Consider the following 72089-nt stretch of genomic DNA (forward strand, 5'->3'; position numbering starts at 1 on the left):
ACATTTCCCGTCTTTACCAGGATAACATGGTTCTGTATTTTGGTTATCACTGAAGATTTCTTATGTCCCCAACTCCTCCTTAGAAGTTTGTCGGCTGGGGTTTTGACCGAGACTGGATTCAGAGAAGGGAGTCAGAAGCTTGTGCAGTTTCTTGCAACTGAATTGATGTATCTACTAAGATCTCTTCAGGAAATGAATTGCCTTTCATGAAATAATTGTCTTTATGAAATGAAATGTCTTTCCTCTCTCCAAAACATTTTGTTCCCATGAGTTAAAGTGAAGATGACATCATGGATAAACAGATTTAGGTTAATTTCTTGCATTATTGTAGACTGTAAAAGTGTGAGTGGAATTAATTTATTCCAAGGGGAACACAGTTTCTTTTGTTTTGATAAAAAGGATAGCAATGAATTCTCAAAGGAGCTATTAATTTCTATAGGAAAGAAATCTCTGGGGCCATGTCGTTTTGGCATCTGCCTTGGAGAATCTTGTGACATGTAATAGATCACTTGATCTCTAGAGGGAAAAACAATTGCTTGATATTTTTCACTGTTCAAGGTTTATTTGGTGTTTTCCTATGACATTTGGATAGTTTTTGCACTGTTCATATGTAGCTTTTTACATAACATGCAATGCACACTATTGATATATAATACATAAAATATCCTTTAAATCAGTGATGCATGTGACATGCAAAAATGGATTTATACAACCCATCCCAGGAAGTGTGATTGGGAAAAGAAGTTGGAACTAGGTGTTTTGGTGATTTACAAAGCACACAGTAACATATCTGGTTCGAAGGGTAATTAGGGACTATGCACCATGCATTGGCAGTGGTGTCTCAGAGAGGGTGAAATTGTTTACAGTTTCCAGTTTTTACAGTTACACAGGACCCATCCACCGTCAGAATACAGCTGCATGTTTTCCTGAACCAGTCCTAGTCCTAATTTCAGGAAATGGATACTTTTCCCAGGTCTTTTTATAATGCTACTGCTTTAGTCACAGATAAGTATGGGACAACATGCATAATCCCTGACTAAAATTCTCTTATAGCATCGACAGTGAAGTGGTACATAGAAGACTTCAAAACTGTAGCTCCTTTTGGATTCCCCAAAGCGTATCTCCACTTTTCCTCAAGTGAGCCTATTCCTCGGGAGTCAGAGTGACCTTCACCACATCTGAAATTCCATTCTGTCCCAGAATGCAAAGAACACTAAGGAAGACATCTTCCTTTATTCCATAGAGACCCTTAATCATGGTGGAAATTGGATGAACTCTTCGAAGAGTCTTCATAATACTTTCTGCTAAATCTGCCACAGACAGTCCAATGGCCCAGGATGTATAGCCTTTCAGTTTGATCACCTCATAGGCACTGTCAACAACTTGTTTATGAACCTCTTTCCACTGTTCCTTGTCTGCATCAGTGCCTAAATCAGGATTCAGATTCTTGAAGGAGACACCAGCAACATTCACTCCACTCCACACTTGCACACTAGAGTCTCCATGAGAACCCATCCATGACAGCTTAAGGGGTGAATTCCCAGCCTCTCTCCCATCAGGTAATGGAACCGAGCTGAATCCAGATTGCAGCCACTTCCAATGACACAGTTTTGGGGGAAGCCACTTATCTTCCAAGCCACCTAGGTCAGAATATCCACTGGATTGGAAACAGTAAGCAACTTGCAGTTTGGGCTGTCCGTCACTACATTAGGAATGATGAACTTAAAGATGTTTACATTGCGCTGGACCAAATTAAGACGGCTTTCACCCTCTTGCTGACGGGCCCCAGCTGTGACAATAACCAGGTTGGAATTTGCAGTCACAGAGTAGTCTTTGCCAGAGACAATTTTTGGTGTTTTCTAGAAAAGGCTGCTGAGCTGGAGGTCCATCATTTCTCCCTTCAGTTTGTCTTCCATGACATCAACACGAGCAAGCTCGTCTGCCAAGTCCTGATGGGACAGGCCATGCCAACAGCACCAACTGCAACAACTGTAATCTTGTTCTGGGGCACATGATCCTCTTTAAGACGATTCACAATCAGCTGATCCTTGAGACCTTCCATTCTGGACTTGGAAGGACTGGAACTCTAGGGTGCATGATGGGCGGGAATCGGAGATGCACGGCGGGCAGATCTGGACTCAGCAAGAGCCGCTCCATCCTATTTCTTGATTTTCATTCATTATTTAATAGTGTCTTATACTTGGAAGTTATAGATAAAAATCCCATGTTTCGTTTGGTCAGCAGCACACTGAGACACCCAGGACCCTATAAAATTATATTTGGTACCTCATATATGTTACTCTTAGTATCCATTCAGAATATCACACGAATAGCTCAGTGCCCTGTTCAGTGGATTTAATCAATGTATGAACATTTAATTATTTTTTAATGAATGTATCCTCCCTGGTTAACTGGACATTTGTATTTTCTGATCTTCATTTCTCTCATATCAGCCCCTAATTCCTTAACTTCTGTTACTGCTCCCCTTGGCCCAATTGCTGGATTTCTATGAAGTCAGCTTAGAAAACACCGGACAGGCATGGTGGCTCACTCTTGTCATCCTAGCTACTCAGAAGGCTGAGATCAGAGGATCTTGGTTCAAAACCAGCCCAGGCATTAAAATCCATGAGACTCTTATCTCCAGTTAACCACCAGAAAAGCAGAAGTGTGGCGGTGGCTCAAGGAGTATGGTGGTAGTGTTGAGCTGAAGAGCTCAGGGACAGCATCCAGGCTCAGAGTTCAAGTCCAAGAACGGAAAAAAAACTAAAGAAAGAGAAAAAGAAAAAAGAAAACAATCTCAGCTAGGTGCTGCTGGCTCAGGCCTGTAATTCGAAATACTTAGGAGGCTGAGATGTGAGGATTTAGAGTTAGAAGCCAGTGGGGCAGAAAAGTCTGTAGAGTCTTCTCATCAATGAACCACTAAAAAGGCAGAATGGAGCTGTGACTCAAGCAGAAGAGCAGAATCCTTGAGCAAAAAGAGTCATGGACAATGCCCAGGCTCTGATTTCAAGCTCCAAGAGCAACACACATACACACATGCACACACACACACAGACAGACACACAGGAAAAGAAATGACACCCCCTAAATAAAACTGGAAACATATCATTTTCTCCTGATCCTATTGAAAGATGGATAGTGTGTGTGTGTGTGTGTGTGTGTGTGTGTGTGTGTGTGTGTGTGTGTTGTGTTGGTTCTCGGCCTGGTGTTCTGCATTGGAGAATTCTCCCTAACCTTTTGTGCTGAACGTTGGTGCTCTATCACTTCTGCCACAACTCCATTTCTGTCTTGTTCCTACTGAACTGGAAAAAAGGTCCTGGAGGACTTCAGGCCTATTATGACTGTGAGTTTCCATCCTCAGATCTCAGCCTGTGCAGTACCTGGGGGTTTGGGCTTGAGCCACCGGCACCAGAACTGATTTTTGGAGTCACTCCTGGAGGACTTCAGGCCTATTATGACTGTGAGTTTCCATCCTCAGATCTCAGCCTGTGCAGTACCTGGGGGTTTGGGCTTGAGCCACCGGCACCAGAACTGATTTTTGGAGTTACTTTAGTGGAGGTCATATCTTGTACACACAACAACACTCTGGGATGTATTATTTTTTCAAATTTGAGTGCATGTTTTTCTTTCTCTTGATGGATTGCTCTGGCTGGGACACAGTGCTGAGTGACAGGGGTGAATGCAAGCTCCTGTGTAACCTAGATCTTTGAGAGAACCTTCCAGGTTTCTCCATTCAGTACATTGTGTGTTGTTTCCTTACCAGAGAGAGAGAGAGCTCACCCCTCTCTCTCCTCCACCCCCCGCCTCTCTCTCTCTCTCTCTTCTTCTCTCTCTCTCTTTCTTGTGGGGCTTGAACTGTAGGCCTGGGCGCTATCTCTGAGCTCTCAAGGCTAACAATCTCCTTGTTTGAGCCACAGCAACACTTTCAGTTTTCTGGTGGTTAATTGGAGGTAAGAGTCTGATGGACTTTCATGTCCAGGCTGGGTATGATCTGTGATCTTCAGATCTCAGGCTCCCGAGTAGCTAGGATTCAGGGGTGAGCACAGGTTGCCCCGTTTACTTCCAGCAGTTTTATGGGTAGAGATAAGAGTGTCACAGACTTTCCTGCCCAACCTGGCTTGGAGGCGCCATCCTCACATCTCAGCCTGTAAGACCCGAAGCTGAAATTACAACAGGAAACCATAGAGAACATAACTGGAGATAGAGCCAAGACTAGTACTTTCTGGAAAGTTCTGTAGTATTTCATTAAATAGGAGGAAAAATTGACAAAAGGGATTGCAGCAAATCAAATCTTTATTCAGAATATGGGAAAGGCTGATAAGAATGAAAGATGTGTGTGGGGCATTCAGTTATAAAGAGCCCCAGTCCCAGGAGTTAGAAGGAAAGCCTCTCAAATTCTCAACACCAAATATTAAGGGTTTACAATTAAGTTGACTTCCCAATGAGGAAAAACATGGATAAGATAATGTTTATTTATTTATTTATTCATGTATTTTTTTGTTTGGTCATGGGGCTTGATCTCAGGGCTTGATTGCTGTTCTTGAGCTCTTCAGCTCAAGGCTACTGCCCTACCCCTTGAGCCACAGCACCACTTTTGGTATTCTAATGGTTAATTGACGATAAGAGTCTCACAGACTTTAGTGCCTAAGCTGACTTTGAACTGTGATCCTCAAATCTCATCGTCCTGAGTAGCTAGGTTTACAGGTGTGGGCCAATGCTCACAACCAAGACAATCATTAAAAGAGGTAAAAATGGCCATGAAGAAATCCACAAAGAAATATTCAGCCTCTTAACTACATAGGATATGCAAATCAAGAAAACAGTGTGATTCTGTATTATGTCAATGCTGAAGGAAATCTACAACACCAATTCTGGTGAAGTTGAGAAGAAACAGGCATGCTCAGACACTGTTGTCTGAGAATGTCACTTAGTATAGCTATCATGGAAACAACTTCATACGTGAGTGGAAAAAGAAATTAGTAAAAAAATATTCCCTCAAACTTAAACAAAATCTCACATGTAAGGCCATAACTGCTGTTCTGAAAGTGTTGAGATTTTATTTGGATTCTTGTATGTGTTTATTCTGTTTCTGCTAAGTAAAAAATTAAGTTATTTTGTCTTGCCAAATGGCGGAGACGGACATCTGTTATCCCAGCTACACAGGAGACTGGGATCTGAGGCCTGGTGTTTAAAGCCAGCACAGGCAAAAGTCTATGAGGGTCTTATCTTTGAATAGCTCCCTGATATGGGGATTGTGTAGATGTGTCTCAAATAGCAGAGGAATAACCCTGATCAAAAATGCTCACAAACAGCACCAGACACTGAATTCAGTCCCAGGGCTGTTGGAGAAGAGGAAGAGGAAGAGGAAAAAGCAGCAGCAGAAGTAGCAGCAGAAGAAGAAGTACAAGAGGAGCAGGAGGAGGAGGAGGAAAAAGGAGGAGGAGGGGGAAGAAGAAGTTGTTTTTTGTTTTAGGAGGAAGATTTAATATACAAGGGGATAACTTAAGGGGATACTGTGTAACCTCGGACTGTGATAAGTGGTTTCTATGCTCAATTTGAAATGACCAGAAGAATTTGTATAACACCATGCCAAATGGGAATATTAAGGAAAATTCACACTGACAAGAAAGATGTTTTTCTGAAGTATATTAAGTAAATTTCTTTCAAAGACAGATGTCCACATATAGGCAGACAAAGCCATAGGGGCTTTGCAGGGTATACTTGAATTCATATATATTTTCTAGATGGATATATATCTAGAGAGAGACTCAGTATATAAATATAATGAGTTCTATAATGAAGGAAAAGAATCAATGATGCTGATATTCAGCCAATTAGTCTTCCCTCTTGCAGTGGATTACTTTGTTCTGTGCTTCACAATCCACCAAGACAGGAGACCACTCTGCCTGGCAGTCTCCCCAGAGCCCCCATCACGTCCTGGTTCCTCAGGCTGTAGATGAAGGGGTTCAGCATGGGAGTGACCACTGTGTACATCACCGAGGCCACCTTGCTTCTGTGGGCAGAAGAGGACACTGCAGAGCTGAGGTACACCCCAAGTCCTGTCCCGTAGAACAAGGAGACCACGCAGAGGTGAGAGCCACAGGTGGAGAAGGCTTTGTGCTTGCTAGCTGTGTTGGGCAGCTTCATTAAAGAAGATAGGATCTGAGAGTAAGAGAAGAAGATTCCTAAGGCAGCAAACAAACCAAACAACACAAAAGCCAGGTACACACAGATGTCATTGATGAGGGTGTCAGAGATGGCCACTTTGAGAATTTGAGCTAGTTCACAGAAGAAATGGGGGATGGTGGTTCCTGGGGAGAAGGTTAATTTCCTCATCAGTAGAACATGGAGTAGTGAGATGCAGAAAATGAGAAGCCAAGACATGAGGACCAGGAGGCTACAGAAGTGAGGGTTCATGATAACTGGGTACTTTAGTGGGTGACAGATTGCGACAAAACGGTCATAAGCCATCACAGTCAATAGGAAATTATCCATTCCACCAAAAATCATGAAGAAATACACCTGAGTGAGGCACTCTGGGTAGGAGATGTCTTTCCTCTGGGTCTGGATGTTCACCAGCATCTTGGGGATGGTAGTAGTAGTAAAACAGATGTCCACAAAGGACAGGTTGGAGAGGAAGAAGTACATGGGCGTGTGGAGGTGGGGGTCAGAGATGACGGCCAGGATGATGAGAAGATTTCCGAGCACGGTGATGAGGTACATGGACAGGAAGAGCCAAAAGAGGATGGGCTGGAGTTGAGGGTCATCTGAGAGGCCCAGCAGGAGGAATGGTGATTTCCCTGTGAAGTTTTGTTCTGTCATAGCCCTGGATGTTTTCCTTGGGGCAAGTAAGGAAAAGTTCAATCAATGCCCACTGCCAGCTCAGGTGGTCATGCCCTGCCCCTGCCAGATGCCTTTTTTGTTTCCTAGTTTGACCTGCACAGCCAAGACTGGCTCTACTCACTTTCATATTGTAATATGTGGGTAAATATCTCTGTCTTGTATTCACTGACTGTGAAATTTTGTGTTTTGCTAGTCCTGAGGCTTGAACTCAAGGCCTGGGCACTGTCCTTGGCTTTGTCTAAGTTAGAGTACTATTAAGTGAGCCACATAAGCACTTCCAGTTTTTTCTATGTTTGTGGTACTGAGGATTCAACCTCGGGTGTTCGTGCATGCTAGGCAAGTACTCTATCAGTAGGCTGTGCTGCAGTCCCTATGAAATGTATTTTTCTAAACCTTATTCTTACCTACTTGTACAATGGGGCTGCAATTCAATGATCAGTGTTTGAGTAAAAGACCATTTCATCCATGTCACCACAACTCTCCCCACTCCAACCCCTCCCTCAGTTCACTCAGTTCCAGCTTCACATTTGTACACTGAATATTAGGAATGATTTTGCCCACCTTTCTTCTCTCCATTTCTCTGTCCACCTTTTCCACTGCCTTCACCTTTCAGGAAGCGCTTTCAACTCTCAGGTACAATTAACTCTTTTACCTATTTTCCTGGTGGAGGGAATGTTCACCATGTAATAGGATCAAGTTGTCTTCCCGTTCTGTGCAGGCCATGGAGCGAGCATCTATCACAGGAATGGGAGCATTTGTGGGGAAGATCTCAGTACATGGAGTTCCCGGATGTCATTCAGCCTCATTGCCTGGAGTCCAGGCCGTGTTCATGGGCTGAGCTGTTCTCAACACAACATATCTGTTACCTGTGTGGATGGAATATACCATGGCTGGTCAGCATGTCTGTGGAAACCTCCCGACAGAGAATTCCTTCTAGGTGATTTCTTCCAAAATATGAGAGGGTAAAAAAGAGACTACCAGCTGCACAGAAATGAGGACCAAGGAACACAACATCATTAAAATAACCTACGCTATGCTTAGCACATTTAATTCATGCCTGTAATCCTAGCTACTCAGGAAGTGGTGAGCTAAGGTTTGTGGTTGTCAGTCAGTCTGCGTAAGAAAAGTCTGTCAGAGTCTTATCTCCTTTTTGTAGCACTAAAAGGATGACAGTGGATCTCGTAGTAGCCTTGAGTAAGTAGTCTCACACACACACCATCCATCACTTGCATGGGATTTCATGCTCTGGAGCAGGAACATATTGTGTGGAAATCAGCAGAGTTAATGCATCATGCAATAGTAAACTGGATGAAGATGATTCATATGCTGAAGGCTCTGAAAGAGCAGTTTGTCTGGAACATTTACAAAGAAATCTTAAAGTTTGAATACTAGTGTTTGTCTTCTCCAGAACAATTACAAGTGTCAACATCTTTTATGCTCATGCAATGGAAGCTGTGTAAATCAGAATGACAGCATTCGGGAGGAAAATCTTCTTGGAAATGGAAATCATTTGTGCTGGGGGGAGGAAAGATGGAGTAGGAAAGGAAGGCACAGGCCTTTTAGGCTGAGACAACGAATGAAATCAGCCCTGCTGTCCTGTGGATGAAAGGAGAACAGAAACAGACATATAATGGAATAGTATTCAACCGTTAAGAACACTGGATTCCATCCTGTGGAGGAAAATGACTGGAAGCAAAATAATCCAGGTTCAGAAAGACAAATGGTACATGTGTTTTCTTCTTCACAGTTTTGTGTCTTTGTATCTATTTGTCTGCCGACTCAGCTAGCTACCTTCTTACCCAGCTTCCAACCCACTGTATGTCTATTATTTATGTATGTATGTGTCTGTCTATCATGTACGTACCAGGCTACTGTGATATCTCAGTTTCTGTGTATGTGTGTACTGTGTATGTATGCCTGTGTATATCTATCTGTAATATCTATCTACCTTTCTACTTACCTACCTTTCTCTTGGTTAGTTATATATCTATCCATGTGTTTTTGTATTATCTTCTGATATATCTATGTAATTGCCCATCTATTATCTGTGTATCTATCTGTCTGTCTGTTGGTCCATTACCTACTGAACTGTGTCTTTGTTAGTTTTTATCTTTGTTTTTTTCTTTTTCATTTATCTTTAATGCTATCTTCTCTTACAAAGTTTTACGAATTACAATGAAATCTTAAATTTTATGTCTAACTCAATGGGCATACTGACAGTTAACTGTGAAATATGTGTAGTTTTCAGTTGTCGTTTCCTACCTAGACACTTGATATTTATACAGTGAGATGTAAAAATAAATAGGGAAGGGGGGATAACAAGATGAGGGGCAGGGGTGAGGCAAAGGTAATTGGAACCAAAACATGAGAAAGGGCATCATTGTGTGTGAAGTAATGCACCTTCTATCTGGTGAATATAATGTAACCCTTCTATTAATTAGAATGAAATATCAAAAAAGATAATAAATAGTAGGCTTATCTCAATCTTGTTTACCCATTAAAGAAATCTAATCTTTTCAGGATTCTATACAGGGAGACAATTGCTACTCTATTGGAATCATTAAAGGTAAGGAAAATGTCACTCTTAGAATTATAATTTTTCTTAGCATCTAATTTCTATTATCTATGATCTATCTACATATAGATATATCAGGAATGTAGTTGTTTGTGGGGACAAGCCAGAGAGAGAGGGAAGTAATGGTGGGATTAATACAGAATATGTGTGAAGATGAAGATAAAATCCACTAAACCCTGTTGAAATCAGAAGAAGGGACTATGGGCCAAAGAAAGAGCTACATCGGGGTTTACTGTGATCAAAACACAATATATGCCTTTGTGGAAATACCACAGCAAAACCCCCTTTTCCAGTTGGAATACATAGAAAACCATTCTGTGCACACTGAAGCCAGTGTGCATATGCAAACCTAAGTGAAGGAAGTTGGGTGCCAGTGGCTCAAGCTGGCATTCTAGCTACTATGAGGCTGCAATTGAAGGATCAGGGTGTGAAGGCAGCTCAGACAGGGAAATCATGAGATTATCATTCCTGATTAATTACCAAAAAGCCACAAGTGAGCTGTAGTTCACTTGGTATGGCTCTGGAAAGTGCAAAGACCCACAGTTCAAGCCCCATGGCTGGCAATGCACATGCAAGCACACATACACACACACAACACACACACATACAACACACACACAGACACACATGAAGGGGAATTCTTCTTTATCAATAATTCCATTGTTGGCTAGATTTTGTTATGGACACTAATGGGAAAGGAAAGTCCATGAGGCCCTTATTTCCAAATAATGACAGAAAAAGCTGGAAGTGGAGCTGTAGCTCAAGTAGTAGAGTGCTAGCCTTGAGTAAAAGGAGATTAGGACAGTGCCAAGTTCAAGGCTGAGGCCTAGAGAACAAAGAAGTCCAGTGGCATGAACCCAACAGACAATACCTGGTGCACATGGATCTTTCAGCAGGTGATTAATAAATACATAATTGGATAAAGCAAAGCTGACAGATAACGCTGATTCTTGCAGAAAAGCAAGAGACTTTCCAGAAATGAATTCATGAGAAAGGTGCTGTAGGCTGGAGAAAGAAGGGAAATCAGAGTTTCCAAAGCATGAGCTCCATGAGGATGATAAGTTACCTGGAGATCTGGGACCTCACCTGCAGACGTGAGCCCACTTCTGGTCCTTTTTCTCTTGTTTCTCCTCACTGGACATAATTTACATTTTGCCTGTCTTTATCAGGTTACCGTGGCTCTGTCTTCTTTTTTTTTTACCACTAAAGATTTCTTATCCCCCAACTCCTTCTTCGAACTTTGTCAGCTAGGGTTTTCACGGAGACTGGATTCAGAGAAGGGCATCAGAAGCTTGTGCAGTTTCTTGCAAGTCAATCGATGAATCTACTAAGACCTCATCAAATGAATTGTATTTCATGAAATAATTGTCTTCATGGAATAAAATATCTTTCTAGTCTCCAAACCATTTTGTTCCCATGAGTTAAAGTGAAGATGACATCATGGATAAACAGGTTAATTTCTTGCAATATTGTAGCTGTTACAGGGAGAGAGGAATTAATTTATTCCAAGGGGAACTTAGTTCTTTTTGTTTTTTCACTTTTGTTTTGATTAAAGAAAATAAGAAGGAATCCTTAAAGGAACTGTTAATTTCAATAGGGACTAAATCTCTGGAGACAGGTCTCTTCCCTGTCTTGAAGAATATTTGGACATGTAATAGATAACTTGATCTCTACAGGGAAAAACAATTTCCTGGTTTTTATTTATTATTTTAAAAGTATCTCATGTTTTAAAGTTATAGAAATCACATGTTTAATATGGACACTGCGAAACTGAGCATACTACCAAATGTTTCCATCTATAAAATTATATTTGTTACCTCATATATGTTACCCTTAGTATCCATTCAGAATATCACAAGAATAGCTCAGTGCCCCGTTCAGTGGATTTAATAAATGTATGATAATTTAATGATTATTTTTTAATGAATGTATCCTCCCTGGCTAACTGGACATTTGTATTTTCTGATCTTCATTTCTCCCATATCAGGCCCAAGTTCCTTACCTTCTGTTATAATCCCTCTCAGCCCAATTGATGGATTTCTTTTTCTTTATATTTTTTATTGTAATTAATAAAAGGGTTACATGATATTTGCCAGATAGTAGGTGCATTAATTCACATGCATTGATACCATTTCACATGTCTTGGTACCCATTACCCTCCCCCACACTGCCCCGTCTTGGTTTTTCCCCCTTCCCTATCAAATTTCAAATAAACAAATACAAATAAATTCAATATATCAGATAACAAAGTGAGATATTGTAACAATATGAGATACCGAAGGAACAGCAAAGGAGATGAAAGATAACATAGTACATTAAGGACAACAATCATTCGTTATATGGCTTTTGTTTCAATATCCTGGAGGTCCTTTCAATTAGCTTCATACTATATGGCCTTATGCATCAAGGTTTTGCTCTATGGCAGATCTCTGCTAGGAGAACCCAAGGTTTCTACTGATTATGACAAATGAGGGAAACCATTGAGCCTAATTCCTTTGAGTCTGTGTTACTGCACTTTATATGATTTTTTCTAAGACTTTCCATTTTCTAACAAATGGGGCGATATAGTTTTTTCTGACAGCAGCATAGAATTCCATTTTGTACAAATACCACTCATCAACTGAGGGACATATACGTTGGTTCCATATCTTTGCTGTGGTGAATAATGCTGCAATGAACATTGTTGTGCTAGTGGAATTAGTATGCCCTAGATTCTGGATGGTTGGGTAAATGCCAAGTAGTGGAATTGCTGGGTCATAGGGGAGTTCTATGTTTAGCCTTTTGAGGCATAGGCATACTGCTTTCCATAGTGGCTGAACGAGTTTGCACTCCCAACAACAGTGTAGTAGTGATCCCTCCTGGCCACATTCCCTCCAGCCTCTGTTATTATTTCTTTTCCTGATCCTGGCCATTCTAACTGGAGTGAGGTGGAATCTTAGAGTTGTTTTTTTTAACACTTGAAAATTATTTGTTTATTGGTTCAACAGTAGGCAAATGAGTATTACATATAAATCAGAAGATGTTTAATTTTGCAAATCTTTTTTTTCTTACTGGTTAGTTTTTTATTGCAATTAGTAAAAGGGTTACATGATATTTGCCAGATAGAAGGTGTATTAATTCACATACATTGACACCCTTTCACATGTCTTGGTACCCATTTCCCTCCCCCCCACACCCTCCACCCGTCTTGGTTTTCCCCCCTGTAATTTTGCAAATCTTAAATTATATCTAAATTGTATTATATTGCACTTGCTTCATTCCTTTTTAAATATTATATATGTACACACATATATGTCATACATATGCAATTTCTACATATCGTAGATGTTGCTCCTATTCATTTTTTTTCTTTTTTCTTTTTTAATGTAATTAGTAAAAGGGTTACATGATATTTGCCAGATAGAAGGTGCATTAATTCACATACATTGATACCCTTTCACATGTCTTGGTACCCATTTCCCTCCCCCCCCATATCCCACACACGTCTTGTTTTTCCCCCCTTCCCTATCAAATTTCAAATATCCAAATACAAATAAATTCAATATATCAGATAACAAAGTGAGATACAATACCAATATGAGATAACCAAGGGATAGCAAACAAGATGAGAGACAACATAGTACATTAAGGACAACAATCGTTCATTATATGGCTTTTGTTTCACTATCCTGGAGGTCCTTTTAATTAGCTTCACATTATATGGCCTTATGTATCAAGATTTTGCTCTATTGCAGATCTCTGCTAGTAGAGCCCAAGGTTTCTACTGATTATGACGAATGAGGGAAACCATTGAGCCTAAGTTCCTTTGAGTCTGGCTTACTTCACTTAATATGACTTTTTCTAAGTCTTTCCATTTCCTAACAAATGGGGTGATGTCATTCTTTCTGACAGCAGCATAGACTTCCATTGTGTACAAATACCACAACTTGTTGATCCACTCATCAACTGAGGGACATCTAGGTTGGTTCCATATCTTTGCTATGGTGAATAGTGCTGCAATGAACATTGTTGTGCTAGTGGATTTAGTATGTCCCTGTTTCTGGATGGTTGGGTAAATGTCCAGTAGTGGAATTGCTGGGTCAAAGGGAAGTTCTATGTTTAGCCTTCTGAGGCACTGCCACACTGCTTTCCATAGTGGTTGAATGAGTTTGCACTCCCATCAACAGTGTAGTAGTGATCCCTCCTGGCCACATCCCCTCCAGCATCTGTTGTTATTCATTTTCCTGATCCTGGCCATTCTAACTGCAGTGAGGTGGAATCTTAGAGTTGTTTTGATTTGCATTTCTTTTATGACCAGAGATGTTGAGCATTTCTTCATGTGTCTATAGGCCATTTTTTTCTTCTTCAGAGAAGAGTCTCTTTATGTCTTTGGCCCATTTTTAATGGGATGGTTGTTACTGTGGAAATTGGTTTTGGAGTGATTCAATTTTTTGAGTTGTTGATATATTTTAGATATGAGGCCTTTGTCCGTTGTTTGGTTGGTGAAGATCTTCTCCCACTTTGTAGGCTTCCTAATTAATTTACTAGCTATGTCCTTTGCCATACAAAAGCTCCGTAGTTTAATGCAGTCTCAATTATCTAGCCTTTCTCTGATTTGTTGTGATTCTTGGTCCTTATTAAGAAAGTTTGGACCTGTGTCAAGGAGGCCTAGTGTATCTCCTATGCCTTCCTGTGAAGTTTTCAGTGTGTCAGCTTTTACCTCCAGGTCTTTGATCCATTTGGAGTTAATTCTAGCGCAGGGTGACAAAGAAGGATCCAACTTTAGTTTTCTGCAGGTGTTTATCCAGTTCTGCCAGCACTACTTGTTGAAGAGGCTGTCATTCTTCCATTCTATTTTTTTGGCTCCCTTGTCAAAGGTTAGGTGGCCATAGGTCTGTGGTTTAATGTCTGGGTCATCAGTTCTATTCCATTGGTCTTCAGGCCTGTTCTTGTGCCAACTAAGCTGTTTTGAGAATTATAGCTCTGTAATAGAGTCTAAAGTTTGGAATTGAAATTCCTCCAGCGCTGTTCTTTCTACTAAGAAGTGTTTTGGTATACGGGGGTCTTTTATTATTCCATATGAAATTTTGAATTGCCTTTTCTATTTCTTTAAAGAATGCTATTGGGATATTGATGGGTATTGCGTTGAATTTGTAGATAGCCCTTGACAAGACTGTCATTTTCACAATGTTGTTTCTTCCAATCCTGGAGCATGGGAGGTTTTTCCATTTCCTTAGTTCTGCTTTATTTTTCTTTTTTTGGGTTTTAAACTTTTCATAAAAAACAGACCAGAAGATCAGTGGAACAGAATGGAAGACCCAGAAATAGAACCATATACCTATAAGCAACTTGTATTTGACAAAGGAGCCAAAGATGTACAATGGAACAAACACAGTCTATTGAATTATTGGTGCTGGCAAAACTGGGCAGCCACATGCAGAAAACTAAAAATTAACCCTAGCCTTTCGCCATGCACAAGCATTAACTCAAAGTGGATCAAAGACCTCAACGTCAGACCAGAAACCGTGAAATTGCTACACGATAATGTAGGAGAGACACTGGAACAGGCACAGGCAACAGATTCCTGAACAGAATCCCAGGGTCACAACCGATTGGAGAGAGACTTGATAAATGGGACTACCTAAAAGTAAAAAGTTTCTGTACAGATAAAAACATAGTTGCAAAAGTAGAGAGACAGCCAACCAACTGGGAAAAGATATTCACCAACAATACATCTGACAAATGCTTAATATCCAGTATCTACAGGGAACTCAAGAAACTAATCCCCTGAAACCCAATAAACCATTTACTAAATGGGCGAGGGAACTAAAGAGAGGCCTATCAGAAGAAGAGATTAAAATGGCAGAAAAACATATGAGAAAATGTTCATCATCTATGATCATAAAGGAAATGCAAATAAAAACAACCCTGATACCACCTTACCCCAACAAGAATGGTCAAGATTTCGAACTCAGACAATGACAGTTGCTGGCTGTGTTGTGGAGAAAAAGGAACCCTACTGCGCTGCTGGTGGGATTGTAAACTAGTTCAGCCACTCTGCAAAGCAGTGTGGAGGTTTCTTAAAGAACTGAAAATAGACCTTCCCTATGATCCCGCCATACCACTTCCGGGCATCTATTTTGAACATCATGACTCAGGATATTATAAAGACACCTGCTTAGCTATGTTCATCTCTGCACTATTCACAATAGCCAGGCGATGGAAACAACCCAGATGCCCTACTGCAGATGAATGGATACAGAAAATGTGCTATATATACGCAATGGAATTCTACATAGCCAACAGACAAGATAAAATAATGGCATTCGCAGGGAAGTGGATGAATCTAGAGCGAATCATGCTGAGTGAGACAAGTCAAGACCTAAGGAACAAAAGGTGCATGGTATCCTTAATATGCAGTTATTAAATCCAAAGTGTACAACAGAGAGGACTCAATACCTGCATACCCAAAGCAATGGACATGATAATGGAAATACAAACATGACTATATACACAAAAAACCTATGACTCTATAATCATAATGTTTTATTTCATGAAGTGATATGTTTCTATGACATACAAACCGTTAGCCTAATTTGGATTAAGTTCTAAATACTAAGTGCCAGAGAATGTAATTAGAGATTTCCTCCTTGAACATTGTTTGTTAATATTGTCATTTAAAATATGATGTAAACATAAGCCATATAATTAATGATTGTTGTTCTTAAGGTACTATGTTATCTCTCATCACTTCTACTGTCCCTTGGTTATATCATATTGTTACACTATCTCACTTTGTTATCTGATATATTGGATATATTTGTATTTGGTTATTTGAAATTGGATAGGGAACGGGGGAAAACAGGATGAGGGGTGGGGTAAGGGGGAAGGGAAATGGGACAATGACGTGTGAAAGGGTTTCAATGTGTGGGAATTAAGGCACCATTTATCTGCAAATATCATGTAACCCTTCTATTAATTACAATAAAAATATATTTTAAAAAAAGGTCCTTTACATTCTTAGTTAAGCTAATTCCTAGGTACTTTATTTTCTTTGAGGCTATTGTGATACGAGTTGCTTTCCTGATTATTGCCTCGTTCCTCTCACAGTTGGCGTAAAGGAAGGCAGTTGATTTTTGAGGGTTAATTTTAGAGCCTGCTACCCTTCCAAAGTTTTGAATCAGCTCAAGGAGCTTGGGAGTAGAGTCTATAGGATTCTTTAAATACAGAATCATGTAATCTGCAAAGAGGGATTGTTTTACTTCCTCTTTCCCTACTTGGATCCCCTTTATGCTTGCTTCTTGCCTTATTGCACTGGCTAGGAATTCTACTACTATGTTAAAGAGGAGTGGAGAGAGTTGGAATCCTTGTCTTGCTCCTGATTTGAGAGGGAATGGCTCACTTTCAAAAGATGATTATTTTTTTGGGTAAGATGTGTCTCTTGAAGATAGCAGATCGATGGCTCTTGCTTTTTGATCCAACTAGATAGTCTATGCCATTTAAATGGAGAGTTAAATCCATTGATATTGAGAGTTAGACTTGCGAGATATTCATTAGTTCCTACCATTTTTAAAAGCTTTTATTAGGCCCTGTGTCTTGACAGTTCTTGTGGTCCTTAGATGGTATGGTGTTTAGGTGCCATTTCTTTTCCTAGATTGCATTTATTTTGGTTTTCTTTCTTTTTTTGTATTGGTTTTATTGTAATAAGTAAAAGGGTTACATGATATTTGCCAGATAGAAGGTGCATTAATTCACATACATTGATACCCTTTCACATGTCTTGTTACCCATTTCTCTCCCTCCCCCACCCCCCACCCGTGTTGGTTTTCCCCCCTTCCCTATCAAATTTCAAATATCCAAATACAAATAAATTCAATATATCAGATAACAAGGTGAGATACTATACCAATATGAGATGAGAGCAAAGGAGATGAGAGACAACATAGTACATTAAGGACAACAATCATTCATTATATGGCTTTTGTTTCACTATCCTGGATGTCCTTTCAATTAGCTTCACATTATATGTCCTTATGTATCAAGATTTTGCTCTATTGCAAATCTCTGCTAGTAGAGCCCAAGGTTTCTCCTGATTATGACGAATGAGGGAAACCACTGAGCCTAAGTTCCTTTGAGTCTGGCTTACTTCACTTAATATGATCTTTTCTAAGTCTTTCCATTTCCTAACAAATGGGGTGATGTCATTCTTTCTGACAGCAGCATAGAACTCCATTGTGTACAAATACCACAACTTGTTGATCCACTCATCAACTGAGGGACATCTAGGTTGGTTCCATATCTTTGTTATGGTGAATAGTGCTGCAATGAACATTGTTGTGCTAGTGGGTTTAGTATGTCCTTGTTTCTGGGTGGTTGGGTAAATGCCAAGTAGTGGAATTGCTGGGTCATAGGGGAGTTCTATGTTTAGCCTTTTGAGGCACTGCCACACTGCTTTCCATAGTGGTTGAACGAGTTTGCACTCCCACCAACAGTGTAGTAGTGATCCCTCCTGGCCACATCCCCTCCAGCATCTGTTGTCATTCGTTTTCCTGATCCTGGCCATTCTAGCTGGAGTGAGGTGGAATCTTAGAGTTGTTTTGATTTGCATTTTTTTAAGACCAGAGATGTTGAGCAATTCTTCATGTGTCTATAGGCCATTTTTGTTTCTTCTTCAGAGAAGACTCTCTTTAAGTCTTTGGCCCATTTTTTAATGGGATGGTTGTTACTGTGGAGATTAGTTTTGGAGTGATTCAATTTTATGAGTTGTTGAAATATTTTAGATATGAGGCCTTTGTCCGTTGTTTGGTTGGTGAAGATCTTCTCCCACTCTGTAGGTTTCCTGATTAGTTTACTAGCTATGTACTTTGCCATACAAAAGCTCTGCAGTTTAATGCAGTCCCACTTATCCAGCCTTTCTCTGATTTGTTGTGATTCTTGGTCCTTATTAAGAAAGTTTCGACCTGTGCCAAGGAGGCCTAGTGTATCTCCTATTCTTTCCTGTAGAGTTTTCAGTGTGTCAGCTTTTACCTCCAGGTCTTTGATCCATTTGGAGTTACTTCTAGTGCAAGGTGACAAAGAAGGATCCAGCTTTAGTTTTCTGCAGGTGCTTAACCAGTTCTGCCAGCACAACTTGTTGAAGAGGCTGTCTTTCTTCCATTCTATTTTTTGGCTCCCTTGTCAAAGATTAGGTGGCCATAGGTCTGTGGTTTAATATCTGGGTCCTCAGGTCTATTCCATTGGTCTTCAGGCCTGTTCCTGTGCCAGTACCAAGCTGTTTTGAGAATTATAGCTCTGTAATAGAGTCTAAAGTTTGGAATTGAAATTCCTCCAGCGCTGTTCTTTCTGCTAAGAATTGTTTTTGCTATACGGGGTCTTTTATTATTCCATATGAAATTTTGAATTGCCTCTTCTATTTCTTTAAAGAATGACAGTGGGATGTTGACGGGTATTGCATTGAATTTTTAGATAGCTCTTGGCAAGATTGTCATTTTCACAATGTTGATTCTTCCAATCCAGGAGCATGGGAGGTTTTTCCATTTCCTTAGTTCTGCTTTAATTTCCTTTTTTAGAGTTTTAAAGTTTTCATCAAAAAGGTCCTTTACATTCTTAGTTAAGCTAATTCCTAGGTACTTCATTTTCTTTGAGGCTATTGTGAAAGGAGTTTCATTCCTGATTATTGCCTCGTTCCTCTCACTGTTGGCATAAAGGCAGGCAGTTGATTTTTGAGGGTTGATTTTATAGCCTGCTACTCTTCCAAAGCTTTGAATCAGCTCAAGGAGCTTGGGAGTAGAGTCTATAGGATTCTTTAAATACAGAATCATGTCATCTGCAAAGAGGGATAGTTTTATTTCCTCTTTCCCTACTTGGATCCCCTTTATGCTTGCTTCTTGCCTTATTGCACTGGCTAGGAATTCTAGTACTATGTTAAAGAGTAGTGGAGAGAGTGGGCATCCTTGTCTCATTCCTGATTTTAGAGGGAATGGCTTTAGATTTTCACCATTAAGTGTGATACTAGCACTAGGTTTCTCATACACAGCCTTTATTACATGGAGGAATGTTCCATGGATTTCTAGTTTCTCAAGAGCTGTTAACATAAAGGGGTGTTGGATCTTGTCAAATGCCTTTTCCGCGTCTATTGAGACAATCATGTGATTTTTGTCCTTGCTCCTGTTGATGTGTTGAATTATATTAATTGATTTGCGTATGTTGAACCAGTTTTGCCTCCCTGTGATGAATCCAGTTTGATCATAGTGTATAATTTTTTTGATGAGTTGTTGTAGACGGTTGGCCAGTATTTTGTTGAGAAGTTTTGCATCGATGTTCATCAAAGATATAGGTCTATATTTCTCTTTCTTTGATGAATCTCTGTCTGGTTTGGGGATGAGGGTTATACTGGCTTCATAGAATGAGTTTGGCAAGGAACCTTCATTTTCAATTTCGTTGAAGAGCTTGAGGAGTATTGGTGTGAGCTCTGCTTTGAAGACCTTATAGAATTCAGCTGTGAATCCAGTTGGCCCTGGCCTTTTCTTAGGTGGAAGTTCTCCAATTGCCATTTCTACTTCAGAGCTTGAAATAGTCCTGTTGAGTTGGCTTAGTTCTTCTTGGTTCAGTGTGGGTATGTTAATATTGGCTAGGAATTCATCCATTTCATCTAGATTCTCAAATTTGTTGGCATAAAGGTTTGAGAAGTATTGCCTCATGATATTCTGGATCTTGGTAATTTCTGTCATGATATTACCATTTTCATCTGCGATTTTGTTTATTTCAATATGCTCTCTGAAGAAATCCATGAAGAAATATTGAACCTCTTTAGCTACACACGGTGTGCAAATCTTAAAACACTGTGATTTTGTATTATGTCAAGCATGAAGGAAATCTTCAACTAGTTCTGGTGAGGCTGAGAAGAAACAGGCATCCTCAGACACTGTTGGTGTGGATGTCACCTATACAGTTACCATGGAAACAAGTTCATACCTGAGTGAGAAAGAGAAATTAGTAAAAAACAAAAAAAGATAAAACCCTTGACTTAAAATCTCATATGTATGGCCATAATTGCTGTTCAGAAAGTGTAGGAATTCTACTTGGATTCTTGTATGTGTTATTCCGGTTCTGTGAAGTCAAAAATAAAATTCTTCTCGCCAGGTGGCAGAGACTGATATCTGTAATCCCAGCTGTGAGGGTGTGAGGCTGAGATCTGAGGATAGTGGTTTAAAGGCAGCACAGACAAAAGTCTATGAGAGTTCCATCTCTGAATAGCTTCCCCAAAAGGGGATTGTGTAGATGTGTCTCAAATGGTAGAGGGACACCCTGACCAAAAATGCTGATGGAGAGCACCCAGGGGCTGAATTCAAGTTCCAGGGCTATCACAGAAGAAGGAGTATGAGAACGAAGAGGAGAAGGAGAAGGAGAAGGATAAAGAGGAGGAGGAGGAGGAGGATAAGAAGTTGTTCAGAATGTTGAGAGGAAGAATTGACATTGAAGAGGATAACTTAGGGGGATACTGTGTAAGCTTGGATTGTGATAAGTGCTTTCTATGTTCAATTTAGAAATGCCTTAATATGCCTGAATGGGTATATTAAGGACAATTCACATTGAAAAGACAAAGAGATTTTAAAAAGATAGCATGTAGAATTCTTTGTAAGACATGGCCACACATTGACAAACAAAGCCATAGGGCTTTGCAGAGTAGACATGATCTAATATCTCTTTTGTAGACGGAAAATATATACTGAGTCCTAAAATGTAGGAAAAATTTTGACCATGCTGAAATTCAGCCGATTTGTCTTCTCTCTTCCAATGGACTACTTTGTTATGTGGTTCACAATCCATCAAGACAGGAGACTACTCTGCCTGGCAGTCTCCCCAGAGCCCCCATCACGTCCTGGTTCCTCAGGCTGTAGATGAAGGGGTTTAGCATGGGAGTGACCACTGTGTACATCACCGAGGCCATCTTGCTTCTGTGGGCAGAGGAGGACACCGCAGAGCTGAGGTACACCCCAAGTCCTGTCCCGTAGAACAAGGAGACCACGCAGAGGTGAGAGCCACAGGTGGAGAAGGCTTTGTGCTTGCTAGCCGCGTTGGATATCTTCATTAAAGAGGAGAATATCTGACGGTAAGAGAAGAAGATTCCTAAGGCAGGAAACACACAGAACAGCACAGTAGCCACATACATAGAAATGTTATTGATGAGGGTGTCAGAGCTGGCCACCTGGAGAACCTGAGCTAGTTCACAGTAGAAATGGGGGATGGTGGTTCCTGGGGAGAAGGTTAATTTCCTCATCAGTACAACATGGATTAGTGAGATGCAGAAAATGAGAAGCCAAGACACGAGGACCAGGAGGCCACAGAAGTGAGGGTTCATGATAAGTGGGTAGTTCAGTGGGTGACAGATGGCCAGAAAGCGATCATAAGCCATCACGGTCAATAGGAAATTATCCATTCCAGCAAAATCCAGAAAGAAATACACCTGAGTGAGGCACTCTGGGTAGGAGATGTCTTTCCTCTGGGTCTGGATGTTTACCAGCATCTTGGGGATGGTAGTATTAGTAAAACAGACATTCACAAAAGACAGGTTGGAGAGGAAGAATTACATGGGTGTGTGGAGGTGGGGGTCAGAGGTGACTGCCAGGATGATGAGCAGATTTCCGAGCATGGTGATCAGGTACATGGACAGGAAGATCCCAAAGAGCATGGGCTGGAGTTGAGGGTCGTCTGAGAGGCCCAAGAGGAGGAATGGTGATTCCCCTGTGTGGTTTTGTGCGGTCATAGCCCTGGCTGTTCTCCTTGGGGCAAGAAAGCAAAAGTTCAATCAATACCCACTGCTAGCTCAGGTGCTCATGCCCACCCAGGGATGCCTTTTTCTTTCCCTGATTGCTTTGCACGGGAGTGCTGTGCATAGCCAATCACTTTAATATTAAAGTATTTGGGTAAATATCCTTTGTTTTATATTCCCTGAGTTTTTGATGTCTTTATTTTCTGGTGGTATTCCTGAGCTTTTAACTCAGGGCCTGGCTGCTGCCCGTAAGTTTTTTTTTTTGCTTAAGGCATTTTGCTAATTCAGATCCACTTCCAGCTCCTTGGTGGCTCATGGAAGATAAGAGTCTCACATACTTCTCTTGACTGTTGTGGCTTTGAACCATGGTTTTCAGTTTTCAGTCTCTTGAGTAGCTTGGATGACATGTGTATCACCAGTGCTTTTCTTTGATTTCCCTTTTGAAATTTAAAGAGATTGATTTTGTTACAACCTTGTAGAATATTGGAAAGTGATTTCATGTGCCCCTTTTGATAACCTCCATAGTTTTTAATCCTATCAACTGTGTAATAGTGATGTATTATTTATTTACAATGGCAACAATCTTTATTTTCTGATATGTCACTTGTCATGGAAGTATTTTTTTATATAAATACAGTTCTTGTAGAAGCCACTTTTAGATTTCAAATCATCCCTATCTATCTGTCTATTTGTTTGCCTATATAGCTATCTCCTAAGTGACATAAAGGACATTGATTTATTCGGCTGTATTAATTAGTAGCCCTCAGAAAGCTATTCTTTTAATATTAAATATATTTTTAACTTATCCTTAAGTAGTTGTACCAAGGGGTTTCAATTCACCCTATCAGTTTGTGAGCACAATGCCTGTTCATCAAAGTCACTCCTTCCTTGCTCTCCCCATCTCTCCCAGCTCTCCCCATCCCAAAGTTTATCTGGTTCTAGCTTCCTACTTGTTCATTGAACATTAGTAGTGTTTTCCCCACCCTTCCTCCCTCCGATACATCCTCCCTCCCCTTCCCCAGGACCTCATCTCTTAGAAAGTTCTTTCAACAATTATTTTACCACTTGTGTATGTGGCATGAATATTCACAACCTAATAGGCCTGAATAGGGAAATACAATGGTGTCCTCATGGAACAGTCCTGTGGGGTTTATAGAACATGGAGGAAGCGTCTGTCTCCCAAATCTGAAGATTTGCTGGGAACATCCTAACAAGTGGGGGTCCTAGCTGTCATCAGCCATATCGTCTTAAACCCAGGCAGTGTTGATGGACAGAACAGTTTTCACGACACAACATGGTAAGTCTGTTACCTGTGTGGCTCGAATGCAATATGTAGTCTGGCTGGCTGTGGATGGCTCCTCCCAGACAATGCTTTCCAGGTGACCTCTTTCAAGATGAAGGAGTGAGAAAAAAAAGCATATGAGCAACATAGAAAAGAAGAGAAAGCAGTATTATGCCAATAAAACAACCCACAATGAGCTTAGTGCCTGTGGTCTGTATGCCTAGCTACTCAGGAGGCTGAGAGCTGAGGTTTGAAGTTCCAAAACGTCCTGGACTAGAAAAGTCTGTGTGATTCTTATCTCCAGTTTGAAGCACCACCCTAAAACAGACTGAAGTGGAGGAGCTGTGGCCTTAGTGTTAGGGCTGTAGCCTTGAGTAACAAAGCTCCGAGACAGTATCCAGGCCCTGAGCTCAAGCTTCAGGACTGGTGCATATGAGCATTCGTGAACATGTACACACACACACACACACACACACACACACACACACACACACACTACAATGTGCACGTGAGGTTTCAGAGTACAATAAAAGCTGTTGAAGTACCAAAGCAAAACCCCTTTGTACAATCCACACATATGGATTAAAAACATTCTTTTTTTCCTTATTCACACTAGTTTATTGGTATTAGTACAATTAACTTACAACATATGTTATAATGGCAATTTAAAACCCAATTAGAAGAATATGCACATAGCTTATGACATAAACAATAGTGTACATTTACATTCTGATAAGTGGTAATTGCTAGTGGTCTCAGAAGCATAAAGTACTGGTAGATTGCTATTCTAGAAATTACCTATTAATATCTGTGGATTCAAAAACCTTCTATGCACAGAGAAGAGAATGTGCATGTGCTCTGTATTCAGTGGGCTGGTAGAGGAGGGGAATTGAGAAGTTGCTGTGATGATCAGAGAATGAGGGTGAAGAAGGCCCATTGTAAAGATTTCTTTTTCCATATCCTTAATGTTTCCTTCACATGGGCAAATTCTGTCCATTTGTGGGTTGTGGGGGATTTCTTGTGTCACTATTTATCCTTGTGTGGATATCACTTGGGTCCTGTGACAATCTAAGTGTAGAAGAAATGAAAATGTCAGCTATGTAATAAGAAGTTAAGATCATGGTAGGCCTGGTGACAGAACCCTATCATCCTAGATACTCAAAAGTTAGAGGATAGTCGCTCAAAGTTAGCCTAGAAGCATAAGACTCTACCTGGAAAAAGAAGAAGGTGGAGGGGCCTTGGCTTAGTTTGTAGACCCCTTTTTCTATCAAGTGTAAGACATTGATATGAGCCTGAGTGCCACCTTTTCTAGGATAACTCAGACCAGCTTGTCAACCATATAACAATCCTAACATATAGATCTAGACAAAACCAAATAGAAACAAACAAGACATTCAAAACTGTTGAAGAACAATAAGAGAGTGTGTTGGCAACAACTTCAGGAATGGAAGCCCACGGAACATAAGGATGTTGGTTAACACCAAAATTCACTGCAAAAATAAGTCACTGAAGTTGGGTGTCAGCGGCTCACATCTGCCATCTTAGTTACCCAGGAGGCTGAGATCTGAGAATCACGGTCAAAGCCAGCCCCAGCTGGAGTCTGTGAGACTCATTCATAATTAAGTACCTAAAAGCTGGAAATACAGCTGAGGTTCCAGAGATAGAATACTAGAGCACAAAAGTTCAGGAACAGGGCACAGCCACTGAGTTCAAGGCCCTTCACACACACACTCACACACACACACACTCATACACACACACACTTAGAATTCCTCTAAGTACTAGCCTTATGAATAATGGGCTAGGCATTTGGCCTAGTGGTAGAGTCCTTGTCTAGCATGTACGAAGATCTGGGTTGATTCCTCTGTACCACATGCATAGAAAAGCCACAATTGGGGCTGTGGCTCATGTGGTAGAGCACTAGTGTTGAGGAAAATGCCCACAGATAGTGCTCAGGTCCTGACTTCCAGCCCCAGGACTGGCAAAGAAAGAAGAACGAAAGAAAGAAAGAAAAAGAAAGAAAGAAAAAACGAAAGAAAGAAAGAACGAAAGAAAGAAAGAAAAACCATTGGGGGTAGATTTTCTTATGGACACAAAGTGGAAACAAACAATACATCTTTTTTTGCCCCTCCCCCCAGCCCCGCCCGGTGAAACAATATATATATGCCAGCAAAGTATTTAGTGAACATACCTGAAAAATAAAGTCTAATCAATACCTGGTGTCCAATATATCTTTTGTGGGTGGTTAATGGTTGCATCATTGGACACAGAGAAGCTGACCCACAGGCTGATTCTTGGGAAAGAGTGGGGGAAAGCTAGAGACATTCCAGAAACAAACTTTATGGGGAAAGATTTTCTGGGCTCTAGAAAATGAGAGAAAGAAAGGAAATCAGAGCTTGGCAAAGCATAAGCTTAGTAAGGATGAGAAGTTCCTTGAAGTCCTGGGACCTCACTGGCAGATGTGGGCATCTGCCCTTCCCAATCTCATTATTCCAAGGGTTTGCCTGGTACTTACTCAGTTTTCTTGTTACCTCACCCTTGTCATGAATTTATATTCCATCTTTCTTTACCAGGACACCCCCGTTCTGTCTTTTGGTTATCACCAAAGCTTTCCCTTGTCCCCAATTTCTCCTCAGAAGATCGGCTACAGTTTTCATGAAGACTGGAATCAGAGAAGGGAGTCAGAAATGCATGTAAAGTTTCTTGCATCTCCATAGGTGAATTATAATCAGATCTCTCCATTAACTAAACTGTCCTGTTGTCTTTCTGGTAGTCTCCAAACGGTTTTCTTCCCATGAGGTAACATGTAGATTACAGAATGGAAAAGGAATGGTAGGCCCAAATACCACAGAGGCCTTCTCCTGTGAAATAAGAAATTCTCTCCTCCCCACCCCTATGCCCCCACCCTGATTCCGGTTGTCTTACAAGGACAGCCAATCACAGCACAAAAACAGAGACTCCAGTAAGCGATTTTATATCTGATATTGGGAGAAACAACATGCCCCCCATCCGTGAAAAAAAGTTGGAGAACCTATATTTTTTGTTCTTCTTAGTTCATTTTTCTTTTTGCTATTCTGCTTACTCTTAGATATATAGTCTAAAGTGAGCCCTAGGCCATTTTTAGTTGTGTGCATACTTAATTCTGGTTATATATATATATAAATATATATATATTTACCAGTTCTGGGCCTTGAACTCAGGGCCTGAGCACTTTCCTTGGGCTTTCTCAAGGACAGAGCTCCACCACTTGAGTCACAGTACCACTTCCAGCTTTTTTCTATGTATGTGGTACTGAGGAATCTAACCTGGGTTTTAGTGCATGCTAGGCAAGCACTCCACCACTAGGCCAAACTCCTGGCCTCTGGTTATATTTTTTATTGCTCAATTTTCTATTATTATTATTATTATTATTATTATTATTATTATTATTACTATTCCTGGGGGATGAACTCAGGGCCTGAGTGCTGTCCTTGGGCTTTCTCAAGGCTAGAGCTCTACCACTTGAATCACAGCCCCACTTCCAGCTTTTACTATGTATGTGATATTTAGGAATTGAACCTGGGTCTTTGTGCCTGCTAGGCCAACACTCCACCACTAGGCCAAACTCCCGGCACTTATTATTATTTTTTATTGTTGGGGTAATATATAGTGGTGTTACAGTTACATTTGCCAGATAGTAGGTGCATTACTTCTCACACAGTGATATCCCTTCTCATGTTTTTGTCCCCATTTTCCTCCCCCACCCCCATCGAATCACTTATTTCCCCCTTCCCTTTCCTATTTCAAATAAACTAATAAACTTATATACAATATCTCAGGTAACAAAGTCAGATACAATAATAATATGACATTAACCAAAGGGCAACGAAAGAGAAGAGAATAACAGTACATTAAGAACAACAATCACATAAGATAAAGCTCTTGTTTCCATATCCTAGAGTTCCTTTCATTTAGCCTCATCCTATATGACATTATGTACCTAGGTTTTGAGCTTTTCTAATTCTCTGCTAGGAGAGTCCTAGATGTGTGTTGATTATTACAAGTGAGGGAAACCATTGAGCCTATGTTCCTTTGGGTCTAGCTTACTTCACTTAAAATGATTTTTTCCAAGTCTTTCCATTTTCTTTTGAACGGGGATATGTCATTCTTTCTGATGGCAGCATAGAATTCCATTGTGTAGAAGTACCACATCTTCTTCATCATCTACTGAGAGACATCTGGTTGGTTCCATGTCTTTGCTATGGTAAATAGTGCTGCTAAAAAGTGGCTTTAATATGTCCTTGTTTCTGGATGAGTGGGTAAATTCCAAGGAGTGGAATTGCTAGGTCACATGGGAGCTCTATGTTTAGTCTTTTAAGGAACCACCGTATTGCTTTCCACAGTGGTTGAATGAGCTTACACTCCCACCAGAGGTGTAGTTATTGCTCAATTTTCTATCTACTTTTCTTTATTTTCTTCTGTTTTGTTACATATTTCTTTTATGGCTAGAGATGTTGAGCATTTTTTCATGTGTCCATTGGCCATTCTTTTTTCCTCTTAGAGCAGTCTCTTTTTTAGTCATAGGCTACCTTTTAATGGAATGGTTGTTTCTTTGAGAACTTGTCTTTGAGATATTTAAGTTTTTGAACCATAGGTATATTTTAGCTATGAGCTATATCTGTTGTATGGCTAAGTGAAGATCTTCTCTTGCTCTGTGGGTTTTAACTTGCTAGCTATGCCTCTGCCATATGGAAGCACTGAAGTTTAATGAAATCTCATTTGTCCAAACTTCCTTTAATTTGTTGTATTTCTGGACCTTTATTAAGCAAGTTTTGATCTGAGCCAAGGATCCCTAGTTTATCTCCTATTCCTTCCTGTAGAGTTTTCAGAGTGTTTGCTTTTACCTCGAGGTCTTTGATCCATGTGGAATTTATTCTGCTGTAGGGTCAATATAAGGATCCAATTTTAGTTTTCTACAGATGCTTTAAGCAATTGTGTCAGCACCATTTGTTGAGGAGGCTTTCTTCCATCCTATTTCTCTTTTTTTTGGTCTTCTTATTGAAGATTCGGTGACCATAGTTCTGTGGGTTGATTTCTGGGTCTTCAGTTCTAGACCATTGGTCTTCAGGCTTGTTCTTGTGCCAGTACCAAGCTGTTTTTCGTTTTTGTCCATGGGGCTTGAACTCAGGGCCTGGGGGCTGTCCCTGAGCTCTTCAGATCAAGGATAGCACTCTACCTCTTGAGTCTCAGCACCACTTCCGGTTTTCTGGTGCTTCATTGGAGATAAGAGTCTCATGGACTTATGACTTCCTTGCCCAGGCTGGCTTTGAATTGCAATCCTCAGATCTCAGCCTTCTGAGTAGCTAGATTAGAGCCATGAGCCTCCAGTGACCAGCTCCAAGCTGTTATTTTATTGCTATAGCTCTGTAATAGACTCTGAAGCGTGGTATTGATATTCCTCCAGCGCTGTTCTTTCTGCTAAGGATTGCTTTTGCTATTTGGGGTCTTTTATTATTCCATATGAATTTTTGGATTGCTTATTCTATGTCACTAAAGAATGACATTGGGATATTGATGGGCATTGCATTGAATTTGTAGATAGCCCTTGGCAGGATTGCTATTTTCACTATTTTAGTTCTTCCAATCCAGGAGCATTGGGGGGTTTTCCACTTCCTTAATTCACCTTTAATTTTCTTTTTCAGGTTTTTAAAATTTTCATCTTAGAGGTCCTTTACTTCTTTGGCTAAGTTAATTCTTATTTTTTTTGAGGCTATTGCAAAAGGAGTTGCTTTCCTGATTTCTTCCTTGCTCTTCTCATTGTTGGTATACAGGAAAATCATTGAATTTTTTTTGCCAGTTCTGGGGTATGAACTCAGGGCTTGAGCACTGTCCTTGGGCTTTCCTCAAAGCAAGCACTCTACCACTTGAGCCACAGCACCACTTCTGCCTTTTTCTATGTTTGTGGTTTCCAGGAACTGACCCTGGGTCTTTGTGCAAGCACTCTATCACTAGGCCAGACTCCTGGACCAGCCACTGTCATTTTGAGGGTTAATTTTATACTCTGCTGCTTTACGAAAGTTTTGAATCAGCTCAAGTAACTTGGGAATGGAGTCCATAGGGTTCTTTAAGTACAGAATCATGTCAACTGCAAAGAAGTAAAGTTTCACTTCCTCTTTCCCTATTTGAGTCCTCTTTATGTTTGCTTCTTGCCTTATTGCTCTGGCTAGAAATCATAATTACAATATTGAAGAGGAATGACACATTTCACTAACACATTTTTATATAAAATTTGCATTTGACAGAAGTCACTGGTGAGAGTTAAATAATACATAATTTAACAATATGATTAAGTTACATTCTGTTTTTAGTAATTGCCTATCTTCACATTTGATAGATGCAGGTTTCAGCTTAACACCTCCCTGTAGATGTACATTGCATGTTAAGACAAGTCAGATCTCCCGTCACTCTCCCTTTCCTCTTACTCCTTCTCCAATCAGACACATGAAGAAGCACACTTCATTTTTTTCACATATGGACCTTCAGTATTATGCCTATATTCTCTCATAGCTCTCTCTTCCCATTCATTTCAGCCTCTTCTACCAGCCTCCCATTGAAGACTCTCGTTTTCTAGGTATTTCTTTGGTTAAAATTTCTGGGAGCTGTTCTAAGGCCTTACAATACCCCACTGCATTCCTGCATATTCCATTCTGAACCATACTTTTCATCCTCTCACCTATGTATAGAACACACAAGCTTTTCTTCTCAGAGGAAGAACCTCAAATCTATTCTTTTGGATATTCTTTCCACTTTAGTGAGTAGATAGAGATTTTTTTGTGTGTGATTAATATTTATTTATTTTATTTATTTTTTATTATAATTAGCAAAAGGGTTACATGATATTTGCCAGATAGAAGGTGCATTAATTCACATACATTGATACCCTTTCACATGTATTGGTACCCGTTTCCCTCCCCCCCAAACCCCCAACCCATCTTGGTTTTCCCCCCTTCCCTATCAAATTTCAAATATTCAAATACAAATGAATTCAATATATCACATAACAAAGTGAGATACTATACCAATATGTGATAACCAAGGGACAGCAAAGGAGATGAGAGACAACATACTACATTAAGGACAACAATCATTCATTATATGGCTTTTGTTTCAATATCCTGGAGGTCCTTTCAATTAACATCACATTATATGTCCTTATGTATCAAGATTTTGCTCTATTGCAGATCTCTGCTAGTAGAGCCCAAGGTTTCTACTAATTATGATGAGTGAGGGAAACCATTGAGCATAAGTTCCTTTGAGGCTGGCTTACTTCACCTAATATTATTTTTTCTAAGTCTTTCCATTTCCTAACAAATGGGGGGATGTCATTCTTTCTGACAGCAGCATAGATTTCCATTGTGTACAATACCACAACTTGTTGATCCACTCATCAACTGAGGGACATCTAGGTTGGTTCCATAACTTTGCTATGGTGAATAGTGCTGCAATGAATACTGTTGTGCTAGTGGATTTAGTATGTCCTTATTTCTGGATGGTTGGGTAAATGCCAAGTAGTGGAATTGCTGGGTCATAGGGGAGTTCTATGTTTAGCCTTTTGAGGCACTGCCACAGTGCTTTCCATAGTGGTTGAACGAGTTTGCACTCCCACCAACAGAGTAGTTGTGATCCGTCCTGGCCACATCCCCTCCAGCATCTGTTGTTATTCGTTTTCCTGATCTTGGCCATTCTAACTGGAGCTAGGAGTCTCAGGGACTTTCAAGCCTAGGCTGCCTTTGAACTGTGATCCTCAGATCTCAACCTTCTGAGTAGCTAGGATCACAGGTACGGGCCAATGTGCCCAGCTTGAACACACTACTCTTATAGAAGCTGTGGTAGATGGTAAGGTTAAAAAAAGAAAAATGTGAAGCCATATTTCAGTTTGTCTATTGACACAGGATATCAAATTTTGGAAAGTGGGATTTGTTAAAGACTTTGATAGGCACACAGTGGAAACCAGAGCATCTGTCTCACTTCTCTCTGACATCCAAGAAGAGGATGCTGATTTCTTCTTTGGGAGATTCCAAATTGGTCACAAAACAGAAAAGCAGGAGTCATGGCTTGAAATCAGTACAGGAAGTGCAAGGTTCCATCTATGGCAGAACAGAAGGACTAAATGTCAACCACCATTGCTCATATCAACATACTCCTAAATTCCTGAAATTGGTTCAGGGAAAAGTAGATATAACATCAGGTATTGATTTAGTCATGTTCAGAAAAATGCAAAGAGTTAAAAATGTATACTTTATTCCCAGTGCTGGTAGCTTACCCCTGCAATTCTAGCTACTGAAGAGGCTGAGAGAGGTTCGGAGGATTCAAGTTCAAAGCCAGCCCAGGGAGCAGAACCCCAGAGGCTCTTACCTCCTTTTAGTCACTTGAAAGTCAAAAGTGGAGCTGTGCATCAGATTGGCTCTCTTTAGAGCCAATCTAAAGCAATGTCAATTATATCTGTCTACAAAGAAATGAAGACCTGAATGTTTATGGTAAACATTGTTTTCATTTCTCAATTAAACTACAGATATTGAACCCCCCAAAACGGTAGAGGTGTGGCTCAAGTGGAAGAGCACTACATGGGCAGGAAGGAAAGATTCAAATTCTAGGACTCATTGTCTCTGCCTCTGTCTCTCTGTTTCTCTCTCTCTCTCTTTTACACACACACACACACACACACACACACACACACACACACACACACAGAATATCAAGATGGAAATTAGTAACTGAAAGAATGAGGAAGAAATTTCCTGGGAGATAACAGGTGCTGTACAATATTTTCTAGAACTGATTTGTTTGTATGAAATTAATGTTTGATATTTCAGTTCTGTATATTTTATGAAGTGTTTTAAGTAGCATATCTCTAGAAATTTCATGATTCATGACTTTAGTATTTCTTTATGATAAAATAACGTTTTCAGGAATGTTTCTTCCTTTTTTTTGTTGGTTGGGAGACTTGAACTCTGGGCCTGGGCACTGTCTTTGAGTTCTTCAGCTTAAGGCTACAGCCTTACCCTCGAGCCACAGTGCCACTTCTAGTTTTCTGGTGGTTAATTGGAGATAAGAGTGTCATGGACTTTAGCACCCGGGCTGGCTTTGAACCATGATTCTAAGATCTCAGCCTCCTTAGTAGCTAAGATTACAGGTGTGAGCCACCATGTCCAGCAAGAATGTTTCTTCATAGAATGTATGAGAATGAATCTCACAAAGGAAGAAGACCACTGTGGAATGTCTTGTAATAATCTTACAAGAATATGCTGTATTTTCTGTGATAAGAAAGCACTTCCTGTAATGTTCTAGCGTAGTTGAGTATAAAAAATGCATTTATAAAAGGGGTATATGAGAAAGAAGAAATCCAGGATGACTGGGTAGATGACAACGGAAACTATTATTGATGGACTCAAAAGAGTCCTCAACTAAAACACTTGAATTCAAAATTATTGCTGAATTCTGAGTTCTTCAGTAGTTATTGCTATCTTTTTTACATCAAAGGTGTCCAATAAATATAGGGCTGCGTAATCTAACACACATCTCAGAATTTTATCTCCTGGGACTTTCAGATGACCTTGAGCTACAACATATGCTCTTTGGGCTGTTCCTGTCCATGTACCTGATTACTGGGCTTGGAAATCTGCTCATCATCCTGGCCGTCACCTTTGACCCCCACCTCCACACCCCCATGTACTTCTTCCTCTCTCTCTTGTTTTATGTTGACATTGGCTTAACCTCTACCACGGTCCCGAAGATGCTGGGAGACATCCAGACTCACAGCAGAGCTTCTATCAAAGCTATCTACTTTATTTTTCATCTCCCTTGCTTCTAATTGCTCATTTTTGATGCGTTGCATCTCTTCTTTTAGATCATGTATGGATTTCTTTAGCTCCTTGATTTCCATTTGAGTGGTTCGCTCATTAGCTTTATTTTCTTTGGACATTTGCTGGAGTTCGGTCATTTTTTTTATTTGTGGATTCTATGAATTCATCCATGTTTCTTTGAAAAACTTTTATTATGGCCTCCTTTATGGCTTCTTCTTTTTCACTTATCACCTTGTTTATGATTTCCTCTTGTTTAGATATGGCTTCCTCCCTTATTTCTTTCTTTATATTTTCACATTTTCATTAATGATGTTTATCACTTGCATTTGTATAGCACTTGGAAGAGTCTCCTCTAGGTTTGCCAGTGACTGTTCCATTGGCTGTTTACATTGGGTGGGGGAGGTTTATTCTTGATTTGACATTTTTCTTGAGTTTCTTGTTCTGCCCATTTGAAACTGGGAGCCAGATTAATACTGAACACAATTATAGTTTTTCAGATATAACCAACCTAGACCTCTGTAGCTGGCAGACAGTAGATGTTCACAAGTTTTGATTGGTGTTATCTCTTTCTTTTTGTTCACTTACAGACCAGTCTAATACAACCACTGATAAGCGATTTATACCCAAAACAATATGCCTCTCAATCCAATCTCTATTGTCTTTATGTCGCTCTGAGCCTAGAGAATAATTAAACACTTAGATATACAGTATTGCTCAACAGCCATCAAGTGTAGATCCATGCAGTATAAGGGTTGAAAGAAGAACAGAGGTGCAGAGATAGAAAGATAGAATGAGAGAGGTCAGGGGAGGTACAAGAGGAATAACGTAGGAGTGTAAGAATATTGTAGTAATGAAGAAAAGGTATAGAGTAAGGATAACTGACCTAAGTTGGTAAGTAGGTAGCGTATTTGAGTACAAAGTTTGGAATGTATTAGAATAAAACTTATGTGTTGCTGCACGACTAGCTCTTAGCCCAACCAGTGCCCTCACAGTGGACCATGGGATGGATCTGCGACCTTCAGTCTGAGCGCGGTTGGCAGACATTTTCCTGTAGTGCTTCCAGGGGCGACCCCAAGCCAAGGGACTGGGAATTGAGAGTTTCCAGGGGCTCTCAGCAGGACCAGCAGGAGACCCCTCTGTTCCCAGGGGCAGTGCCCAGCTGAGGATGTGGGCTCCAAGGGTAGAGCCGTGCCTTTCTGATTCTCAGAAGGTCAGCTTGGCTGCTGGTCAGCCCTTCAGATCCCTGCTGTTTTTCCACTGCTTTGTCAGAGAGTCTGTGACTGTGGGGGGCCCCTCGGTGCTGTCTTGCTCAGGATCCCCAGCTGGAGAATGCCCCGCTCAAGAATTGAGGGGGGCAGATGGTGGCTCCTATATTCCTGCACACCCTACCCGCTGTTGTAAGGCAGGGTCCCAGCGCCCTCCACTCTCCAGATCCAGTGGCCTGGGAGAGGAGCTTGGTGGGCTGGAGGGAGCTGGGACAGCTCTGCCGCCCCTGGTGGGGAGCTTAGTCTTAGGGTCCGCCCGCTTGTCAGTCTGCAGTCAGAGGGCTGGGGTTGAGCCCGTTGGGTGTGTGGGAGTTGGGACAGCTCCCCCTCCCTTGGTGGGGTGCTGGGTCTTAAGTAGCCCGCCTGTCAATCTCCAGTCAATGGCCTGAGGGAGGGGGCTGTTGAGGGAAGGGACAGGATTCTAAATTCCTTGTCCCCCTGTTCCTGCCAGTCTTTCTCAAGCGGGGTGGAGGGGTCTGAGTTAAGTTCTATTGCTTGGCACCGCTCTGCTTTCCCGTTGTGTTTGGGGATGCGCTGTATTACTCACGCCTCTGAGTCCATCTGCGGGTGATCCATGGTGGTGGGGAGTCTTTCACTCCCCTCGGGTCTTCTCCGCCGCCTGTGTTCCGCATCTGTGTTCCACTGCTTGCTGTTCTGGTTCCAAGTCTGCGTTCCGCTGCTTCCCCTGTTCGCTGGCCCAGTTGTATGTTGGTTTCTGCAGCAGTCAGGCTCCTGGCCTGGTGCCCTCTGCTCACAACCGCTTTTCGCGGCTAGGAATCAGCAGAGAGAGGTGGGGAGGGGTCCTCGTGTTCCATATTCTTTGAGAAAGTTGGATGTGAGCTTTATCTGGATTTCTTTTCTGGTTTGAGTCCTTCTCCGTTGCTTTTTGAGTTTGCTGTTCTGGATTTCTTAAGATAATTGGCTCGTGGGACTCCCTGGTTCTCTCTTTTTGAGAGATCTCTCTCACAAGGCAGCGTCCCTATTGTCTCGGCGCCATCTTCTCCCAGTTTTGAAAATGAGAATCTTGCCAAGGGCAATACCCATCAATACCCAATGTTATTCTTTAAAGGAATAGAAGAGGCAATCCAGATTTCGTATGGAATAATAAAAGACCCTGTATAGCAAAAATTCTTCTTAGCAGAAACAACAGCGCTGGAGGAATTTCACTTCCAAAGTGTAGACTCCATTACAGAGCAATAATTATCAAAACAGCTTGGTACTGGCACAAGAACAGGCCTACAGACCAATGAAATAGAACTGAGGACACAGATATTAAACCACAGAGCTATGGCCACCTAATCTTGGACAAGGGAGCCAAAAAAATAGAATGAAAGAAAGACAGCCTCTTCAATAAGTGGTGCTGGCAGAACTGGTTAAGCACCTGCACAAATCTAAAGTTGGATCCTTATTTGTCACCCTGCAGTAGAATTAATTCAAATGGATCAAAGTCCTCTAGGTAAACTCTGACACACTAAAAACTTTAAAGGAAGGAATTTGAGACACACTAGGCCTCCTAGGCACAGGTCCAAAATTTGTTAATAAGGACCAAGAAACACAACAAATCAGAGAAAGGCTGGATAAGTGGGACTGCATGAAACTGCAGAGCTTCTGTATGGCAAAGGACATAGCAGGTAAATTAATTATGAAGCCTATAGAGTGAGAGAAGATCTTTGCTAACCATACAACAGACAAAGGCCTCATATCTAAAATATATCAACAGCTCAAAAAATTGAATCACTCCAAAACTAATCTCCAAAGAATCAACCATCCCATCAAAAGATGGGCCAAAGACTTAAAGAGAGTCTTCTCTGAACAAGAAAGAAAAATGGCCTATACACATGAAAAAATGCTCAACATCTCTGGTCATAAAAGAAATGCAATTCAAAACAACTCTAAGATTCCACCTCACTCCAGTTAGAATGGCCAGGATCAGGAAAATGATTAATAACAGATGCTGGAGGGGATGTGGCCAGGAGGAATCACTACTACACTGTTGGTGGGAGTGCAAACTCGTTCAACCACTATGGAAAGCAGTATGGCAGTTCCTCAAAAGACTAAACATAGAGCTCCCCTATGACCCAGCAATTCCACTACTTGGCACAACGATGTTCATTGCCGCACTATTTACCATAGCAAAGATATGGAACCAACCCAGATGCCCTTCAGTTGATGAGTGGATCAACAAGATGTGGTATTTATACACAATGGAATTCTATGCTGCTGTCAGAAAGAATAACATCGCCCCATTTGTAAGGCAATGGAAAGACTTGGAAAAATCATATTAAGTGAAGTAAGCCAGACTGAAAGGAACATAGGCTCAATGGTTTCCCTTGATTGTCATAATCAGTAGAAACCTTGGGCTCTCCTAGCAGAGATTTACAATAGAGTAAAACCTAGATACATAAGGTCATATAGGATGACACTAAATGAAAGAACTTCCAGGATATAGAAAGAAAAGCCATATAATGAGTGATTGTTATCCTTAATGTACTATGTTATCTCTCATCTCTTTTGCTGTCCCTTGGTTATCTCATATTGTTATTGTATTTCACTTTGTTATCTCATATATTGGTATATGCGTATTTGGTTATTTGAAATTGGATAGGAAAGGGGGGAAAACAAAATGAGGGTGGGGTGGATAGGGGAGGGAAATGGGGACCAAGACATGAGAAAGGCTATCAATGTATGTGAAGTAATGCACCTTCCATCTGGTGAATGTTATGTAATCCTTCTATTAATTACAATAAAAATATATGGAAAAAAAGAGTGCAAATAAAAAATCAAAGTTTCTGTACAGATAAAAGTATAGTCATAAAAGTAGAGAGATAGCCAACCAACTGGGAAAAGATATTTACAAATAATACAATTGACAAATGCTTAATATCCATTATCTACAGGGAACTCAAGAAACTAATCCTCCCCAAACCCCACAAACCATTCACCATATGGGCAAGGGAAGTAAAGAGAAACTTCTCAGAAGAACTGATTAAAATGCAGAAAAGCATATGATAAAATGTTAATCATCTGTTGTCATAAACGAAATGCATATAAAAACAACCTTACGATACCCCCTTACCACAACAAGAATGACCAAGATTTTGTACTAGACAATGACAGTTGCTGGCGAGGATGTGGAGAAAAAGTAACCGTACTGCACTACTGGTGGGATTGTTAACTAGTTCAGCCACTCTGGAAAGTAGTGTGGAAGTTTCTTTTTTTTATTCTATTCATTCTTTTTTTTTAATTTCCCAAGTTATTTTTTATTGTAATTAGTAAAAGGGTTACATGATATTTGCCAGATAGAAGGTGCATTAATTCACATACATTGATACCCTTTCACATGTCTTCGAACCGTATCCCCCTCCCCCCACACCCCCCACCCGTCTTGGTTTTCCCCCCTTCCCTATCAAATTTCAAATATCCAAATACAAATAAATTCAATAAATCAGATAACAAGGTGAGATACTATACCAATATGAGATAACCAAGGGACAGCAAAGGAGATGAGAGACAACATACTACATTAAGGACAACAATCATTCATTATATGGCTTTTGTTTCACTATCCTGGAGGTCCTTTCAATTAGCTTCACATTACATGTCCTTATGTATCAAGATTTTGCTCTATTGCAAATCTCTGCTAGTAGAGCCCAAGGTTTCTACTGATTATGACGAATGAGGGAAACCATTGAGCCTAAGTTCCTTTGAGACTGGCTTACTTCACTTAATATGATTTTTTCTAGGTCCATTTCCTAACAAATGGGGTGATGTCATTCTTTCTGACAGCAGCATAGAATTCCATTGTGTACAAATACCACAACTTGTTGATCCACTCCTCAACTGAGGGACATCTAGGTTGGTTCCATATCTTTGCTATGGTGAATACTGCTGCAATGAACATGGTTGTGCTAGTGGGTTTAGTATGTCCTTGTTTCTGGGTGGTTGGGTAAATGCCAAGTAGTGGAATTGCTGGGTCATAGGGGAGTTCTATATTTAGCCTTTTGAGGCACTGCCACAGTGCTTTCCATAGTGGTTGAACGAGTTTGCACTCCCACCAACAGTGTAGTAGTGATCCCTCCTGGCCACATCCCCTCCAGCATCTGTTGTCATTCGTTTTCCTGATCCTGGCCATTCTATCTGGAGTAAGGTGGAATCTTAGAGTTGTTTTGATTTGCATTTCTTTTATGACCAGAGATGTTGAGCATTTCTTCATGTGTCTATAGGCGATTTTTGTTTCTTCTTCAGAGAAGACTCTCTTTAAGTCTTTGGCCCATTTTTTAATGGGATGGTTGTTACTTTGGAGGTTAGTTTTTGAGTGATTCAATTTTTTCAGTTGTTGATATATTTTAGATATGAGGCCTTTGTCCGCTGTTTGGTTGTGAAGATCTCCCACTCTGTAGGCTTCCTGATTAGTTTACTAGCTATGTACTTTGCCATACAAAAGCTCTGCAGTTTAATGCAGTCCCACTTATCCAGCATTTCTCTGATTTGTTGTGATTCTTGGTCCTTATTAAGAAAGTTTCGACCTGTGCCAAGGAGGCCTAGTGTATCTCCTATTCCTTCCTGTAGAGTTTTCAGTGTGTCAGCTTTTACCTCCAGGTCTCTGATCCATTTGGAGTTAATTCTAGTGCAAGGTGACAAAAAAGGATCCAGCTTTAGTTTTCTGCAGGTACTTAACCAGTTCTGCCAGCACAACTTGTTGAAGAGGCTGTCTTCCTTCCATTCTATATTTTGGATCCCTTGTCAAAGATTAGGTGGCCATAGGTCTGTGGTTTAATATCTGGGTCCTCAGGTCTATTCCATTGGTCTTCAGGCCTGTTCCTGTGCCAGTACCAAGCTGTTTTGAGAATTATAGCTCTGTAATAGGGTCTAAAGTTTGGAATTGAAATTCCTCCAGCGCTGTTCTTTCTGCTAAGAAGTGTTTTTGCTATACGGGGTCTTTTATTATTCCATATGAAATTTTGGATTGCCTCTTCTATTTCTTTAAAGAATGACATTAGGATGTTGATGGGTATTGCATTGAATTTGTAGATGGCTCTTGGCAAGATTGTCATTTTCACAATGTTGATTCTTCCAATCCAGGAGCATGGGAGGTTTTTCCATTTCCTTAGTTCTGCTTTAATTTCCTTTTTTAGGGTTTAAAGTTTTCGTCAAAAAGGTCCTTTACATTCTTTGTTAAGCTAATACCTAGGTACTTTATTTTCTTAGAGGCTATTGTGAAAGGAGTTTCTTTCCTGATTATTGCCTCGTTCCTCTCACTGTTGGCATAAAGGAAGGCAGTTGATTTTTGAGGGTTGATTTTATAGCCTGCTACTCTTCCAAAGCTTTGAATCAGCTCAAGGAGCTTGGGAGTAGAGTCTATAGGATTCTTTAAATACAGAATCATGTCATCTGCAAAGAGGGATAGTTTTATTTCCTCTTTCCCTACTTAGATCCCCTTTATGCTTGCTTCTTGCCTTATTGCACTGGCTAGGAATTCTAGTACTATGTTAAAGAGTAGTAGAGAGAGTGGGTATCCTTGTCTCATTCCTGATTTTAGAGGGAATGGCTTTAGATTTTCACCATTAAGTGTAATACTACCAGTAGGTTTCTCATACACAGCCTTTATTACATTGAGGAATGTTCCATGGATTCCTAGTTTCTCCAGAGCTTTTAACATAAAGGGGTGTTGGATCTTGTCAAATGTCTTTTTCACGTCTATTGAGACAATCATGTGATTTTTGTCCTTGCTCCTATTGATGTGTTGAATTATATTAATTGATTTGCGTATGTTGAACCAGTTTTGCCTCCCTGTGATGAATCCAGTTTGATCATAGTGTATAATTTTTTTGATGAGTTGTTGTAGACGGTTGGCCAGTATTTTGTTGAGAAGTTTTGCATCGATGTTCATCAAAGATATAGGTCTATAGTTCTCTTTCTTTGATGAATCTCTGTCTGGTTTGGGGATGAGGGTTATACTGGCTTCATAGAATGAGTTTGGTAAGGAACCTTCATTTTCAATTTCGTTGAAGAGCTTGAGGAGTATTGGTGTGTGCTCTACTTTAAAGACCTTATAGAATTCAGCTGTGAATTCATCTGGCCCTGGGCTTTTCTTAGGTGGAAGTTCTCTAATTGCCATTTCTATTTCAGAGCTTCAAATAGGCCTGTTGAGTTGGCTTAGTTCTTCTTGGGTTAGTGTGGGTATGTTAATATTGGCTAGGAATTCATCCATTTCATCTAGATTCTCAAATTTGTTGGCATAAAGGTTTGAGAAGTATTCCCTCATGATATTCTGGATCTTGGTAATTTCTGTCGTGATATTACCATTTTCATCTGCGATTTTGTTTATTTCGATATGCTCTCTTCCTTTTTTGGTAAGATTTGCTAAGGGCTTGTCAATTTTGTTAATTCTTTCAAAGAACCAACTCCTTGTTTTGTTGATTCTTTCTATAGTTTTTTTGGATTCCAAATCATTTAATTCTGCTTTCATTTTAATTATTTGCTTTCTTCTACTGGGATTAGGGTTGGTTTGTTGCTCTTTTTCCAGGAGCTTAAGGTGAGACATTAACTTGTTGGTTTGCAATTTTTCCAACTTGTTGTTGTAGGCACTCAGCGCTATAAATTTTCCTCTGAGTACTGCCTTTGCTGTGTCCCAAAGGAGTTGGTATTTTGTGTGCTCCTTACTGTTAAATTTCATAAACTGTTGGATTTCTGTTCTGATCTCTTCGATGACCATTGGTGATTCAACAATGTGTTGTTCAGTCTCCATGAGTTACAGGGTTTTCGTTGGTGGAGATGTGTGTTCAGTTCTAATTTGATGCCTTTGTGGTCTGAGAGTGTGCATGGAATAATTTCAATGTTTCTGAATCTGTCCAGGTTTGTTTTATGGCCGAACATGTGATCTATTTTGGAAAATGTTCCATGTGCTGCTGAGAAAAATGTATAATGTGTTGTTGCTGGGTGGAATATTCTGCAGATGTCTGTTAGATCTAGGTGTTCTATATAGTTGTTCAGTTCTAAGGTTTCTCTGTTGAGTTTTTGCCTTGTTGATCTGTCCATAGGTGAAAGTGGTGTGTTAAAGTCAGCGACAATCACTGTATTTCGATCTATGTATGGTTTCAGTGTAAGTAAAGTTTGCTTGATGAAGTTTGGAGCTCCGGGATTCGGTGTGTAAATATTTAGGATGGTTATGTCTTCCTGGAGGAAAGATCCCTTTAGTAGTATGTAGTAAATTTCTTTGTCTTTTCTTACTAATTTTGGTTTGAAGTCTATTTTATCTGATATGAGGATGGGAACTCCAGCCTGTTCATGGGGGCCGTTAGCTTGATAGAGATTATTCCAACCTCTCACTTTCAAAAGATGCTTGTTTTTTTCGGTAAGATGTGTCTCTTGAAGATAGCAGAACGATGGCTCTTGCTTTTTCATCCAACTAGACAGCCTATGCCGTTTAATTGGAGAGTTGAGTCCATTGATATTGAGAGTTAGGATTGAGAGATATTTATTAGGTCCTACCATTTTTAAAAGCTTTTATTTGGGCCTGTGTCTTTACAGTTCTTGTGGTCCTTAGATGGTATGCTGTTTAAGTGCCATTACTTTCCCTATATTGCATTTATTTTGGTTTTCTATGTATAGAACACCTTTCAGAATTCTCTGTAGTGTTGGTTTTGTTGCGACATATTGTTGCAGCTTTTCCCTGGAATGGAATGTTTTTATTGTTCCCTCAGTTATGAATGAGAGCTTAGCTGGGTACAGTAGTCTTGGTTGGTAGTTTTTTGACTTAAGGGCATGACATATATGCTTCCAGTCACTTCTTGCTTGCATGGTCTCTGGTGAGAAGTCTGGGTTTATTCTGATTGGTTTTCCTTATAGGTTACTGAACCCTTTTCCCTGGCTGCCTTTAGGATCCTTTTTTTGGTTTCTATTGATCCAGTTCAGATTACGATGTGGCGTTGGGATGTGCTTTTCTGGTAAGGTCTGTTTGGGGTTCTAAAAGCTTCTTGTATCTGGATGGGCTTGCCCTTCTGGATATTTGGGAAATTCTCTGAGATGAATCCCTGAAGTATATTTCCAATACCATTGACCTCTTTCTCCCCGCCCTCCTCAATACCAATGAGCCTTAAATTAGGCTTCCTAATTGTATCTTGGACCTCCTGAAGCGCTCTCTCATTTTTCCTAGATTTGGATTGACTCATTTTCTGTTCTTTCTCTATAATAAGTAAATTATCTTCAGCCCCGGAAATTCTCTCCTCTGCATTGTCTAACCTGCTATCAAAGCTATCTACTTTATTTTTCATCTCCCTTGCTACTAATTGCTCATTTTTGATGCCTTGCATCTCTTCTTTTAGATCATGTATGGATTTCTTTAGCTCCTTGATTTCCATTTGAGTGGTTAGCTCAGTAGCTTTATTTTCTTTGAACATTTGCTGGAGCTCGGTCACCTTTTTATTTGTGGATTCTATGAATTCATCCATCTTTCTTTGAACAGCCTTTATTATGGCCTCCTTTATGGCTTCTTCTTTTTTACTTATCACCTTGTTTATGGTTTCCTCTTGTTCAGCTATGGCTTCCTCCCTTACCTCTTTCTTTATATTTTCACATTTTTCATTAATGATGTTTATTAATTGCATTTGTACAGCACTTGGAAGGCTCTCCTCTAGGTTTGCCAATGAGTGTTCCATTGGCTGTTTACATTGGGTGGGGGAGGTGGGAGATGTTGTTTCTTGATTTGACATTTTCTTGAGTTTCTTGTTCTGCCCATTTGAAAATGGGAGCAAGATTAATACTAAACACGATTATAGTTTTTCAGATATAACCAACCTAGACCTCTGTAGCTGACAGACTCTAGATGTTCACAAGTTTTGATTGGTGTTATCACTCTTTCTTTTTTTGCAGTTACCGACTAGTCTAATTATTCACCGATAAGTGATTTATATCCAAAACAATAAGCCTCTCAATCCAATCTCTATTGTCTTTAAGTCCCTGTGAGCCTAGAGAATGATTAAACACCTAGATATACAATGTTGCTCAACAGCCATCAAGTGTAGATCCATGCAGTATAAGGGTTGAAAGAGGGGCAGAGGTCCAGAGATAGAAAAATAGAATGAGAGAGGTCAGGGGGTAAGTAGGTAGAGTATTTGAGTACAAAGTTTGGAAAGTGTTAGAAGAAAACTTATGTGGTGCTGCACTACTAGCTCTTAGCCCAGCCAGTGGCCTCACAGTGGACCATGGGATGGATCTGCGAGCTTCTGTCTGAGCGCAGTTGGCGGACGTTTTCCTGTGCTGCTTCCAGGGGCCGCCCCAAGCCAAGGGTCTGAGGATTGTGAGTTTCAGGAGCTCTCAGCAGAACCAGCAGGAGGCCCCTCTGTTCCCAGGGGCGGGGCCCAGCTGGGGAGGTGGGCTCCAAGGGTGGAGCTGCACCTTTTTGGTTCTCAGAAGGGGAGCTTGGCTGCTGGTCGGCCCTTCAGATCCCTGCTGTGTTTCCACTGCTTTGTCAGAGTTTGTGACTGTGGGGGGGGGCTCGGTGGTGTCTTGCTCAGATTCCCAGCTGGAGGATGCCCAGCTCGAGAATTGATGGGGGGCAGATGCTGGCTCCTATTTACCCGCATCCCCTACCCACTTTTGTAAGGCAGGGTCCCAAAGTCCTCCACTCTCCAGATCCAGTGGCCTGGGTGACGTGCCTGGTGGGTGGGTGGGAGCTGGGACAGCTCCGCCTCCCCTGGTGGGGTGCTGAGTCTTAGGGCCCGCCCGCTTGTCAGTCTCCAGTCAGAGGGCTGGGGGTTGAGCCTGTTGGGCAGGTGGGAGTTGGGGCAGCCCCGCCTCCCTTGGTGGGGTGATGGGTGTTATGGATAGCCCGTCTGTCAATCTCCAGTCAATGGCCTGAGGGAGGGGGCTGTTGAGGGGAGGGACAGGATTCTAAATTCCTTGCCCCCCTGCTCCCGCCAGTCTTTCTCGGGCGGGGTGTTGGGGTCTGAGTTAAGTTCTATTGCTTGGCACCTGCTCCGCTTTCCCAATGTGTTTGGGGATGAGCTGTATTACTCACGCCTCTGGGTCTGTCTGCGGGTGCTCCACGGTGGTGAGGCTTCTTTCACTCCCCTCGGATCTCCGCTGCCGCCTGTGTTCTGCTTGCTGTTCTGGTTCCGCCTCTGGGTTCTGCTGCTTCTGCCATTCACTGGCCCGGTTCTGTGCTGGTTTCTGCAGCCGTTGGGCTCCCAGCCTGGTGCCCTCCACTGCCGCCACTTGTAGTGGATTAGAGCCCTTGCCCGCCCCCACTTTCCCCGAGTGGAGCCGGTGCCAGCTGAAGCTGCTTTTCGCGGCTTGGTCTGGCGCGGCTTACCGAGGTTTTGGGGAGAGGTGGGGGAGGGGTCCTCATGTTCCGAATTCTTTGAGAAAGTTGGATGTGAGCTTTATCTGGATTTCTTTTCTGGTTTGAGTCCTTCTCCGTTGCATTTTGAGTTTGTTGTTGTGGATTTCTTTAGATAGTTGGCTCGTGGGACTCCCTGGTTCTGCTTTTCGTCAGAGAAATCTAGGCAGCGTCCCTATTGTCACGGCGCCATCTTCCTTCTTTTCTCTATTCATTCTTTTTTTATTGTAATTAGTAAAAGGGTCACATGATATTTGCCAGATAGAAGGTGTATTAATTCACATACATTGATACCCTTTCACATGTCTTGGTACCCATTACCCTCCCCCCGACACCCCCCACACGTCTTGGTTTTCCCCCCTTCACTATCAAATTTCAAATAACCAAATACAAATAAATTCAATATATCAGACAACAAAGTGAGATACTATAACAATATGAGATAACCAAGCGACAGCAAAGGAGATGAGAGACAACATAGTTCATTAAGCAGAACAATCATTCATTATATGGGTTTTGTTTCAATATCCTGGAGATCCTTTCAATTAGCTTCTTAAAGAACTGAAAATAGACCTTCGCTACGATCCTGCCATACCACTTCTGGGCATCTATACTGAATATCACAACCCAAGATATGATAAGGACACCTGCTCAGCTATGTTTATCTCTGCACTATTCACAAGAGCCAGGTGATGGAAACAATCCAGATGCCCTATTGTGGATGAATGGATACAGAAAATGTGATATATATACACACATACAATGGAATTCTACATAGCCAACAGACAGAATAAAATAATGGCATTTGCAGGGAAGTGGATGAACCTAGAGAGAATCATGTTGAGTGAGACAAGTGAAGACCAAAAGAATAAAAGCACATGGTGTCCCTAATATGTGGCTATTAGATCCAAAGAGTAGAAGAGGGAGGACACAACATTTGTGAACCCAATGCTATGGACATGGTAATGGAAATATAAACATAACTATATAGACATAAAAACCTATGACTTTATAGAAATAATGTTTTATTTCATAAATTAATATGTTTCTATGACATACAAACCCTTAGCCTAATTTTGATTAAATTCTAAAAACTAAGTCCCAGTGATTGTATGTAGAGATTCCCACTTGAACATTTGTTTGTTAAACTTGTTATTTGAAATATGGTGTAAAAATCGATGTTAATAAATTCTTTAATTAAAAAAAAACCTGATCTTTCACTCACAGCACCCTGAGTAGCTAGGATCACAGATGTGAGCCAGCAGTGCAGCCTCACTTTGGAGATATTAATTCTTCACTTGTTTGTAGACAGAACTTTCCATTTAAGACATTCATGTACATATACAACGCATCTTAAACCCAATCACACCTTCCAAAATACTCCCTCTCCCCCTCCCCCACCTGCCACATTAATATCCACACTTCCTTTCATACATGCACATTGAGTATGGTGACAAAATTCTCTCACTGTGTGTTCAATGATTCCATGTGATTTATTCCTTCCTGCTAGTCCCCTATTCAAGACACTGATATTCTAGATATTTCGTTAATGAACTGTCTAGGAACTGTCCAAAGGGTTTGCAATGCGGAATAGCCTTCCTGTACAGTCTATAATTACCCATACTTTTCATCTTGTCATCTTTGCATAGACAGACCAGTTTTGTTTACCAAAGAATATGCTTCAAAACTATACTTTCAGGCATTTGTTCTCCCTCACCCCCTCCATGTTATGGGGTGCCTAGAGATGATTTGTTCGGCATCAGTTTGGCAGATTGTGAGCTCTGTGAATTGTGTATCCACAATCATAGAAGAGCCTATTACCAGCCAGTCCCCTGACATCTCCCTAAATATCTCCAATGCAATATTAGCCCCAGCTGGAAAATCTCCTGTGTTGCCCTACTCATGGTCCACTGTGAGGATTGAGCCTGAGGTTTTCATACACTTCAGGCATGGAGCAATCTTTTCATCTGTACTTCATGGACATGACCCAACAGAGAAGCAACACAACCAAGTGTGTAGTGAGTGTACCACACAATTCATACAAGCATGCATTCTGTAAGATACCTGTGATTTAGAGTTTTCCTTCTTGTCAAGAAATACAGTCAAATGCATTGTTTCCAAACTAAACAGCAAAAGAGCTGCAAGGACTGCTTGAATATAATGAAGACAAGCCAGTAATTTGGTATCCTTTTAGAGGAGTCCCAGGAATAACAGTAGTGAAGAACATAAAAATTATTAATCTCTTCTATAGAAGGTCACAGAATTCTTACTTTAAATCTCTTATTGTTTACTGCAGTCTGTCTAGTTATCTAACAGGATATAACTGAACACTCAATTCATATGGAAGTGGTGGTAGATGGTTAGGTAAAAAAAGGTGTGAATCTAACTTTCTATTTCTCTATTGTCACCGAATATTAAATACTGGAAAGTGGTGTGATAGGCTTTGTTAGTCCTCCAGTGAGAATCTGGACATCTGTCTCATCTCTCTCTGACTTCCAGAAAGAGAACACTAATTTCTTCTCTAGGGGATTATTGACTGATCACAAAACAGCCACCGGTCACAGCTAGCAATCAATATAGGAAGTGAAATAATCAGAAAGATGATTGAAAAGAAAGAAACCCAGTAACTAAATGTCTACCAACATTGCCTACATCCAACGAATCCCTTGCTCCACTGTCAGAAAATTCTTCAATTCCTGAAATTACTTCAGGAAGAAGTAGATGTCATATTGGAGATCTTGATTTATTTATATGTAGGAGACTGAAGAGTTTGTGGTTTTTTTATTATGCTATAGTCCAAGCCCTGGTGCCTCATACCTGGAATCCTAGCTACTCAACAGGCTGAGTTCTGTGGATAGAGGTTCAGAGCCAGCGTGGGCAACAAAACCTGTGAGCTGTCATCTCCAATTAGCTACCAGGAAGCCAAAAGTGGAGTTTCTTACTCAAGTGTTTGAGCTTTCCTTTGGGCAGGAAAGCCTCAAGGTCAGAACCCAGGCCCAGAGTCAGAATCTTAGGACACACACGTACACAAAGTCAGACGGAGAGAGAGAGAGAGAGAGAGAGAGAGAGAGAGAGAGAGAGAGAGAGAGAGAGAGAGAGAGAGAGAGAGAGAGAGAGAGAGAGAGAGAGAGGGAGGGAGGGAGGGAGGGAGGGAGGGAGGGAGAGAGCGAGAGAGGAGAGAGGCAGAGACAGAGACAGACACAGAGACAGAGACACAGAGAGAGAGACAGAGACAAAGAGACACAGAGACCGGGAGAAAGACACAGAGAGAGACACAGAGAGACACAGAGAGATAGAGACAGAGACAGAGAGACAGACAGACCGACAGAGACAGAGAAAGACAGACAGAGACAGAGAAAGATAGAGAGAAAAAGGGGGGAAGGAGGGAAACAAAGATGAAACTTAGACAAAAAGCAAGAATGAAGAAATCTCCTGGGGTATTGCAGGCACGGTAGAGGATTTTCTAGTCCTGGACTCTCGATGTGAAATTGCTTTGAATCATGCAGCTCTGTATATTTTAGAGTTTTCATAAGTAGGACAATTTGAATTTTTCACTATGTCCCTATACACTATTTCCATATCATAAAATGAAGCATGTTAGCATGCTTCTTTACAGATTGGATGAAAATGAATTTCACAGATTAAAAAATCACACCTGTGAAGTAGACTGTAATAAAGAATATGCTGTATTTCCTGTGATCAGAAAACATTACCTATAATGTCCTAACGCAGTTATTTAAAATGAATACATGAAAGGGAATCAATGAGAAAGAAAAAAATCTAGGATGATTGGGTTTGTGATAACTAAAAAGTATTGGACAGAATGTTGTTATGAACTGTGCATATTTGAGTTCAGAATGATTGTTGAATTCTGACTTCTTCATTAAGTATTGCTCTCTCTTTATATCGAAGATCTCCAATTAATGCAGAGATGTGTAATCTAACACACATCACAGAATTTTACCTCCTGGGACTCTCAGATGACCCTGAGCTACAACCCATGCTCTTTGGGCTCTTCCTGTCCTGTACCTGATCACTGTGGTCGGAAATCTGCTCATGATCCTGGCTGTCACCTCTGACCCCCATCTCCACACACCCATGTACTTCTTCCTCTTCAACCTGTCCTTAGCTGACATTGGCTTCACCTCCACCACAGTCCCCAAGATGCTGGTGGACATCCACACTCACAGCAGAGCCATCTCCTATGTGGGCTGCCTCACACAGATGTCTATTTTTCTCATTTTTGGTTGTATTGATGTTTTGCTTCTTACTGCCATGGCCTATGACCGCTTTGTGGCCATCTGTCACCCCCTGAATTACCCACTCATCGTGAACACTTGTCTCTGTGTCTTCTTGATTCTGCTGTCATTTGTCACCAGCACCTTGGAAGGACAACTGCATGTGTGGATGGTGTTACAGATGACCGATTTCAAGCAATTGGAAATACCAAGTTTTTTCTGTGACCCTTCTCAAGTGCTGGATCTTTCCTGTGAGCATACATTTACAAATGATTTTTTAAAATACATCATGGGTACCATATATGGTTTCCTTCCTTTCTTAGGGATCCTTTTCTCTTACTACAAGATTATTTCTTCTGTACTGAGAATGTCGTCTTCAAGCGGGAAGTACAAAGCCTTCTCCACATGTGGCTCTCACCTGTCTGTGGTCTGCTTATTCTTTGGGACAGCATAGGGTGTCTACTTTGAGTCAGCTGTGTCACATTCTCCCAAGGGCAGCTCTGTGTTCTCAGCAATGTACACAGTGGTCACTCCTCTCCTGAACCCTTTCATCTACAGCCTGTGGAACAGGGACCTCAAAAGTGCCCTGAGGAGGTTGTACAAACCAGGAGCTGACACCAGCAGGTAGGAAGTTCATTTGTTATGTGGTTTTGACAGAAGCAAGAATCTTCAGCATATAGTCCTATGAATTCTACCTGTCTGAACACTGTATGCATCTAGTTTAATTAGTACAATCCATTAGCAGTGGAAAACCATTCTGGCTATGTCAGGATGGATTCCTTAAGGAGGAATATATCTTTGTAATGTTGAAATTGTTAGTTTGTAAAGAATGATGAATGTTTACAGATTTTAGTCCCAACAAAGAATATTGCAAGGATTGAGTGGCAAATTTTGTAATATGTACATATTACCTCAATACTATTGGACAGACTTTGAAGGCAGAACATGTTATTTTGTAGCCAGCTATCCCATCCTACCCTTTACCTTGACTTAATTTAAAAATTATAAACTAGTGCCTTAATTTTTCTCCTGATGACTTCTGTTATTTTAAAGGTGTTATATAAATAGGCTAGCATTACATAAGTCAGGCAAAGAGTGCATTTCATTCTGGATAATGTAATTCCTACCTTCCCACTGTCCCAGTTCTTCCCTCCCATCATTACCTATGAGTTTTAAATTCAATTACAACACACACACAGAGCAAAAAGTCAAGCTATGGCTCAAGAAGTAGAAAAATAGCCCTGAGGAAAAAATTCAAGGCAAGTGTCCACATACTGAGTTCAAACCCCAGGAATGTTACAAACCAAGGTGCAAAGAAGCAAGCAAACAACAAAAATCATCCACCTTACTTTTATGAGCCAGCAGTTAGAGGCTCATCCCTGAGATATAAGCATCCGGGCAGACCTGTGCATTAAAAAGTCCTAGATCATACTCGCTCCGGCAGCACATATACTAAAATTGGAACTATACAGAGAAGATTAGCATGGCCCCTGCGCAAGGATGACACGCAAATTTGTGAAGCTCTCCATATTTTTACAGTTGCTGGTGGGGTTGTGGAGAAAAAGGAACCCTACTACACTGCTGGTGGGAATGCAGACTAGTTCAGCCACTCTGGAAACCAGTGTGGAGGTTTCTTAAAGAACTGAAAATAGACCTTCCCTATGATCCCGCCATACCACTTCTGGGCATCTATCCTAAACATCATGACCCAAGATATTACAAGGACACCTGCTCAGCTATGTTCATCTCTGCACTATTCGCAATAGCCAGGCAATGGACACAATGCAGATGCCCTACTGCAAATAAATGGATATGGAAAATGTGGTATATATACAAAATCGAATTCTACAAAGCCAACAGACAAGATAAAACAATGGCATTCGCAGGGATATGGATGAACCTAGAGCGAATCATATTGAGTGAGACAAGTCAAGACCTAAGGAACGAAAGGCGCATGGTATCCCTAATATGTGGTTATTAAATCGAAAGAGTACAAGAGCAAGGACACAATATTTGCATACCCAATGCAATGGACATGGTAATGGAAATATAAACGTAACTATATACACATAAAAACCTATGACTCTATAGACAAAATGTCTTATTTCTTAAATTAATATGTTTCTATGACATACAAAACCTTAGCCTAATTTTGATTAAGGTCTACATACTAAGTCCCAGTGATTGTAAAGAGAGATTCCCTCCTTGAACCCTTGTTTGTTAAACTTGTCGTTTAAAATATGCTGTAAAAAACAACATTAAACCCACTAGCACAACAATGTTCATTGCAGCACTATTCACCATAGCAAAGATATGGAACTAGCCTAGATGTCCCTCAGTGGATGAGTGGATCAACAAGTTGTGGTATTTGTACACAATGGAATTCTATGCTGCTGTCAGAAAGAATGACATCGCTCCATTTGTTAGGAAATGGAAAGACTTAGAAAAAATCATATTAAGTGAAATAAGCCAGACTCAAAGGAACTTAGGCTCAATGGTTTCCCTCATTCGTCATAATCAGTATAAACCTTGGGCTCTACTAGCAGAGATTTGCAATAGAGCAAAATCTTGATACACAAGGACATATAATGTGAAACTAATTGAAAGGACCTCCAGGATAGTGAAACAAAAGCCATATAATGAATGATTGTTGTCCTTAATGTACTATGTTGTCTCTCATCTCCTTTTCTGTCCCTTGGTTATCTCATATTGGTATAGTATCTCACTTTGTTATCTGATATATTGAATTTATTTGTATTTGGATATTTGAAATTTGATAGGGAAGGGGGGAAAACCAAGACCGGTGGGGGGTGTGGGGGGAAGAGGGAAACGGGTACCAAGACATGTGAAAGGGTATCAATGTATGTGAATTAATGCACCTTCTATCTGGCAAATATCATGTAACCCTTTTACTAATTACAATAAAAAATTTAAAAAAAACAACATTAATAAATTCTTAAAAAAAAAAACCAAAAAAGTCCTAGATCCCATCGGTAAATTACTAAAAACAAAGAAAGCACGTTATATATCATTTGCCAAGAAATCAGAAAGCCCTGAGTTCAAACACCAGTGCTACCAAAACAAAAATGATCTGTTTGTTCTGCTTTTTAAAAATTTATCTTTTTATTTTTTGTTGTAATGTATAGTGGTGCTACAGGTATATTTGAGACATAGTTGGGATTTTCATTATTTATTGAAATTGGAATAAACAAAATAATATGTGCTCAGAAGGGTTAAAAACTTCAGGAAACACTAAAGAGAAATAAAGCTGTGTGATGCTGGCTTATGCCTCTCATCCTAGCTACTCAGGAGGCTGAGATCTGAGGTCATGGTTCAAAACCAGCACCAGGGACAGCACCCAGACCCTGAGTTCAAAAGAATATCATGACTGCATTTGTTCATGTACATATGTGGAAAGGGATCCAGACAAAGTGAGGGGATGGGTAGGGCATGAGAGAGTCTATAAGAACTGTGGAATGAATGACTTTGATCACAGAGTTCATAAATAAACATGACAAGGTGAATCCTCTGGTACAGCTTTTAACCATAGTAAAATTTTGAAAAAAGGGAAAAGAAAGAATCACCGAGATTATGAGATCTCAAACAGTGAGATTTCAAAACTAAAGCTGTTAAGATTTCTGAAATTTAGCACTGCAATCCTTTTTTCTGGGTCTTGAACTCTGGACCTTACCCTGTTCCTGATTTTTTTCTCTTTTTGTCTAGGCTGGCCCTCCTTTCATTGAGACATAACAACACGTTCAACTTTTTTAGTGTTTAATTGAAGGTCAGAGTCTTGTTGTCTTTCTCCAACACATAAGGATGTCCATTTCTAGATCCCTATGTAGATTTGTTGTGTATCAGAAAACAACTTCTTTCCTTCCTCATGTGAAAAGCATAAAGCTTTAGCCTCTACCTCATTTCCATGCCATCTGCTTAGGATCTGCCACAACATCTCTTACATCCGGGGAATTCCTGCACTAGTCACCACAGCAGAGATATGGTAACGGTGAAGATGGTATTAAATGGACAAATGTTAACCTGATATTAGAGCGCTTAGGTACCATGCATAGAGCTCTGTGTTCAACTGCTCAGTGCCACATGCACGGAAAAAGTAGGAAGTGGGGCTGGGAGCATAGTCTAGTGCTAATGTGCTCACCTCCCATGGACAAAGCCCTGGATTCAGTTCCTTAGCACCATACACACAGAAAAAGCTGGAAGTGGCACTGTGCCTCAAATGGCAGAGTAGTAAAAAGTGTCTAAGGAAAGTGCCCAGGCCCCAAGTTCAAGCCCCAGAAAAAAAATGCAAATCAAAAAACTTTGAGATTCCACCAAACCTCAGTTAGATGACCATTGTGAAGAAAACTGATAATCACAGATGCTGGTGGGGATGTAGCCAGAAGGGGACATTCCTATGTTGTTGGTAAAATTTCTGGAAAGCTATGGAGATTCCTTAAAAGACTGAACAGAGATTCTCTATGACCCAGCATTCCCACTCTGGGTCATTTGATAAAAATCCACTACAAACATTTCCCCACTGCAACTGCCAGTACCACCATTTTCATTGAAACATTGTTTACTTATCCAAGATATGCAGTCAACCGAGATACCCCCGGTGGATGAATTGATCAAGAAAATGTGGTCTATAAACACAAAGAAATTGTATACACCCATCAGAAAAAAATACATTGTACTGTTTGTAAGGGAATAGACAGACCTGGAAAATTAATACCCAACTTCTCAACTCGTTGTCTTTATTGTATTTGTAATTTCAGGGTTTATACTGCTTCAGGATTTATATATCCTTAAATCATGGAATGTTTTCTGTAGGCATTTGGGGGTGGGAAGAAAAGAAAATGTTTGATTAAATGTTTATATGAATAATAAAACAAAATAAAATTAGAAAAGGTGTAAACTTTGAAGTTGGAATATAATACTTCTGAAGATATATGGTATGGATATAGAACAATGAAAATTCATTAAAAATCACACCAGTTTGGAGATCGATTATAACGAGTGTGAAAATCCATGCCATCTCTCCATCAGATAAGCATAGGTGATAGAAGATTTAGTGTACTGATCATCTGCATAGACAGAGAGTCTTGAACCAGCATGGATTTCCTTTAGGTCTTCTCAGCTCTCTGTTTGAAATGTCCACAGAGACTTGGTCATTGATGTGTTCAACTTGGCTAATTGGGATCTGTGGGCCTCAGTCCTCCAAGGCCACCTAGAATTGGAGCGAGAGCCTGTGCTCCCTGCCTTTCACTCTCCTGCCTGCGGGACCTGCCTTCTCCTTGTCAGCATCCCCCAGCTCTGCTTCCATGATGTCTTCACATCCACTCTGAAGACAGAGGCTGAACTGGTGCTACACGGCAGGTCTGGGGTCATCAGACCTGTCCACCTGGATCATGGCTGAAGAGGGAGGCAGCTTAAGCGAGTGAGTGCTGAGGGTGGATGGAGAAGGGATTTGGAGGTGTGTTTTGTGGATCATGAGGACAGCTTTACTGAGAGGATGTTGATGATGATGATGATGATGATGATGATGATGATGATGATGATGATAGTGATGATGATGATGATAATGATGATGACGACGAGATGGAGGAGATGGTGGAGGCTACTGCTGCTGTCTGTGACAGGAACACCACACAACAATTAGCCATGGTTGACAGAATGTCATGTGATTATCTCTGAGATCACTTTGGATTTTTCTTTTTGAACTCAGAGTCTGAGGGCTGTTCCTGAGCCTTCAGCTCAAGGCTACTGCAATACTCCTTGAACTACAGTGCCACTTCTGGTTTTCTGATGTCTAATTGGAGATAAGCATCTCACAGACTTCATACCAAGGGTGGCTTTGATCCATGATCTTCAGATCTCAGCCTCCTAAGTAGCTAGGATTACAGAAGTAGGTCACCAGAGCCTGGCTTCAGGGCTCAGTTTTATAAGTCATTCATTCTCATTTCATATGCATCACTTTTCCTCCATACTTTTGTGAGTGTGTGTGTGTGTGTGTGTGTGAAAGAGAGAGAGAGAGAGAGAGAGAGAGAGAGAGAGAGAGAGAGAGAGAGAGAGAGAGAGAGAGAGAGAAAGGGAGAATATATTAGTGTCAGGTCTTGAATTCAGGGCCTGTAACCAATCCCTGAGATGTTTAGCTCAAGGTTGGCACTTTACCACTCGAGCCACAGCTCCACTTCCTGCTCTTTTGGGGGTTCCCTGGAGTTAAGAGTTTCAAGGACATTCTTGCTCAGGCTGACTGAGAGCTGCTATCCTCAGATCTCAGGATTACAGGCATGAGTCACTGGAAACTAGAATGTTGTGTATTTTTGTAAAACTAGGAGCTGAATGAGGTGGCTCCTGCCTGTAATAATAGCTACTAAAGAGGCTGAGGTCTGAGAATCATGGGCATAAAAGAACCGGAGACTCTTATCTCCAATTAACCTCAAGTAAATGGGAAGTGGGGCTTGGCTCAAGGGTAGGGTGGTAGCCTTGAGCTGAAGTGCTCAGGACAGTGCCCAGGACGAGATCAAGCCCCAAGACATCCCCAAAATAAATAAATAAATAAAAACAATTAAAGTAGGTTGAGCTTTCTGATATTCATTTCATTTTTTTAACTCATACACAAACAAGCGTATTACAAAAGTGGAAGATTGGATTTACTATTTCCTCCAGACTAGTTGAAATAAATAGCAAAGACTTAAAAAATATTTTTACCAATCCAGGACTTGATAGCAGGGCATGAGCACTTTGGCCTTTGGCTTTCTCAAGGATACAGCTCTACCACTTGAGCCATAGCACCACCAAGAAATCAGACCCCAGGCTTCATGAATGCTAGGCAAGCACACTACCACTAGGACAAACTGCTGGCCCAAAAGATAGCAAGGACTTTTAAAAAGAGTTAAAAGAATACAGAGGAAGGCCGGGAGTTTGGCCTAGTGGTAGAGTGATTGCCTAGCATGCACGAAGACCCGGGTTCGATTCCTCGGTACCACATACATAGAAAAAAAAGCCAGAAATGGTGCTGTGGCTCAAGTGGTAGATCTCTAACCTTGAGAAAGTCCAAGGACAGTGCTCAGGCCCTGAGCTCAAGCCCATGACTGGCAAAAAAAAGAATAAAGAGGAAAATGACATGTAAATCATTTGTATGAACTTCTACAGACCTGTTAGCCACATCAGAGACCACAAAAAAGGCATGGGAGAACTCCCCCTCTTTAAAAAGTGTTTATTAACATTGATTTTTACATCATATTTCAAATGTCATGTTTAACAAACAAGTATTCAAGAAGGGATATTCATTTCATTAAACTGCAGCTTAGGCGATCAAGGAGTTAACACCCTCAGAATCCTCTTCTACTCATCACACATTACTTTGTGTATAGATGCACATGAACCTGTATATGGATTTTTATATGGATATAAATGACATGTAACAGCCATGTCTGAGAGAACACAAGTGTCCTTTGTCTCTGAGCCTGACTTACTGAACTCACTAGCACATTTCTAGGTCTACTCATTTTCCTGCAAATGCCATAGTACCAGAATAGGAAAGTCAGTGGGGACCATAAGCAGATTGGTCTGCCTGGGTTGCAGTGGGACAGTAAGTGATTGTTGGTGGGTCTAATTTCTTCTCAGTATAGTCAAATTCAACTAGGCTAATAGCTGTCTTACTGTGAATCTATTGCAAATGATGGAACTGTATCCTTTCTATGATTCTTATATGAATGATCTCCTAAAAAAGCTGTTCTAAAAAGAAGACAAGAGTAGGCTGTTTTGTTGTACTGACATGCTCTAGCTATTTTTATGAGCTTGGATTTCTAATATGATGTTCTCCCAGTGGGTCAGAAGTGTAGGCACAGGACTGGGGAAAAAAGGCCTACCTGAGTTAGCAGATGCTACAAGTGTGGGATTGCCACAGCAGAGAAATATTTCTAAGTACACTGCACCTCAAGTATGTTACACATTTAAACATACATATTTGAATATCAGGTATATAGAGTTGAACATTCCTAGACAAACATTATGCTTTTCTAATGAGATTTCTTCCTTTAGCAGTTGTCCAAGTCATCTTAGAGCAGAAAATCTAACCACAGTCTCTGAGTTCCATCTCCTGTAACTCTCAGATGACCCTGAAATACAGCCAGTCCTTTTTGGCCTCTTCCATTTCATGTATCTAACCACCATACTGGGAAATCTGCTCATCATCCTGGCTGTCAGCTATGACCTTCACCTCCACAACCCCATGTACTTCTTCCTCTGTAAGCTGTCCTTGCCTGACATCTGCTTCACATCTACCACGGTCCCCAAGATGCTGCTGAACATCCAGAGTCACAGCAGAGCCATCTCCTATGGGGGCTGCCTCACCCAGATGTCTCTCTTCCTCTTTTTTGGCTACATGGATGACATGCTTCTGACTGTCATGGCCTATGACCGCTTTCTGGCCATCTGTCACCCCCTGCACTACTCGGTCCACTTGAACCCTCGCTGCTGTCGGATCTTAGTATTGGTGTCTGCTTTCTTTAGTGTTTTGAATTCCCAGTCACACAATATATTGATCTTACAATTTACTTGCTTTAAAAGTGTGGAAATCCCAAATTACTTCTGTGATGCTTCTCCAATATTTAAACTCTCCTGTTCTGGTTCCCTTACAAATAACTTGTTCATATATGTAAGTACTGTCATCTTTAGGCTATTTCCTCTTTCAGGGATTCTTTACTCTTACTACAAAATTATCTCTTCCATCCTCAGGATCCCCACAGAAAGTGGGAGGCACAGAGCCTTCTCCACGTGTGGGGCTCACCTGTCGGTGGTTTGCTTTTTCTATGGCACCTTGCTTGGTTCGTACTGTGGTTCCACTGTGTTCCATGGCTTGAAGAAGCTTGTGGTGGCCTCGGTGATGTACACAGTGGTCTCCCCCATGTTGAACCCCTTCATCTACAGCCTGAGGAACAGGGACATTAGCAGGATTCTGAGGAGACTGCGCAGCAGGATCCTCGGAATTCAGGACTTGGATAGGACACTTAACTAAATGGAAGAATTAGGCAGCTCTCTGCTTCTTCTTCCATGTGGAAAATGTGAAGAGTAATTGGCTAATTAATTGTTCCCTCGTTGCACAGTAGTTAAGAGCCTTAGGATTCTGGAGACTGAGTATTTATAGAGAGATTCAAAGATTCAGTTGAGGAGAATAAATGTTTTTTCTGCAGAGGAGTAGTGCCTGTGAGGCTCTCAATGCAATTGGTATAAATAGAATGTGCACAGAACAAAATTACAATGGTATTTTAGACTCTAAGAATTTCCTGGAAGAAATGGAAAGACTTAGAAAAAAATCATACTAAGTGAAGTAAGCCAGAGTCAAAAGAGCATAGGCTCAATGGTTTCCCTCATTTGTCATAATCAGAAGAAACCTTGGGCTCTCCCAGCAGATATCTACAATAGAACAAAACCTAGATACGTAAGGCCATATAGAATGACACTAAATGAAAGATCCCCAGGATATAGAAACAAAAGCCATATAATGAGTGATTGATGTCCTTCATGTACTATGTTATCTCTCATCTTTTTTGCTGTCCTTGGTTATCTCATATCCTTACAGGATTTCACCTGGTTATCTGATATATTGTATATATGCATATTTGGTTATTTGAGATCGGAAAGGGAAGGGAGGAAAACAAGATGAGGGGTGGGGTGGTGGGAGGGAAATGAGGACCAAGACATGAGAAAGGTTATCAATGTTTGTGAAGTAATACACCTTCTTTTTGGTGCATGTGATGCAACCCTTCTATTAATTACAATAAAAATATATGAAAAAAATTATTTTCCTGGAATGGGCAATGATAGAGAAGGGAAGAGTTGAATGAAATTCATTTGACCTTTGAGTTTCTCCTGGAATATATGAAGAGTCTAAAGAAATACTTCTGTGAAACTTGTCTAATTTTTTCTTCTTCAAGCGCAAGCATATATTCTGAGAGACTGGGTACTTTTGAAGTTTGTGTTGTAACTTTAAGGCTCCTTACAGTAGCTAATAGGCCTGGTCTGCACCCACCTTCATTTTGAACGACTGCAGCTCTGATGGGCTCACAGCTGAGTATCTCGTGCCTGTGGTGTTTGACCCTGGAACCTGGACACTGGCTGCCTTCACAGGAACCCTAGAGTTGAGCCTTGAGCTTTCATCCACCCTCAGTCGTTGGGGAGGTTTGGAGTCAATATTGCCTTGTCATGATCTGGATGAGTAGATGAAGTCATGTGCACTCAAGGTCATTTTTCATCAAGAAGAAAACCATTGGAAAGAGAATATTAATAATTTTAACTTTGAAGGTCAGGAATATTTTTTGTCTGTTATGAAGGTTGAACTCTGCCGGTGTGTATGGGCCTTGTCTAGACCTGTGGGTGAGCTGGACATGGCTGTACATCTGAGCTGAGGTGGTGGTGAGACATTTCCCCATTGCTGGACCTACTGAAGCTAGTTGGCACTGGTTGAAATAGACTGGTGAAGTGTCTCTCGTGTTAACTGAAACAGGTTGGCACCACTAGTATTTTATGTTCTGTGTACAAAATGAACCCACACTGAACCTGAATCCACTGTAAACTGGACCAGAACTGAATCAGGATAGGTAAGTGCTGCCTTTGAGTGAGTTGAGCCTATCTGCAGAACGTTGCTTCTGGTCAGGTAGAAAGTGGGCTGAGTAGGGGGAGGAATTTCCTTCTGAGCTGGTTTACACTGCGTATCTGGATCTTTTTCTGGGTCTGTGTTGGATGTTCTGCAGAATGAAGTAGGGGAGCTGGGAACAGCTCACACAACCACCCACCCACTGTCCAGCAATATAGGGGACAGGAAGGAGAAGGTAGGCTCAATGGGGTCTGTGCTGCTGGCTCCAGAGCTGGTGGTATGATGAGCTGAGTAGGATGAGGGGCTGTGCCTCGAGAACACCCCCTGCTAGGTTGAACCCTCTTGGTGAAAATGATGTGGTGAGGACACAGGTGGTCACTTTACATGGCTGTGGAAGTACTCCTCTGTGTGTTCCTCCTCTTCCCTCTGCCCTCTTCCCAGTGCTTTCATGGACAGGAAGTGTTGTTTTCATCAGGAGCCTGGTGGTTAACTGCCTGGCTCCAGTGTTTCTCTGCCAACTCACAGGCTGAAGCCCACACTGAAGGACGCAGCCTGTGTCCCCTGACTTTCCACCAATCATCTGTCCCAGGGATATACTTAAAATGATTTAAACTCTTTTATTCACCAGATATTTTTAATGTTTTTATATTGGTGTCACTATTTATGTGTGAATTAATTTTTTGGGCTCTGGTCCTGGTGCTAAACAAAGTGTATAAGGCTGTCCAAATCTAAGAAATAGTTTTTATCTACCAATGCAGAATTGAATTCTTACAATATATTCTGGGCAATTCATATCACAGGGAATATCTGGTTATGCCATAACACACACACACACACACACACACACACACACACACACACACACACACACACAAACAATCATTTTGTCTTTCTCTTTCTCTCTCTGTTTGTCCCAAACAGGTTAAATGAGAACCTATCAAGTCCCAAACAGGTTAAATGAGAAGCTATTGACACAGCCCAAAATCATAAGAGGTACTTCCTTGTGTACACATTTGTGTGGGTCCAAGGTCACTGACCACACAGTTATGGTCACTGACCCCACAGTCGTTCACAGACCCTACAGTTGGTCCCCAACAGTTAGCAATTCTAGCTCCTCAGGAAATGGCATTCTGAAGTTCATGGTTACAATAAGGCTGCTGGAGAAGTGCAGGGGCCTGTTTTCCCTAATGAAGTAAGCTCCTGAAAATGCATACCCTCTCCAAAAAGTGAGGAAATGAGAGTTTTGACTCAGTGGTACAGCATCATCCTTAAGCAGGAAGTCTCGCCAACAACTAATTTTCTACAGTAAAGATTTAGTTACTCAGTTCGTTGGTACTGAAGAACCAACACTCAATCATGTAGTTTTTTTGGTTGGTCTGCAATGTAAAACTGACCTAACTGCCAGTGAAATACTAGAAAACTTGAAATACAGTTAAGTAGTATTTGTTTCAAAAAATGGAGTTATAAGTAGTGATGTTTTAACCTCAGTCTAAGGCTATGTGTAGCTATAATTTACTAGAAGAGAAAAGCCAGTATTATAAATTTTTAATAGTTTGTCTATGAAGGTGAAATGTACATGGTTGGAGTGAAATAATTTTTGTCATGAACGTAGGGAATAGATAAAAAGATGCTTTCTCTCAACAACAGTAAAACTATCAACTAAGGATATACTGGAGAAGCACTCAAACAAAGTTCACACTCTTACCCTAGCTACCAGAGAGGCTATCTGAGGATCAAGGTAAAAAGCCAGCTGGGGCACAAAAGCACCTAAGACTCTTAACTCCAATTAACTTCTAGAAAATGGAAGGGGGCTTGCCTCAAGGGTAGGGTGGTCGACTTGAGCTGCAGAGCTCAGGGACAGAACCCAGGCCCAGGGGTAGGGTGGTAGCTTTGAGTTTAAGAGCTCAGAGACAGTGCCCAGGCTAAGTTCAAACCCCATGACCCTAAAAACACTAAATAAGTAAAGTTCAGATTTTTTACATTTATATTCTTAAAGAATCTACCTTCCCACAATATGTCATCCTCCTGTGTTATGGAAATAAGCCTGTCAGGAAAAGCCCAGTAGTTTGCCTTTAGAGATCAGCCTAGATAACCTCCTGTGGCCTAATGTAACATATCAGCCCAATGCATACTAAGCAGTGCTTTGGATCTGATAAAATCATAACTCGCTTCTTTATACATGGCTTATCACAAGTCCAGGATTTGGGGAAGCTTAATATCAGAGCCAAGCTAAACCATTTCTTTTGAATATTTGTCAATGATATAGGTGTACTTTTACTTGCTTCTTGTGTCACTTGGATTTTCCTCTTCTATCTTCAAGATTTTCTATCTTTCCTGTGAATGTCATTAAGTCAGTCTGGCTAGGAAAAAAATGTTTGAAAACCCATTTTAACTATTCAGCAAAAAGGCAGGCTGGAGACATAGTTCAAATGAGCAAACAATCTGAGCAAACAGAATATAAACAGGAGATCCTGAATTGAAACCCTGGTATTGGACAGAAAACTCCACTGGTGTTATCATTCCTTTTTATGTCAATCCATGAAATTGTAATTGTGCCTATATGTATACTTAGAATAGCACACATATAAGTATTAGAAAAGTACTACCTCTCCATATTCATAACTAGAAACCTATACAAATTGTTTCTGTGCATGTGTGTGAATAATACAGGGGTTTCTTCAATCTCCAAGTGCGGGGCTGCTGATACTTGGACCAAACCAATGTCCCTTACTCTTGGTTTTTCTTTGAGTCCAAGGAACCACTCATGTCCCTGTAGATTAGGTATTGGATTGCTCTTTCATTGCTTCCTCCAATTCACTCAAGCATTACGAGACCCCCATATCATAGAGTTCACGTACCCAGACAATCAAGCAGCCTAGAACCAAATGTAGGTGCCAGTGGATTAGGTTTGTCTATCCTCACGTAATTTCACTAGGAAACAAGATTTTCAATTTTCTTTGAAAGATATTATGGAAGAAGGGCAAGGAAGGAATTACACTGTCCCGAATGAAATACACTCTTTACTTGAATTATATAATGGGAGCCCATCTACATATCACCTTTAAAATAACAAAATTCATCATAGGAAACAATTAGGGGACCAAGTTATAAGTCTAAAATAACTCAAAACCAAAGGGCAGGAAGCAGGATATCTTGCTACCAATTAGAAAGTTATGACTTCAAAGACTGCTTAAAAAAGAAAAACATAGGATGGGAAGATGGCGTCGAGACAATAGGGACACTGCCTAGCTTTCTCTGACAAAAAGAGAGAACCAGGGAGTCCCATGAGCCAACTATCTAAAGAAATCCACAACAACAAACTCAAAAAGCAACGGAGAAGGACTCAAACCGGAAAAGAAAGCCAGATAGCGCTCACATCCAACTTTCTCAAAGAATTCAGAATGCGAGGACCCCTCCCCCACCCCTCGCCCAAAGCTGCGGAAAGCCGCGGCGGACCAAGCCCCGAAAAGCGGCTTGAGTGGGCTCTGGCTCCATGCGGGGAAAGCGGGGGCGAGCACCGGCTCTAATCCACGAAAAGCGGCGGCAGTGGAGGGCACCAGGCTGGGAGCCCAATGGCTGCAGAAACCAGCACAGAACCGGACCAGCGAACCGCGGAAGCAGCGGAACCCAGACGCGGAACCAGAACAGCAAGCAGCGGAACCCAGATGCAGAACACAGGTGGCAGAGACCTGAGGGGAGTGAATGACTCCCCACCACCGTGGAGCACCCGCAGACGGACGCAGAGGCGTGAGTAATACAGCATGTCCCCAAACACATCAGGAAAGCAGAGCGGGTGCTAAGCAATAGAACTTAACTCAGACCCCAACACCCCGCCCGAGAAAGACTGGCGGGATCAGGGGGGCAAGGAATTTAGAATCCTGTCCCTCCCCTCAACAGCCCCCTCCCTCAGGCCATTGACTGGAGATTGACAGGCGGGCTACCCATAAGACCCAGCACCCCACCAAGGGAGGTGGGGCTGTCCCAACTCCCACCCGCCCAACGGGCTCAACCCCCAGCCCTCTGACTGGAGACTGACAAGCGGGCGGACCCTAAGACTGAGCACCCCACCAGGGGAGGCAAAGCTGTCCCAGCTCCCACCCGCCCACCAGGCTCCTCACCCACTCTGGAGAGTGGAGGGCTTTCGGACCCTGCCTTACAACAGTGGGTAGGGGGTGCGGGTAAATAGGAGCCAGCATCTGCCCCCCCTCAAATCTCGAGCGGGGCATCCTCCAGCTGGGAATCCTGAGCAAGACAGCACCGAGGGGCCCCCCACAGTCACAGACTCTGACAAAGCAGTGGAAAAACAGCAGGGATCTGAAGGGCTGACCAACAGCCAATCTCCACTTCTGAGAACCAAAAAGGTGTGGCTCCGCCCTTGGAGCCCATGTCCCCAGCTGAGCCCCGCCACTGGGGACAGAGGGGCCTCCTGCTGGTCCTGCTGAGTGCTCCTGAAACTCTCAATCCCCAGACCCTTGGCTTGGGGCCGTCCCTGGAAGCAGCACAGGAAAACGTCCCCAACCGCGCTCAGACAGAAGCTCGCAGATCCATCCCATGGTCCACTGTGAGGCCACTGGTTGGGCTAAGAGCTAGTCGCGCGGTAACACATAAGTTTTATTCTAATACTTTCAAAACTTTGTACTCAAGTACTCTACCTACTTACCCCCTGACCTCTCTCATTCTATTTTTCTATCTCTGGACCTCTGCTCCTCTTTCAACCCTTATACTGCATGGATCTACACTTGATGGCTGTTGAGCAACATTGTATATCTAGGTGTTTAATTATTCTCTAGGCTCAGAAGGACTTAAAGACAATAGAGATTGGATTGAGAGGCTTATTGTTTTGGATATAAATCGCTTATCAGTGAATAATTAGACTAGTCGGTAACTGCACAAAACGAAAGAGTGAAACACCAATCAAAACTTGTGAACATCTAGAGTCTGCCAGCTACAGAGGTCTAGGTTGCTTATATCTGAAAAACTATAATCGTGTTTAGTATTAATCTTGCTCCCATCTTCAAATGGGCAGAACAAGAAACTCAAGAAAAACGTCAAATCAAGAAACAACACCTCCCACCTCCCCCACCCAATGTAAACAACCAATGTAAAGTCACGGCCAAACCTAGGGGAGAGTCTTCCAAGGGCTGTACAAATGCAAATGATAAACATCATTAATGAAAAATGTGAAAATATAAAGAAAGAGATAAGGGAGGAATCCATAGCTGAACAAGAGGAAACCATAAACAAGGTGATAAGTGAAAAAAAAGAAGCCATAAAGGAGGCCATAATAAAGGCTGTTCAAAGAAAGATGGATGAATTCATAGAATCCACAACTAAAAAGGTGACCGAACTCCAGCAAATGTTCAAAGAAAATAAAGCTACTGAGCTAACCACTCAAATGGAAATCAAGGAGCTAAAGAAATCCATACATGATCTAAAAGAAGAGATGCAAGGCATCAAAAATGAGCAATTAGTAGCAAGGGAGATGAAAAATAAAGTAGATAGCTTTGATAGCAGGTTAGACAATGCAGAGGAGAGAATTTCCGGGGCTGAAGATAATTTACTTATTATAGAGAAAGAACAGAAAATGAGTCAATCCAAATCTAGGAAAAACGAGAGAGCGCTTCAGGAGGTCCAAGATACAATTAGGAAGCCTAATTTAAGGCTCATTGGTATTGAGGAGGGCGGGGAGAAAGAGGTCAATGGTATTGGAAATATACTTCAGGGATTCATCTCAGAGAATTTCCCAAATATCCAGAAGGGCAAGCCCATCCAGATACAAGAAGCTTTTAGAACCCCAAACAGACCTGACCAGAAAAGAACATCCCACCGCCACATAGTAATCTGAACTGGATCAATAGAAACCAAAAAAAGGATCCTAAAGGCAGCCAGGGAAAAGGGTTCAGTAACCTATAAGGAAAACCAATCAGAACAACCCCAGACTTCTCACCAGAGACCATGCAAGCAAGAAGTGACTGGAAGCATACATGTCATGCCCTTAAGTCAAATAACTACCAACCAAGACTACTGTACCCAGCTAAGCTCTCATTCATAACTGAGGGAACAATAAAAATATTCCATTCCAGGGAAAAGCTGCAACAATATGTCGCAAAAAATCCAACACTACAGAGAATTCTCAAAGATGTTCTATACATAGAAAACCAAAATAAATGCAATACAGGGAACGATATGGCACCTAAACAGCATACCACCTAAGGACCAAAAGAACTGTCAAGACACAGGCCCAAATAAAAGCTTTTAAAAATGATAGGACCTAATAAATATCTCTCAATCCTAACTCTCAATATCAATGGACTTAACTCTCCAATTAAACGGCATAGGCTGTCTAGTTGGATCAAAAAGCAAGAGCCATCGTTCTGCTGTCTTCAAGAGACACATCTTACCCCAAAAAACAATCATCTTTTGAAAGTGAGAGGTTGGAATAAATTCTATCAAGCAAACGGCCCCCATAAACAGGCTGGAGTTGCCATCCTCATATCAGATAAAGTAGACTTCAAACGAAAATTAGTAGGAAAAGACAAAGAAGGTTACTACATACTACTAAAGGGATCTTTCCTCCAAGAAGACATAACGATCCTAAATATTTACACACCCAATCCCGGTGCTCCAAACTTCATCAAGCAAACTTTACTTACACTGAAACAATTCATAGATCGAAATACAGTGATTGTCGGTGACTTTAACACACCACTTTCACCTATGGACAGATCAACAAGGCAAAAACTCAACAGAGAAACTTAGAACTGAACAACTCTATAGAAAACCTAGATCTAACAGACAGCTGCAGCATATTCCACCCAGCAACAACACAATATACGTTTTTCTCAGCAGCACATGGAACATTTTCCAAAATAGATCACATCTTAGGCCATAAAACAAACCTGGACAGATTCAGAAACACAGAAATTATTCCATGCACACTCTCAGACCACAAAGGCATCAAACTGGAACTGAACACACATCTCCACCAACGAAAACCCTGTAACTCATGGAGACTGAACAACACATTGTTGAATCACCAGTGGGTCATCGAAGAGATCAGAACAGAAATCCAACAGTAAATTTAACAGTAAGGAGCACACAAAATACCAACTCCTTTGGGACACAGCAAAGGCAGTACTCAGAGGAAAATTTATAGCGCTGAGTGCCTACAACAACAAGTTGGAAAAATTGCAAACCATCAAGTTAATGTCTCACCTTAAGATCCTGGAAAAAGAGCAACAAACCAACCCTAATCCCAGTAGAAGAAAGCCAATCATTAAAATCAAAGCGGAATTAAATGATTTGGAATCCAAGAAAACTATAGAAAGAATCAACAAAACAAGGAGTTGGTTCTTTGAAAGAATTAACAAAATTGACAAGCCCTTAGCAAATCTTACCAAAAAAAGAAGAGAGCATATCGAAATAAACAAAATCGCAGATGAAAATAGTAATATCATTACAGACATTACCAGGATCCAGAATATCATGAGGGAATACTCTCAAACCTTTATGCCAACAAATTTGACAATCTAGATGAAATGGATGAATTCCTAGCCAATATTAACATACCCACACTGAACCAAGAAGAACTAAGTCAACTCAACAGGCCTATTTGAAGCTCTGAAATAGAAATGGAAATTAGAGAACTTCCTAAGAATAGGCCAGGGCCAACTGGATTCACAGCTGAATTCTATAAGGTCTTCAAAGCAGAGCTCACACCAATACTCCTCAAGCTCCCCAACGAAATTGAAAATGAAGGTTCCTTACCAAACTCATTCTATGAAGCCAGTATAACCCTGATCCCCAAACCAGACAGAGATTCATCAAAGAAAGAGAACTATAGACCTATATCTTTGATGAACATCGATGCAAAACTTCTCAACAAAATACTGGCCAATCGTCTACAACAACTCATCAAAAAAATTATACACTATGATCAAACTGGATTCATCACGGGGAGGCAAAGCTGGTTCAACATACGCAAATCAATTAATATAATTCAACACATCAACAGGAGCAAGGACAAAAATCACATGACTGTCTCAAAAGACGCGGAAAAGGCATTTGACAAGATCCAACACCCCTTTATGTTAAAAGCTCTGGAAAAACTACGAATCCATGGAACATTCCTCCATGTAATAAAGGCGGTGTATGAGAAAACTACTGGTAGTATTACACTTAATGTTGAAAATCTAAAGCCATTCCCTCTAAAATCAGGAATGAGACAAGGATGCCCACTCTCTCCACTACTCTTTAACATAGTACTAGAATTCCTAGCCAGTGCAATAAGGCAAGAAGCAAGCATAAAGGGGATCCAAGTAGGGAAAGAGGAAATAAAACTATCCCTCTTTGCAGATGACATGATTCTGTATTTAAAGAATCCTATAGACTCTACTCCCAAGCTCCTTGAGCTGATTCAGAGCTTTGGAAGAATAGCAGGCTATAAAATCAACCCTCAAAAATCAACTGCCTTCCTTTATGCCAACAGTGAGAGGAACGAGGCAATAATCAGGAAAGAAACTCCTTTCACAATAGCCTCAAATTAAATAAAGTACCTAGGTATTAGCTTAACTAAGAATGTAAAGGACCTTTTTGATGAAAACTTTAAAACCCTAAAAAAGGAAATTAAAGCAGAACTAAGGAAATGGAAAAACCTCCCATGCTCCTGGATTGGAAGAATCAACATTGTGAAAATGACAATCTTGCCAAGAGCTATCTACAAATTCAATGCAATACCCGTCAACATCCCAATGTCATTCTTTAAAGAAATACAAGAGGCAATCCAAAATTTCATATGGAATAATAAAAGACCCCGTATAGCAAAAACACTTCTTAGCAGAAAGAAAAGCGCTGGAGGAATATCAATTCCAAAATTTAGACTCTATTACAGAGCCATAATTCTCAAAACAGCTTGGTACTGGCCCAGGAACAGGCCTGAAGACCAATGGAATAGAACTGAGGACCCAGATATTAAACCACAGACCTATGGCCACCTAATCTTTGACAAGGGAGCCAAAAAAATAGAATGGAAGAAAGATAGCCTCTTCAACAAGTTGTGCTGTCAGAACTGGTTAAGCACCTGCAGAAAACTAAAGCTGGATCCTTCTTTGTCACCTTGCACTAGAATTAACTCCAAATGGATCAAAGACCTGGAGGTAAAAGCTGACACACTGAAAACTCTACAGGAAGGAATAGGAGATACACTAGGCCTCCTTGGCACAGGTCGAAACTTTCTTAATAAGGACCAGGAATCACAACAAATCAGGGAAAGGCTGGATAAGTGGGACTGCATTAAACTGCAGAGCTTTTGTATTGCAAAGGACATAGCTAGTAAACTAATCAGGAAGCCTTCAAAATGGGAGAAGATCTTCACCAACCAAACAACGGACAAAGACCTCATATCTAAAATATATCAACAACTCAAAAAATTGAATCACTCCAAAACTAACCTCCAAAGTAACAACCATCCCATTAAAATATGGGCCAAAGACTTAAAGAGAATCTTCTCTGAACAAGAAACAAAAATGGCCTATAGACACATGAAGAAATGCTCAATATCTCTAGTCATAAAAGAAATGCAAATCAAAACAACTCTAGGATTCCAACTCACTCCAGCTAGAATGGCCAGGATCAGGAAAACGAATGACAACAGATGCTGGAGGGGATGTGGCCAGGAGGGATCACTACTACACTGTTGGTGGGAGTGCAAACTCGTTCGACCACTATGGAAAGCAGTGTGGCAGTGCCTCAAAAGGCTAAACATAGAACTCCCCTATGACCCAGCAATTCCACTACTTGGCATTTACCCAACCACCCAGAAACAAGGACATACTAAACCCACTAGCACAACAATGTTCATTGCAGCACTATTCACCATAGCAAAGATATGGAACCAACCTAGATGTCCCTCAGTTGATGAGTGGATCAACAAGTTGTGGTATTTGTACACAATGGAATTCTATGCCGCTGTCAGAAAGAATGACATCGCCCCATTTGTTAGGAAATGGAAGGACTTAGAAAAAATCACATTAAGTGAAGTAAGCCAGACTCAAAGGAACTTAGGCTCAATGGTTTCCCTCATTCGTCATAATCAGTAGAAAACTTGGGCTCTACTGGCAGAGATTTGCAATAGAGCAAAATCTTGATACATAAGGACATATAATGTGAAGCTAATTGAAAGGACCTCCAGGATAGTGAAACAAAAGCCATATAATGAATGATTGTTGTCCTTAATGTACTATGTTGTCTCTCATCTCCTTTGCTGTCCCTTGGTTATCTCATATTGGTATAGTATCTCACTTTGTTATCTGATATATTGAATTCATTTGTATCTGAATATTTGAAATTTGATAGGGAAGGGGGGAAAACCAAGATGGGTTGGGGGTTTGGGGGGGAGGGAAACGGGTACCAAGACATGTGAAAGGGTATCAATGTATGTGAATTAATGCACTTTCTATCTGGCAAATATCATGTAACCCTTTTACTAATTACAATAAAAAAAGAAAAATTAACCTGTTTGAATATGTGATCATTAGCCTGTTAGAGACAATGATTGAAGATGAGGCAATGGCTTATTTTTGGTCTTGACTATACCAATTGAATTAGAATTCCCCATTTCTGAAATCTGCCTTTTAGTTATTGAAAGGCATTTTAGTGTGGCTTATGTATAAATGTCAAATAAAGAATAGGTAACACTTGAAAAAAAAGAAAAACATAAAGGTCTGTTTCTGTCCAATTTTATTGAGGTAAATTATGCATATTAAAAACTTGCCACTCAATCCTTGCTAAATTCTTTACTAGGCCCACCATCTGCAGACATTCATCATTCTTTGCAAAGGAATAATTTAAACATTGAAAGCATACATTCCTCCTTTAGGTATCTATCCTGATATAGCCAGGACCTTTCTAAGGATGGATTGTACTAATGAAACTAGAATAATCAGGTATTCAAGCAGGTAGATTTTATCAGATTATATACTCAAGTTTATTGCTTCTGCAAAAACTACATAACAAATAAACTTCCTACCAGCTGGTGTCAGCTCGTGGTTCATACAACCTGCTCAGGGCACTTTTGAGGTCCTTGTTCCTCAGGCTGTAGATGAAAGGGTTCAGGAGAGGAGTGACCACTGTGTACATTGCTGACACTAGACAATAGACAATAGACAAATGGAAAGTTACATTCACGCTGTTTTTTTTTAATGAAACCATCTACCACCACTTCCATACGAATAGTTTTCTCAGTCATATTCTATCAGATAACAAGGCAGCCTATAGGAAAACAATAAGAAATTTTACGTAAGATTCCTGTGAGCTGCAGCGTAACAATGTAATAACTTACATCCTTCATTACTGCTGTTCCTTGATCTCCTCTAACAGAATTCCAAGTTTCTGTCTTGTCTTCATTATGCAGAAGCAGTACTTGCAGTTGTTTGCTCTTTAGTTAAGACATTTCACTGTATATTGAGAGAAGAAGGAAAACTCTAAATCACGAGGAAGCTTGCAGAAAACACACTTGTATGAATAGCGTGGTACACTCACTACACACTTGGTTGCTTTGTGTCTCTGTTGGGTCATGTCCATGAAGTACAGATGAAAAGATTGTCCCATGCCTGAAGTGTATGAAAACCTCAGGCTCAATCCTCACAGTGGACCATGAATAGGGCAACACAGGAGATTTCTAACTGGGGATAATATTTCATTGGAGATATTTAGGGAGATGTCAGGGGACTGGCTGGTAATAGGCTCTTCTATGATTGTGGATGCACAATTCACAGAGCTCACAATTTTCCAAACTGGTGCCGAGCAAATCATCTCTAAGGACCCACTAACATGGATGGCGGGTGAGGCACAAAGGCCTGAAAGAATAGTTTTGAAGCATGTCCTTTCATAAACAAAGCTGGTCTAGTCTATGCATAGATGACATGATGCAAAGTATGGCTAATTATAGGCTATACAGGAAGACCATTCTGCGTTGCAATCCCTTTGGACAGTTCCCAGACAATTCATAAAGGAAATATCTAGAATATCAGTGTCTTGAATAGGGGACTACCAAGAAGGAATGGATCACATGGAATCAGTGAACAGACAGTGGAGAAATTTTTTTACAATACTCAATGTTCATGTATAAGAGGAAGTGTGGATATTAATGTGGCAGGTGGGGAAGGGGGAGAGGGAAAATTTTGGAGGGTGTGATTGGGTTTAAGATGCATTGTACATGTACATGAATGACTTAAATGGAAAGTTCTGTCTAAAAACAGGTGAAGAATTAATATCTCTGAATCGAGGCTGAACTGTTTGCTCCCATATGTGATCCTAGCTACTCAGGATGCTGTGAGTGAAGCCAGTATGGGCAGGAAA

The 72089-nt window shown here is 40.9% G+C and overlaps 2 protein-coding genes, 1 non-coding gene and 1 pseudogene across 3 annotated transcripts; 1 reads left to right on the forward strand and 3 right to left on the reverse strand.

Moving 5' to 3' along the window:
• Positions 1-1083: 1083 nt before the first annotated feature.
• Positions 1084-2080, reverse strand: LOC150068240 (L-lactate dehydrogenase A chain pseudogene; annotated as a pseudogene).
• Positions 2081-5874: 3794 nt separating this feature from the next.
• On the reverse strand, positions 5875-6822 carry LOC150068241 (olfactory receptor 7D4-like). The gene has a single exon (XM_090353801.1). It carries the CDS (start codon positions 6820-6822, stop codon positions 5875-5877), a length of 948 nt encoding a protein of 315 aa, XP_090209927.1.
• A 14393-nt stretch (positions 6823-21215) lies between these two features.
• LOC150068242 (olfactory receptor 7D4-like) lies at positions 21216-21992 on the reverse strand. The gene has a single exon (XM_090353908.1). The coding sequence runs from the start codon at positions 21921-21923 to the stop codon at positions 21216-21218; it is 708 nt and encodes a 235-aa protein (XP_090210034.1). The 5' UTR covers positions 21924-21992.
• Positions 21993-50563: 28571 nt separating this feature from the next.
• On the forward strand, positions 50564-50670 carry LOC150068243 (U6 spliceosomal RNA). The gene has a single exon (XR_016538644.1). It is a non-coding gene; the product is annotated as a U6 spliceosomal RNA (small nuclear RNA).
• Positions 50671-72089: the final 21419 nt, after the last annotated feature.

This window comes from Megascapheus bottae, chromosome 1 (genome assembly GCF_031878675.1).
Source record: "Megascapheus bottae isolate mThoBot1 chromosome 1, mThoBot2.hap1, whole genome shotgun sequence".
NCBI lineage: Eukaryota > Metazoa > Chordata > Mammalia > Rodentia > Geomyidae > Megascapheus > Megascapheus bottae.

Coding starts and splice junctions, on each gene's coding strand:
- LOC150068241 (XM_090353801.1), bottom strand. CDS start 6,822: ATGACAGAACAAAACTTCACAGGGAAATCACCATTCCTCCTGCTGGGC.
- LOC150068242 (XM_090353908.1), bottom strand. CDS start 21,923: ATGCTGGTAAACATCCAGACCCAGAGGAAAGACATCTCCTACCCAGAG.